This window comes from Lactuca virosa, chromosome 5 (assembly GCF_052849685.1).
Source record: "Lactuca virosa cultivar CGN04683 chromosome 5, Lactuca_virosa_CGN04683_v6, whole genome shotgun sequence".
In the NCBI taxonomy this organism is placed as follows: Eukaryota; Viridiplantae; Streptophyta; class Magnoliopsida; order Asterales; family Asteraceae; genus Lactuca; species Lactuca virosa.
Window position 1 is genome coordinate 311,163,349 of NC_136430.1, and position 72,089 is coordinate 311,235,437.

At 35.3% G+C, this 72,089-nt stretch overlaps 2 protein-coding genes across 2 annotated transcripts; one reads left to right on the plus strand and one right to left on the minus strand.

The window, feature by feature from the left end:
- The first annotated feature begins 10,901 nt into the window (after nucleotides 1-10,901).
- On the plus strand, nucleotides 10,902-17,944 carry RECQ4A (DNA helicase (RECQl4A)). Its single transcript, XM_079051261.1, has 26 exons — nucleotides 10,902-11,353; nucleotides 11,568-11,625; nucleotides 11,719-11,886; nucleotides 12,199-12,256; nucleotides 12,480-12,893; nucleotides 13,075-13,245; nucleotides 13,350-13,480; nucleotides 13,570-13,927; nucleotides 14,018-14,149; nucleotides 14,279-14,365; nucleotides 14,458-14,585; nucleotides 14,665-14,785; nucleotides 14,873-15,024; nucleotides 15,093-15,228; nucleotides 15,324-15,447; nucleotides 15,520-15,590; nucleotides 15,741-15,809; nucleotides 15,933-16,052; nucleotides 16,160-16,318; nucleotides 16,404-16,484; nucleotides 16,564-16,725; nucleotides 16,815-16,870; nucleotides 16,962-17,094; nucleotides 17,225-17,319; nucleotides 17,435-17,512; nucleotides 17,631-17,944. Exons 2-26 carry the CDS (start codon nucleotides 11,621-11,623, stop codon nucleotides 17,863-17,865), a joined length of 3,444 nt encoding a protein of 1,147 aa, XP_078907387.1. The 5' UTR covers nucleotides 10,902-11,353; nucleotides 11,568-11,620; the 3' UTR covers nucleotides 17,866-17,944.
- A 126-nt stretch (nucleotides 17,945-18,070) lies between these two features.
- On the minus strand, nucleotides 18,071-23,380 carry LOC145115093 (T-complex protein 11). Its single transcript, XM_079051260.1, has 9 exons — nucleotides 22,930-23,380; nucleotides 22,133-22,254; nucleotides 21,450-21,894; nucleotides 20,480-21,361; nucleotides 19,814-20,389; nucleotides 19,499-19,723; nucleotides 19,079-19,418; nucleotides 18,812-18,995; nucleotides 18,071-18,727 (listed from the first exon to the last, which is right to left on the minus strand). Exons 1-9 carry the CDS (start codon nucleotides 23,122-23,124, stop codon nucleotides 18,250-18,252), a joined length of 3,447 nt encoding a protein of 1,148 aa, XP_078907386.1. The 5' UTR covers nucleotides 23,125-23,380; the 3' UTR covers nucleotides 18,071-18,249.
- Between the last annotated feature and the right edge of the window lie 48,709 nt (nucleotides 23,381-72,089).

Here is a 72,089-nt window from a genome sequence, read left to right on the forward strand (position 1 = left end):
TTTTCACAACTGATAGACTTGAAATGTGTTGTGAATAGCCCTGTCGAAAATACCCGTTACCCGAATTACCCGCCCGATTTTTTCGGGTATCGGGTACATTTTTTCGGGTGTTCGGGTAACCCGATTTTTTTTAGGTCGGGTATAGGGTATGTTTGTTGGATTTCGGGTATACCCGAATTACCCGAATTATTTTAAAATTTCCTTTTTTTTTCTTTCGTAGAGTTTGTACTTTGTAGCAGGTATTTGATCACGCTTAAACTAACTATCATTATTGTAAAACATGAATCTCTTTTATTATGGAAGTATGGCACCAACAATATTAAAAGCATTTGTTTATATGTCACCATGTTCTTTAAAACTTAATTGTTTTCTAGATTATAGTTTTTATTGCAACTAACAAACTCATTATCTTGAAGAAACCTCAAAATATGGCAAAACTTATGGCTACAATTATCTTAAACATTTTAAACTTTTAAACTAAGATCTTTAATTATTTTTTTTAACATCTTGTTAGATTAGATTAAGTTGTTAAAAGATTACTTGATATCTCAAGTATTATTGACTAAAAAATCTCAATGTTCAAAGTTTGAGTAACTTCGTTTATGCCTCGTTTGTTTATATAAAAAAGACTAATAGAGCACAACATATTTACTTCATTAAATTTATTTTCAGGTGCCATTAAAAAAAATTTATATATTTCGGGTAATACTCAAACTACCCAAACCCGACCCACTACCCGAATTACCCAAACCCGAATTACCCAAACTTAATTTGGGTCGGGTAACGAGTAATTTTTTTTACCATGAAAAACCCGAATTACCCGACCCGAATTACCCGAAACCTGAAAATATTACCCGATCAGCACCCCTAGTTGTAAATCTGACTGAGTTCCTCAGGTAGATCCAAACGATACGCAACCCTGCTCACCGGGGTTAAAACCCTGAAAGGACCAATTTACCTGCGGCCCAGATTACCCCGCTTCCTGAATCGGATGACACATTTCCAGTGTGACACCTTTAGGAGTACCATGTCCCCAAATTGGAACTCTAAGTCTGACCGGCGCCTATGACGTAGCTCTTATGTCAACTCTGCGCTGTCTGAAGTCTGCTGCGAACCTATTGAATGAATTTTGTCGTCTTGAGCACTACCTCCGTACTCCCCATATCCCGCTGACCGACCTCACCCCAACATATTGGGGTCTTCCACTTCCTCACATAGATCATCTCAAAAGGAGGAAAATCAATGCTAGCATGATAGTTGTTATACGAAAATTCCACCAAAGGGTGATACGTATCACAACTCCCGCCAAAATCCAGTACACATGCCCGAAGCATGTCCTCCAATGTCTGGATAGTCGGAGGTGACGACAGAGGTCGGAGGTGAGACGATTTCAGATGAGTTGTAGCATTCACTTGGGGTAAAGCGAATTTCGTGACTTGCGTGTCGCGATAGGCCGAGATAGTTATCGTAAGAAGGAAGTCAGTGAGACGTTTTTGGGTTGCAATGAGTAACCTTTAGAGGTTCATCTTTTGGGTCGGGAGCTGACCTGATGCTCAGTGTTGAAGGGGATAATCGAGAGAAAGCCAGTGCGTATGTTTATAGATATCCGAGGATACTTCCAAGCGAGCATGATATTTTCTTGTGTTTGAGTTTGCGGTTCTTTCCTTTCGATGAGTCTGGTAGTTGTTCAGACGGTGGGTCCTTAGGGGATTATGACCTTTCCGTTCCTTTTGAGTTGCGATCGGGATCAATTAGAGAATCAGAGTTCAAAGAGTGTTCTTAGAGTCTGATAGCCGATAGGATGATATTTTGGCGAGGGTGGTCTGGCAGGGAGATAGACCACTAGAGTTTTAAGTTCTAGAGAGTCAGATCAAGTATCTTCGCGGCAGTTGGGTTTGTCCTTCTTCGGGGTCGGGAGCCCCTGCCGGGTTTAGGTGCTTTTGGATGAGGTTGTTGTAATTTATGGGGTCTATTCGGCGGTACTTCTCGGGTTTGGGTTCGATCTATGTGTTGATAAGGAGCGATTTCTAGGGCGAAATCTGATTCAAGTGGGGGAGAATTGTAACATCCTGTTTCGGATTGTCCGTGATTAGGGTTCGTGGGCTGCAAGCCGGGCATGAGGAGGTCTCGGGGTTGCGACGAGTTGCTTGAAGAGTAGGGTTTCCCGTCACCTTTCCATGGATATGAGGTTCAAGGGAAATGGAATTATAACAAGGGAGCTATGACAGTTTGAAGATTGTGCAAGATAAGTCCTTTAATTGAAAAAGGTGGCAGTGGAGTACGCTGGGCGTACGTATGTGTACGCTTAGCGTACTCATGCGCGTGACTTTTAAGAAGAGCCACCTAGTACGCTGGGCGTACCAGAGGGTATGCTGCACGTACTAGGCACAGAAGGAAAAACCCTAATTAAGGAGTGTCCCTATATAAAGAATGAGATGGCCTCATTCCTGGCCACCAACCTCATATTTAAAACCCTCCTAAACCCTAAACCTTCATTCATGGAGTTTGTGGATGCATTTGAGATCCTTTGAGTGTTTTAAGTGTTCTTGTGAGATCTTGGAGTGGAGAAGGAGCATGGAAGAGAATAGAGTTGGAGTCCAGGCTTTGAATCTGAGCTTTTCTGTGGATGGAGCATCATTTGAAGGTATAAAGCTCAAAGCTTTCCCATCCTTTTTATTTGTGCTTGTTATGGTCCATTTTAGGGTTTTTAGTCCTAAAGCTTGAAGCTTTATGAGTTGTTGCACTCCAGAGCCTAATGTTTGTCCTTTAGAGTACTTCTAGTGGAGAGGATCAATAAAAATGAGGTCTTGGACGTTGGTATCAAGCCATGCATGAGTTATGAGATTTTTGAGATAAGAGAGTGGGTGTTTTGTGTGTTTGTGACCTTATCAGCCATGCAAAGGCTTAAAGTCACTGACTTTATGGAATAAGAGCTACTAGGGAGTCCAGATCTGAGAAATGAGCTAAGGTCTTAACGGATTAAGACCAAGAGAATGGACTAAGCAAAACTGGGCGTACGCCCAGCGTACTGGGTTGGTGTCCCCGATCAGATCCGCGCATGCTAGTGTACGCTGAGCGTACCAAGGGAGGTACCCCCCGCGTAACCTCTCTGTGAGCTTTTTGGGCTGAAATTATTATTGGGCCTGGATTTTTGGGATTGTGTATTAGTGACTTTGAGCAGAGAAATATTATATTGTGCTTTGGGACCTTGAGTTGGGCTTGCCATTTGGACTTGAGAGTTGGGCCTCGGGAGAGCCCATTCATTATTGGGCCTTGGCGGGCCCAATGGGTTTTAGGTTGTTGATGGTCTGGTTAGTGGACTTCCTTTAGACCTAATGAGTGAGAGTCTGGACTTAGTTCCTAATTGGGTTATTTGTGGATTTGGCTCAGAGTTAGAGGTCGGTGCGTAGCAACAACGTTATAGGGGTTGTTCATCATTCGAGATGAGTCTTCTCACTATACTTACCATGAGTGGTATCCTTGTGTGACTGAGATGTCTTGTGTACTTATTTGTGTGTTGTGATATTCTGCATTATGTCTCTGTGATTTATGCCGAGTATTGTTATTATGAGCTTATTGAGTTAGGACCGGAGGGTCCACCTGAGTTCTGGGACCGGAGGGTCCCACTGAGACACATTGACCGGAGGGTCTTATATGAGTATAGCCATGAGAGGCTACTGAGATGTGTGTGACATTTTGGGGAACTCACTAAGCTTCGTGCTTACCGTGTTATGTGTTATGTGTTTCAGGTTTTTCTCAGAATTACGGGAAGGCACCGGCTCGATTGTACACACCAGAGAAAGAGTTATGTTTTGAGGATCCTGGATTATTAATCAAACAATTATGGAGATGCGTTATGTAAACTAAATAAATGAGATTTTGTGAAATGCGTTATGAGAATTATATGATTTTAAAATGAAAATTTTGTTTGGAAATTTACGGTATTACAATCCATCTTCTTGTAGGGCCACCAATAATCAGGCCGGAGATCTTTATACATTTTCGTCGCTCCATGATGAATAAAGAACATCGACTTGTGTGCCTAATCCATCAAGACCTGATGCACACCACCCCAATATAGAACCCACACCCTCCGATGAAGACTCAGTAAACATCGGCTATCATAATCATATGAGGAACCCTGACCCACTATACACTCATGCTTTGTCTATACCATTAGACGAATCAATTTGAAATACAATATTGCCTAAATTGTCTACACACATCACAATTTCATACATACCATCACAAGGTAAAGCTTCAAATATAAAAACACCATTTTTATAAAACTGAAATAAAACCGTTCAAATCATTAAAAGAATATCTGAAACTCTGTCTGAACAATGCATGAATGGAAATAATGTTACGTGTCATTTATGACGAGTAGCAACAATTTATTAAATCTAAACAAACACCACTACTAAGCACTAGACTATAAATTCCAATCTTGGTGACAGATGAAGATCGCCTATTCCCCATGATCAGGTTCATTGTTTCGTGCTCCACCTCCTCACTTTCTCTTAGCCCCTGCAAATTAGAAATAATGTGAAGACCACGTCCTGTATCAAGGACCCAAAAACGATAAGATGATGAGTTATTAGATGAAATAGTGTATATACCTGCAGAAGATGGCTTCACTTGCCATCCTTGATATCTTGCAGGTACTTTGGGCAGCTTCGTTTCCAATGCCCTTTGTCATTGCAGTAAAAACATGTAGCTTCTTTGGGATCAGAGGTGGGGGGAACATCAAAACTGGATTTTCCTTTGGGTCAATTACTTGATGACCCAGCATGAGATTTTCCCTTCCAGTTTTGTTTTGGAGGACCTTTCCTCTTCTTCCCCTTTCCTTGACCAATAGCCGGAATGGGAGCACTAGCAGGATTAGGGTTTGAGTTCTTACCCCTCATTCCTGCCTCAATTGTTTGTAGTAAATTGTGCAACCGAGCCAAGGTGGTCTCATTGTTGTTCAAATGATAAGTTAGAATAAACTGATCATAACAACTTGGTAAGGGGTTCAAGACTATGTCAATAGCCAACTCCTCGTCAAAGTTCACATTAAGCCTAACAAGGCATTCCCCGTAATGTTGCATTCTCTGCACGTGGCTACAAACATATTCCCCCTCTTTCATTTTGCACGTCGTGAGGGACTTTACCACCTCGTACTTTTATTGACGAGCATGCTTATGGTACTTTTCCATAAGGTCCTTGTTCATTTCATACGACCAGTAATCCTCATAGAATCTCTGTAACTCAAAGGTCATTGTGGCGAGCATGATGCAAGCAACTTTTGTTGCATCGTCATAGTGTTTTTGATACGAGGCATATTCTTCAGGAGTGACATTGGCCTCTTCAACTTTAATGAGTTCTTTTTCGAGGATAAACTCTTTGTTCTCGAAGCGAAGTGTCATTTTGATGTTACACATCCAATCATTATAATTGGAACTATCCAATATGACTTTGGAGCAGATCGATAGCAAGGAGAAGTTATGATGGGAGGAGGATGAGGAAGCAGAAGCATCAGCCTTGGTAGACATCTATAAAAGAAAGTAGTTTTAGTTAGTTAACAATAATCCTTAATATAGAAACCCAAAATAAAATATTAAGGCTAGGATCCAACTATATAATTCACAACTTAGAAAAGGGATGTTGTAATCTAATTGTAAATTTTATAAATGTAGATAAATGACGATTTACTTATTCCACCAAAAATAATCGAAATTAAGTTAAATTCATAGATATTTTGAGATTCATTGAAACTATTCAATGACATGTTTAATCTCATATTATGCTCTTCTATTTGTGATTGGGATGCCGAGGATCACAAACAAGATGTGAATAACCATGAAAATGTGCTTGGTAACCTCAATGTCGTTTATCATCTCAATTAATGTGCTGGTAAACCACACACCCTCCATCAACAATGATAATTTATGAGATACCCATTACAACTCTTTATTAGTCCCTATTAGTGTGCTGGTCATACACGCTCCACTAACGGATTATAAAGTGTAATGTGCAATTTCATGGGTTAGCATGCAAATTCATATGTTTCCTAAAGTAACTAAGATTGAGATTTTAATAAAAGGTTTAGTTACTTTTAATAGCATTATACTTTTAATGAGAATTAGTGTCTTATCAAATCCGTTCGGCTAACGACCTCCACCATACAAGAGAGCAGTGGGTAAGAGTGTATACCCAATGACAGTCATTTTATAGGCCGTTTCCTTAAAATCCCCTTATAGTATGGCTTCGTGAATGAGGCATACTAGCGATTTGACTGACTTTAGTCTTATACATATAGTAACAATTAAGATTTTAATTGTACATATAGTATAAGGTGTATTTTAAACTTTTGAAAATACCACGGTTTATATTTTAAATTTCAAAATTAATATTCAATAAATTAATTTTTTTTAAATAATGATTTAATTATCATATTTTAATTCACAATTAATTAAATAATTAAATCAAACAAGGATTATCTAATTAAATAAATCAAATAAATTAATCCTAATCCTTACTTATCCAAATTTTATAATTATCCTTTTCAATCAAATTAAACTAATAATTATCTAAAATATGGAAACCCTAACAATCTACTATTTTCGAATTTTCTTGGGGAGGAAGGTTAGGGTTTTAAAACCCTAGCCCTAAATTTCGAAATCCAAGGGGTGGAGGCTAGGGTTTCTAAAACCCTAGCCCTAGTCGAAATTATGACCTTTTAGGGTTTAATTTCTATAAACCCTAATTGATCTATTCTTCTATTATAGCTATTCAACAGAAAACAAACCAAACGCTCCGATACCACTGATGAGATTTAGGTAAACAAACAAAAATAAAACCCTTAAGTTTGCATGCAACCTAAATAGGATCTATGTTTTCTCTATTGAACCTATAACTAAGAACATCAAAAAGAACCCTAGAAACCCTAGGATATTTTAGAAAAATAGAGGAGAGGGTTTTAGGATTACATATCTTTTAGTTGTTATAGCAAACAATTATATTTCTCCTTTATTGATCTCTTGGAAGCAAGCACCACAAGTGTCGTGCCTCTAATAGAATCACACCCAAGCTAGCAAGATGGTAGTATAAGAGAGAAAATAGGAGAGGTAATTTCCGTCCAAGCCTTTGGAGTGGGAAGTATATCTGAAATATGGGACCAAAGGGTTCTTTATATAGTTGAGGAAACTTGGTGCTAAAGCTAGGGTTTAAGGGATAAGCCCTAGATAACCTAACTTGGTGACCAAGCAGCCCAATCCCTTTATCAAAGGGCCTTGGACGAAATCTTCTAGGCTTGCCCTATAAATTTCGTCCACCTCATTCCATGAGGTTCTAAAGCCTTCCTTCATCAACTTTCAATAAAGAACCAAACAGTCCTTGTACATTTAAATAATCTAATTAATCTCAATTAATTTATGATTAATTATTAATTAAATAATATGATTTTTAATTAATATATTATTTTCATAACACATTAATAAACCATTTATTTAATTTATTATTCACATAATAAATTAATATCTCTCTCTCTAAAAGTCATACTGTCCAATTGCTAAGTTCGAGGGCAACCCAAAAGGACTGTGCTACTATCAATTCAATTATATATCAATTTTAGTTATGGCTTAGACACCTAATCCAACATAATCATCATCAAATATTATCATAATACTCAACCAAATCATTTACAAACATGTCCAATTCGTCATATGTACCGTCAAACAAATCGTCGTAAAAACCGTCGACAACATGATTTACTTGAATATTGAAGACATGTTCCACCAAATCAACACAAAGGTTGTGGTGCCAAACTCAGTCGTATACTTCCCCTCTATTCTCCATGTATTCCAATCAGGGTCGGCCCAAGCCCAGGGCGAGTTGGGTCATGGCCCAGGGCAACAATTCTTAAAGGGCCATCATATTTTAAAGGTATGTTATGAGTATTATGCTATTTGGGCCAAAACTCTTGATTAACCACAACTAAAACTAAAGGTCCGGTCCACAGGGGAAGTGCGCCTAAATGATCCGAGACCAAATTAGCCAATTAGGCGGCAGTTGCAAATTAATTTACGCTTCTGACTTCTTGTTCTCTTAAACATCACGTCTAAAATGTTGAAGAAGACGAGGCGTCTGAGCATTGAATTGGGGAAGACCACTCAAATAAGTTCTATTTGATGTCAAATTTTATACTTACGAAAGTTATTGGTAATCGTACGTTTCTTTCCTTCCTTTTCAAAAATCTTATTGCGAATTTGTAATTGAATCAGTCCTTCGTCTCTTATTTTCTTGAAAATATGATAGTTTTCTCCTAAAGTCATCGACATTTCTCGCATAAAGTGAATGGTAAAGTTTCAAATGGTTGAACTGCTGAAGTTTTCTCCTAAAGTCCATGGTTAGTTTATGATTTCTCACATAACCAATGTTATCTGCTGAAGATTCGAGAATATGATAGTAATTAAATTTTCTAAAAGTTTAGATTTATAATATAAGTTTAACTATTAGGGTAGTTGTCCGGCCAGGGCTGGCATTTGATGGTTGAGGCAATATCCTTATAGACTTGTCATATGATGCAAAAACAACCTCTGAAGCATAGGTGCACATTCAAGTATGTGCCACCAACAGGCAAACTAATGGTAGTATTACTTATGAAATAAACTACATTGTCTTTATACACACCCTTTCTTTAGACTGTTATAATGATGGCTCCCATGTTTTTTTATACATCCTCTTGAATTTTGTATTTCATGTCAAAATAAAATTAACCGGATGCAATCAACAAATAGAATTAAACATGGTTCATACATTCTAATGTTTCAGGCTTTTAGATGAGTAAATACTTCATAGATCTTTACTTTAATTGTTTTGTCATTTAAGATTCATTACTTTCTGTTCAGGACATGGAGCATTTTGCATTTGTTCAACACAACAAGGAACAAAACTTCTTATTTCTGGATTAGAACCAAAATTTTCAGATATGAACAAGATTTTTTTTTCAGTGTGTGACGAATAGCAACAAAAGCCAACAGTTTATTTATAGAGCGAGAAAGAAAACAGAAGTTTTGAACAAAAGTATTTCAAGTAGTACAAATTTTTTTGTGAAGTTCTAAGTATAAGATTAAAAAAATGTATTTTAGTAATTTCTTTTCAAGTGTTTTCTTAGTTTTCATAGGAATTCAGTCTTATAAACTGTGTGTGAAGTAGAAGCTCCTTATTTCTTATGTTTTATACGGGTTTAATTTAAATACATGGGCATGATTGTATCAATGTTTTATACGGGTTTAATTTAAATACATGGGCATGATTGTATCAATGTTTTATACGGGTTTATTTAAATACATGGGCATGATTAAGCTTTCTCGCCCGGGGCATGAAAATCCTATGGACCGGCCCTGATTCCAATGTACCAATACCCACCCTTTCGAATGTTGGTAAATTCTCATTTTCATTGCAGTGTCAAATTGTCTTTCCCCAATCTTCTATAAATATATTATGCAATATGATGAATGCGTACATCATATTACTTATTCTTCTTCGCTCGAATGATCATGTCGATACTGAGAGTATCTGCCAACGTCTTTTAGAACACCAAAGGTTCGCTCAATATACTTCCTAGCTAGTTCTTGGGCGACTTAAACTTGAATCTCTTTTCATTGTTTGGACATGAGAATGATTTCACAAATGTAGTTAAGTCGGGATATATCCAATCCATAAGGTAATATCCACACTTGTATGACGTCCTATTTGTTTGGAACGACACATCATACGATTTCCCAATGTAGATAGCGTTGAATATTGACAATTAGTCTAGAACATTGATGTTGTTATTGGCACCCGATGGACCAAAAAATGCATGTCATATCCAAGGATCATACGACGCCATTGCTTTTGATCACCTCACATAAATCGGCCGCACCATGCATTAGGGCACATTGACACCCTCAATGATACAATAAATACTACCAAGCATTGCATGAAACCCATGTTTGTTTTCATGTGTCGTATACAGTTTGTTGATGTCGCTAATTGTAGGCTTGCGTAAATAATGACAACGATAGTGGATAATCACAACTTTAGCAAACTTGTATGGACATTCCCGTGTCGTTTAATTTGACATCCTCAAATACTCATCCCATAAGTCTAGCCCCATGTAGAATGATAGTGGACGAATTGCAACTGTACATTTTTGAATTATAGATAAACCTTTATGGCCTCTTGCATCAAACCGTTACTGAAAATATGGAAATCGATTTTTCATATCATCAACAATGCGTATGAATAAATATTTTCTCATCCGGAACCGACGTATGAATTTGTCAGCGTAGACTTCATCATCGTTAAAGTAGCTATTCACAAGTTGGTTGTGCCCGACGTCACAATTTTTTTTTTCATAAAGGAGTATTTCTTATTAATGAACGCAAACTTCCTGCTTCATTTTCTTGCAGATAACACAATGTTGTTCGCATAACATCCCCGCTAAATGCCGATTCCCTCAACACCGAAGTATTCGACGAAGTGGATGACGATGAAGACATTTTTGAATTGTAATTATAAAGAATATAAATGTTTGGTATTTGTTTTGTAGTTTAAAATGTGAAGTATAAATATGTATTTATAATAGAGAAAAAAATAAAAAAAAATTAAAAAATTCCAATTTAAAAACGTTAACAAGCCAATGTTCCATAGACAGACTTCTATTGCATAGTGGCTTTACCGCACCACCCCATACTGAACAATGTCGTGTTCATTGCACTACACTCATAACATTTCACCCAGCGTCATGTGCGGTTCCTCCCGCTCCAACCGGTCTAATACATTTTGTTATATTTGAAATAGTTTTTATAATAAAACACTTTAGGGCTTAGGCCATGTGAAACATTTTACATCTAAAATTGTTATTTTTAAATGATTTTTAAACAAATTTGAATTTTGAGAGTAGCTCAATCTTTCCGTGGTGTTCCGTCCTCATTATCATCAAAATTTGAAAAGAAAAGAAAGCGGGAAATCAGGGCCTGGTTCAAACAGCGCTCTTTCGTCATAACCGCCGCCGCAGCCACCGCCACAGCCGCCATTCTGTTGTTCATCCACAGATTCTATTCATCGATCAGTTCTATATGTCAAATGGTAGCTTCTTACTTCCATTTTTGTTTTGATTGTGTATAAAATCCATCTTCGGTTGTATTTAAGACAAGGTATTGTGTAAGTTATCTGCTGACGGAGCCGTTTCTTGGCTATTTACTGTCAAATGGATTGATATCTAATAAGCCAGTTTCTCTTTTGGGATTACGTGAAATGGGCAACGATTTGAAGCTTTATCATCTGTGGCTTTTCGACTCTGGTGAAGAATTCTTTTCTAGTTGTCAGTTGACACTATCCATGTTTTTGCATTTATAATTTGAATTTTTAAGACACATTTATCGTTCTTATGCTTGTATGATTTGCATTTACTCATAAAAGTCACCTGCAAGGTGAGGTAAAGGTCAACATTTGTGTGCTTACTGTCCATATTGTCAGTTGATGTTCCAAATTTAAATTTTTATCTAATTTTGCTTTTGGATGTGATTTACAAGCAGGGGAGTTACTCATTGCTAGATGAACTTGCTAATGAGTGACCTAGGATAATAACATGAGGTAAGAAAAGTAACCCTAGTCTTTCCCCCCTTTTGTTTTTTGTTTTGAGGTTAACTTTTTTTTGTTTGTTTACTCTTTGTGGTTGATATTCAGTAGCAGAAACTGTGGTGGAGATTCCAGAGGCTTTGACAAGGCAATGAGACATAATTGGTCTCAACATGCTAAATACTTGAGCCAAGATAAGATTTTGAAATCTAACTTCTTGATCTCATTGTCAACACAAAAACTTTCTGTTGAAGAAATAAAGGCTGCAACTGCAAGGTGTGTTTTTCAGCCATGACTATGTTGTTGACTTTCTTGACTACCTACTTACGTATTGTCTCTCTTTTATCTAGTATTCTTTTAATCATAGTAGTTACAGTTATTATAGTATTTGGTTATTTAAATCCTTAATCTTTGTGGATTATTTATTATGGACAGAGTGTATACCTTTTAAAGCACTTAATCGCTCTGTTTTTTTTTTTTAATATTTCCAGCCCAAAGAGGTTCTTTAAGAAGATTGTCTGTACTCTCTAATATTCTTATAAGGTCATATCAAGTTTGAGATCCCACCATTTTTTTTCTTTGTTCCAGATCATTCTCTTGTAAAGTTCAGAATGTTACAAAGGCACACAATCCACAAGTTGAAAAGGTAACACATATTTCAAATTTTCAATGCTGCATTTTATAATTCACCATTTTTAACACGGGAAGCATTTAATGTTTCTTTCATCTCCTAGTTCTTTCATCCTTCTTGCAACATGTAAAGTTAAACCTTCTCTTTTGTTTGGATTATATGATCTTGGACTCTTTTGTTCCATTTTTTAAATATTTACTGATAAAATGGAACTTTTTATTATATGAGCTTCTGACAGGCTTGGCAAGCTCTTTCCAACCTCAAGTTGTCTTCTAGAAGTTATATAAAACCTGGTAAAAGCCGGCAAGTGGAAAAAAATGGTTATTCAGTCTCTTTTCAAGATGATAAAAGAGCTACTCAACAATGTTCCTCTGATGGGAATAACAAATTTACAGCACCTACTTGGGAAGACCAAAATTCTAATGAAAATAATGTTGAACATAGCAAACCTGATAAAACAACCAATCCTTGTGCAGCAGTTACCACTTCTGTCACTGAAACTAAAAGGGCTGAAACAATTCAGAATGGGGGTTATGAGTCAGATTCCACAAGTGCTTGTGGAAATGATATAAGTGGCATAAACAGGAATCATGCAAAAAATTGGAACCATATGCATGGGCTTCAAGAGATTGATGATGAGGAAACTTTTCAGGTAATTTGTAGTACTAATAAGATTCTAACCGAATGCTGCATTACTTCTAATTGTTATCAGATAACCTTTGAGTAGAGTAATGTTCTAAGGATGCTACGAAAAATAAACATTGAGTTTTGTATTTACATGTTATAAGTGTAATAATATATTGATCTCATCATCAGTCAATTTCAAATTGCAGAATTTGGATGTGGATCAAACACTTACAGAACACTTTCAATCATCCTGCACAATACAGCAATCAATCTCAAATTCTCCACCCTTCACCCCAGCTGCAAATAATAGTATTGTTGCATGTGAGGACATAAGTTTACCTCCAGAACTGGATGTGGACTGTGGTCATGGTTTTAAGGCATGTAATTTCAAACATTATATAAACAAATCTCCCATTATTATATGGAATGTGTCACTGTATACTCATGGTTTTAAGGCATTCAACTTCCAAAATTGTTTCAGCTAGGAACTTGCCCAGAAGCTGCAACCCATTTGCAAGATATGAAGGATATGCTTATTTCCATATCAAATGATCTCATTGACAATGATAGTGAATTGAACTCTGATGAATTGGAAAAGCTTCGTCACGATAGGTAATGTCCCATTTTTGTTTTTTTTTTAAAAAAGAATAATGAAAGTTTATGTTTGGGACCTGATATATGTTTGAATGATGTAATCGTAGGTTGCAACTAAAAAAGCAAATCCAACAGCTTAAACAGTATTGTTCTTCTATTTTGATGGATGATGAAGGATGCAAAACAAACTTTTCTGCATTTACAACTGCTAGAGATTTGAAGTATCAAACACCATTAGCATTTACCTCAAGGGTTGATCCTGTTAGACTTGATGATCAATTTTACATGCATAATAAATGGGACCCACCATCAATATCATGTTCCTCAGTGGGAAATTTTGGCATATTTTCAACTCCTGTGGAAAGGGAACTGTATGTCCGAAAGAATGTCAAAGTTAATTATATTGATGGTTCAGATGACAAGAAATGGAGCAAGAAAGATTTTTCATGGACCAAAAAGCTGGAGGTTTGTGGCATTGTCATTTATTTATTTTTCAATTTTGCATGTTTTTGAATTTAGTGGTGATAAATAATGGTTTGATGATTCTGCTCTCAGGCTAATAACAAGAAAGTGTTTGGGAATCATTCATTTCGTCCCAACCAAAGAGAAGTGATTAATGCAACAATGAGTGGAAATGATGTTTTTGTCTTAATGCCAACTGGAGGTGGAAAGAGTCTCACATATCAGGTACTACATACCATTTTTTTTAATGATTTTGGATGCTTATAGCTTTATTTAATTAAATGCTCACAAAGAAGTGTGTTTTTTATGTCCATTGTATTGAGTTTAAATGTGTCTTGTACCCTTTTCTTGCAGCTACCTGCTCTTATATGTCCAGGTGTCACATTGGTGATCTCACCTCTAGTTTCTCTAATCCAAGATCAAATAATGCATTTATTGCAGGTATGTACATGTTGATATTTCTTAACCTATGAACATTTTCACATTTATCTATTATAGTGAACATCAAATCTTGTGTTTGGATACAATAACAGGCAAATATACCTGCTGCTTATTTAAGTTCAAATATGGAGTGGACCAAACAACAAGACATTCTCAGAGATCTCTGCTCAGGGCATTGCAGTTACAAACTGTTATATGTCACCCCAGAAAAAGTAGCGAAGTAAGTGCTTATTTTTATTCTTTTAGCTATTTCTTTTATCATGTTGCTAACTTTTTAGTGACTTGATATGTGAGTGCAGAAGTGATGCTTTATTGAGACAATTAGAGAACTTGTATGCACGGGAATTGCTAGATAGAATTGTGATTGATGAAGCGCATTGTGTAAGCCAATGGGGACATGATTTCAGACCAGATTACCAGGTTATTAATTATACCATACAAATTTGTTCAAAACATTGTGGTTTTTCTAGGTTCTTATATAACATCATTGCTATGTACTATTTACAGAGTCTTGGTATTTTGAAACAAAAGTTTCCGAATATACCCCTGTTGGCATTAACTGCTACTGCCACAGCCAGTGTCAAAGAAGATGTTGTGCAGGCTCTTGGTCTTGTTGACTGTATTATTTTCAGGCAAAGTTTCAACCGTCCAAATTTAAGGTATGAGTTTAATATAAATATAATGTGATTTTCAATGTGTTGACCTATTAAACATGTCAATATTTCAGGTTTTCAGTTATGCCTAAAACGAAAAAATGTATGGAGGATATTGACACGTTCATTAAGGACAATCATTTTGATGAATGTGGAATCATTTATTGTCTTTCAAGGAATGACTGTGAGAAAGTTGCTAAAAAGTTGCAGGTTTCTTCTTTTCTGCTCTGTTGTCTTTCTCTTTGTGTATTGATAAAGTAAGTCACTTGTGATTTTTAGGGTTTATGGTGTTACTCATCTTTCAGGAATTTGGGCATAAAGCTGCATTTTACCATGCTAGTATGGATCCTAATGAACGTGCATCTGTTCAAAAAATGTGGAGTAAAGATGAGGTTAATATAATATGTGCAACTGTGGCATTTGGAATGGGTATGGAAGAATGTGATCTAGTCTTTTTATAAAAGTAATTAATAATAATGTTATAAAATATGATTGTTTCAGGTATAAATAAACCGGATGTTCGGTTTGTCATTCATCATTCTCTTCCTAAATCCATTGAAGGCTACCATCAGGTACCTTTTGTGATCACATTTCACTTTAAAAATTCTATGTATTTAGATGATATTTTATTATTATTTTTTTATAACTTTTAGATTTTTCAAAGTACAACTGAATGAAAGTATGTTGCTATTTCTTGCATCTCATGGAACACTTTGTTGTAGGAATGTGGGCGTGCAGGTAGAGATGGGCAGCATTCTTCTTGCATATTGTATTATAGTTATAGTGATTATGTAAGTCATCATCAATTTGTTGTTTCTTTTTTATACTTAATGCATAAAGAAAGAATCCCATGAAAAGAAACTTTCCCTCATTTTCATTTTATTTTCTCAAATACCTTTTAAACTGTTTTGAAGATTCGGGTCAAACATATGCTTAGTCATGGATCCATAGAGCAGAGCTCTTTTGCATCTCGCTCAACTACTTTAAATTCTGGAAGATTACTGGAAACAAATACAGAGAACCTTTTGCGCATGGTAATTAATTCTGATATTTCTTTTATTGACTTTGATATGATTTATATCATCATACAAACAGATAGTATCGAAATCTATAAAATATAACCACTTCTTATTTACCTCAGGTCAGTTACTGTGAGAACGAAGTTGATTGTCGACGTTTTCTACAACTTGTTCATTTTGGAGAAAAATTCGATCCTTTAAGCTGCAAGAAAACATGTGATAACTGTTCGAAGACGCATACTCTCGTAGACAAGGATGTTACGCAAATAGCAAAGCATCTGGTTATGATTTTATAAAATCTATTTTTCTAACATGGCGTTCGTTGTATGATTGATTATTTGCTGAAATTAAATTGTTAATTTGCAGGTTGAATTAGTGAAATCAGTCCGACAAGAATTCTCAGGAACTTATATTTTGGAAGTCTACAAGGGCTCCATGAACCAAATTGTAATTCATTCTTACTGTTTTTATAATTTATTTGTTTTATAATCTGCAACATTGTCACTTGACAAATATCAAATTTTAGGTCAAGAAGAATCAACACGATACCTTAAAGTTACATGGAGCTGGAAAAAATGTAGCAAAAGGAGAAGCATCACGTGTGCTACGTCATCTTGTTATTGAGGAGATCCTTTTAGAGGATATTAAGAAAAGTGATCTCTATGGATCTGTTTCATCAATTCTAAAAGTATGGTTTTCACTTTTCATTACTCTATTTTTTAAATTTATAGTTGTTGCGTAGTGTGTAGGTTTTTTTTAATTTTAATTGTGTTTTAGGTAAATGAAAAGAAAGCGTGCAATTTACTTGAAGGTCAGAAGACCATAATGTTAAGGTAAACATATTTTCTATTTTCTATTTTCTATTTTCTATTTTTTGTTTTTGGGATTGGTTTTGCGTTCATGGTATTATTATGCTACTTGTAGGTTTCCATCCGTTGTTAAAGTATCCAAGTCTACTGCTACTACTCCAGCAAAGGGCTTCTTAACATCATCAAAACAAACTCCATCAAGAGTAGATACTGCTGCTCCTGCTCAATCTCAACCAGAAGTAGACTCGGTATACTCTGTTAATTTTAGGGTTTAAAGATAATGCCTGATTTACATCTAACATGATGTTCCTAGGGTTTATTTCTACTTAATTAAAGCAAAACTTGGTGATCATAACAATCATTTCCTATTTCTTGTAGAATCTTTCAACCAAATTGTATGGTGCTTTGCGAGAGCTTCGAACTCTTCTTGTTAAGGAGGCAGGGGAAGGGGTGATGGCATATCATATCTTTGGGTGAGTTGTTACGAATTTGCATCCAAAATTTATTTTATTGAAATAAGATCCAATTTTGAAATATCTTTTGTTTTGTCATGTATTTAAAATTGATTTTTTTTTCTTCATGGTCTAGGAATGCTACGCTGCAGAGTATCAGCAGAAGGGTCCCTAGAACTAAAGAAGAGCTTCTTGAGATTAATGGCATTGGCAAGTAAGTAGTCCTCTGTCTTTTCTACAATTATTGTAGTCCCTTACTTTTTCTATTTAGTCCGTTATGTCAAAAAGAAACCACATTTTTGGTGGCTAATAACAATGTTAACCTAACACAGGGCTAAAGTAAGCAAGTATGGGGATAGAGTACTGGAAACCATTGAGATTACCCTCAATGAATACTATAATTCCAATATAAACCAACACATCAGCATCAATGGTGACAGTGATAGTGATAGCATCAATTCTCCAAAGAGAATAGATGCAGTAAAGAGTTATAAGGAACCAGACTCCACAAATGGTCTTGAGATTGTTGATTATCCTGATGATGATGAATCTACATGGAGGCTTTGAGCAATTCGTGTTGCTCTATTATGGTGTATTTACTAGTTGTTCTTCAGTTATTTTATAAATTATGAACACTTTTTCTTGAGCCGATCTTTGTTTAATTATTTGTTTACTCTTTTTGGCTAGAACTTTAGATGTTTGGTTATTCAAGGAAAAGATCAGTTTTAATATTCTGAAAATAGTACCAAAATAACTGATTACAAAAGCATCATCACTAAACATTTTTTTATTCATGCCCTTTACATACACGGATTTAGTAGCAAATTTACACATACCTCCTCCCTTGCACTATTTACTACCACATTTTCTACACAAATCATGTACTTAAAAATCCCACACCACTGACCATGTTTATATATGTACAAATCACAAACCAAACAACACAACTACTCACACATTCTCAACCAACTTATCATACCACGCTCCATGAACACTCCCACTCACACTTGCCATCACCCCCAACACCTTCCCAACCTCCACCACTCTATCGGTAAGAACCACCGCCGCAACCTGCCGGAGTGCCATCTCCGCCAATCTCCTCCCATGGTTGCCGCCAAGTAACACCCCTCTGGTAGCCAAATACACTGCCCTAGACACCTTCACAAACACAGAGTCATCGGCTTGTACACTTTTTCTCAACATTCTTGCCATCACCAGTCTTCTTGATTCGGCTTCTGTTAGATCATTGGACTTATCGAATTTGTCTGCCGTTTTGTTCAGAACTTGAACAATTTCTTCAAGTCCTGCGTTTTCCATTGTGTCTAGGATCTGTAAAAGCTCTGTTGAACATTTTTGTATTGTGGCTTCCATCTCTTCGGGTGTTGATATCATTTGCTCCATTACAAGTGTTTGTCGAAGAACTAGTATGCTGTAAGCATGAGTAGGAAGGATTAGGGTATAATATTGGGTCAAAAGTACACAACAGGATCAGGAGGGTAGAATGGCCATTTACCTTGTAGCAGTGACAATGATCTTCTGAAGTTGGGCCTGAACAACCCTCAGCCTGAGAAAGTTGAGCTTTAATGTTTCGGGCAACTCCTCCTGAGTCACACCATAAACATCATTCACCAGCTTCAGCAAACCGAGTCTCACTAACAAATCACGCTTCTCTCCCTTGCACTCTGAGTACTGATTATCTGAAAAATAAAATAAATTAGAAAAAAAAACAAAACACAAGATCTATAAATTGAAATGAAAAGCCTTAATCAAAATACATTACCTGCAGCATCAGCATCTGTTATAGAATTAGAAACAGAGGATGAAGTTTGCAATCCATTAGAGAAGCTTCCACCAGTTCTAAGAGCAGTAGAAGGAACAACCACCTTAGGTAAACCATCTTGCAAACTTTCAAGGGTCTGTTTGTGGTCACTCCATTCCTGATTAAAGGTTGACCCTATTGAAGAAAGCAATCTGAAAGTCAACGGAAGGTGAGTCAACGCATCGGATGGTTGACCAAATCGCTTTGCAAATGCTTTTCCTAAATACTCCAAACCAGCGGGCCCTTTTAGTAACGGTTCCATTATCTTTATACGGGCACTGCTAATTTCTTGCTTCAGCACCTACAAAACAGGAATTAAATATTTAATTTTTTTTATGAAAAGTAGATTGCTATTTTTTTGTATTGAGGTAGAAAAGATACCTGTATCTGCTCTAGTACAAAGCGTAAGCCTTTAACCAATGCTATGGCATGTGAATGGTTAGAATTGTCTTTTTGGCATATATCGGCTAGTTCTTGTAAGACTTTTTTGTGGGATTCTTTAAGATTGTTTTCATTTGCTGGAGCTGAAAGTTTCTGTAGGCTGACTAATGCAAACTCCATAATTTTCCCTAGATACTCCATGTCTAAACTTCCAGAATTCAACAACTATAAAGATGGGAAAAAAATCAATCAGAAATTTAAGATAAAGAAAACAAATTAAAAAAAGTAAAAAAAGAAACCCGAAGAACAGTCTACCTGTGAAAGAATAACAACATCAATTGTTTCAATGATTTCTTGTTTCCAACTCTGAGGAGCCATCTCACAAAGTTCATCCCTCACTTCCTTCATCAATTCCACAACCCGATCGTATTTGTCCTGATGAATGGAATCCGTGATTCCATCCCAGAAAGCTTTTTCCATTGTTTGTCGTACCTTCACCATTGTCTGGTCCTCATCACTAGCATTCAAACTGTTGGCAGATGAATAGTGTTGCCCATGAACAAATTCATTCACAATCAACTCATTCTCCATGCTGACAGAATGATTGCTGGCACCAGAGGGGCCCACATCTTTTTGTAGTGGTTTGGAAGCATCATCTTGGAATAGGGAACGAACCACACGGCTAGGCTCTTCTTCACTTCTGTTTCTTTTGTCTGAGTCAGCATTGTATGGGGGTATATGTGGCACTGGTGAACCAACAGGGCTACCATTCTCCTTTGCTTCAAAGTATTTTGTTCGTGTATCAGAAAGAGCATTCCTCATGCGTTCTATTCCTGCATCTCCACTCAGGTGCATTACTCTTTCCCTCAATAGTTGCTGATCTTCTGTAACCTGCAACAAAGAGCAACATACTTTCATTCATTTATATTACAGCATTATAGAACTCAACTTCTTTATAAGGATTCAGGAAAGTAGTAGAACCTGTTTCTGAATAGCTTTCATATCATGTGTAAGATCAGCATTATCTCCTTCAGGTGTAAGTTTGCATTTTTGCATCATGGAAATTTCCATCTGGCATGCAGCCCTCACCAAATCCTCCTCTAAAGATTCAGCATCCTTCACCTTCCATACCACAAAGCTATTCAGATACGCACACCATGCAGAATCAAAAGCTTCAAGCTGCGATCTGAATGTGCTTCTAGTGTTTGATTCTTGATGTCTATCTAATATTATATTAATCAACAACTCGAATTCTTGGATAAATTTCTTTGCAGAATTGGCTAAAGCAGACTCACGCTCCCCTTGCCCACTAAAAACCGCATCAGGGTGACCAAGAATCATGTATGCACATAGGACTATTCTGACTTGGTACCTTGATAACTTAACTGGTGACTTGGGGGCAGCTCGGGCAGCCACTGGTTTCTTTGTGTGTCTACTCCGGGCAGCAGCAGCACTTCTGGGGGTGGTGTTTCTCCTGCTAGGTGAAGCTACACGTTTAAGAAGGTGATCAATGTCATCTTGACCATGGGAGTTGATGCCAGATGAAGTGCCTTTCATAGCTTTGTAACGAATCTCCAGCCTTTCAAGTAAAGATTTTGTAGTCTGGAGTGTAGAGGGTGTTTCAATAAGAAGTGCAAACTGCTCAAATGGCATCGACTTTACATGATCCTCATTGATGTTTAAAACAGAGTAACTTTTGACCAAGTCAAAGGTGGTCCCCTTTTTAAGAAATTTCCTCCAGCACCTTGCTAATTTTCTAGAAAGATTGTCAGCTTGATTCTGCATTTTCTTGGACCAATTTGCACCTATAGTATTGTGTAGCCTTGCTCTTTGCATTAGGTATTCTGCTCTCTGTCTCTTTGCCTGTAATATATCAGCCGGAAATAAGTTCATATTTGAGATGTAGAAAAAGAGTATCAAGGAAAAATAAAAGTAAAAAAGACGAGCATACCCTTTGTAGTTTATCTTCCAAAGTCTCCCTCAATCTCCTCCTCTCAATCTCTCGCTGCTGAGAGACCAACTTGGCTACCTTTCTTACTTGTAAAAGCCTAGCATGTGCTTTTTCCATGTCAGCTTCAAGTAATCCTAATCTTTTCTGTTCAGCAGCTGCCCTTTTTTGAGAAATAGCAGCACAAACACGCTCTTTATACTTACTCTCTCTTGCAATCCTTCTTATAAGAGATTCTGATGTCCTTTCCCTTAATGTGGCCCTTCTTTGTCTGTATGCTTTCAAGATTCTCATTCTGTTTGTTTCTGCTTGCCTTACTCTTAATTCCACTTTTGTACCAAGTTCTTGACATTCTTTCTTCACACGCACTTTTACTCCAGTTCTTGCTGCTTGCCTCAACTGATCAAGCTTTGCTAGACGCAACTGGGCTTTTGCCAAAATGCTAGACCTGATAATTTGAACAACAAAGAAATCAATTAATGATGATGACAAAATGTGCCAAATAGTAGGTATATAATTAGATAAGAACTAAAGTTCACATGGAACAACGTTGTATGGTACAGAACTTCTGTTAATAAATAAAAGAGATATGTCGCAATCAGAGGTCACCTTAGAAATTTTTTGGAAGTATGTGTTGGCTGGTTTGGTGTAATAAAGAAAAGATGAAATATTTTAATAAAAATTACCTCTTCTGTTCAGCAGCTAGGAGCTTCGCCTGAAGACGTTGACCAAGATTTTCCTCATATGCAGATTGTGGAGGACTCCTGGGCTTTGGCCTTGCTTTGCTTGATAAATGCTCATAAAATTTCTGCAGATGATCAAAAAGAGAAATTTAAGAACAACAGAAAGAGCCTCAAAGTCTAAGCAATCATCTTACCTAAAACATATAATCTCAAGAACAGATAAGATTAAAAACAAGAAATAATACAATTTTTGAGCGGTTAATTAGTTAAAATACAAGAATCTTGGTTTCCAATTGCTTAAAGGGTTAAACTGCAGAACTTAGAATCGTTTGATTCACCATTAGAAAAGATTCTGAAGCAACCACCTTACCTAACTCGAGGACAACCTACAACAACAAAGAGAAGCTTACAAAGCAAAAGAAATACAGTATGGAAAAAAGATGCTCACGTAATAAGATAGACTGGATTTTACTTCGTCATAAACTTGTCATAAAGATAATAATCTAGGATTTACTCGCTCCTAATCAGTAATTAGTGAACTTAAGCATATGTTTAGTCAGCGTAGTTCTCAAAAACATACTCCAAAGTTGGGTCTTTTTCTGTAATAAATAGTACAGAAAAAAAGGACGAAAAGAATTAGAAACTCGCAGATATTGAGACACTTGTTTACAACTACGTGATGATACCTTAAAATTTCCGTGAACTTTTCTCAGAAAACAAAAAAGCAAACAAGAAGAAGCCATGATCATTTGATGAATTGATCACGTATTTATGAAACTACACAAAGCAAGAGACCTAACCTGTCTACGAAGATCTGCATCCCGAAGCTTAGCTTCGATTTCTTCAACACTAGAAGGAGACGCCTTTGTTTCTGTTAGTCTTCGGCGAAGCCTAGGCGGTAAAATTGGAGGCGATGATAACCCTGCACCGTCGACGACCGGAAACTCCATCGCAACTCCGACGATCTCCGGTGAATTATCCACTCCAACCTCCATCGATGACTCTGATCAACAATTATTACAAATAAAATTGGATATAAACCCTTCACAACCGATCAATCACACTTTACTGCTTTAAGAACAAAGTTCAAAATGATTTAGGAATTGTATGTGGACGGATATAAATATTCTCTCGAATTGCACACGCGTTGTCTATGGAGCCGTATATATAATAATTATATAAATTCAGGACATGGATATATGTAGAGAGAGAGAGAGAAAGTAGAGAGAGAAATGAGAAAAGGAGATGACGATTCTGGAAACGGAGGGGTGATGTGAGGGGTTGAAGAGAGATTAAATTCAGAAATGTGATAAAACTTACATTTTCTTCCTTTTAGTACAGTTTTTCTCAGTTATAGTCCCTTAAGTAACTTTTTGTACATTATTGGTTCTTCATTTTTCTTCTTTATAATTCCTCTCCCTCCAACAAAACATACTTCATTTTCTTGAAAAAAATTTGAATTCAGCATTTTAATTATCTTAAGTACTCACATTACATGCAATATGATTTTCCAATAGTCATAATAAAAATCATTTCTATTTACTTAGCATCAATCGGCTCATTGATTTTGATTTTTGAAGGTTATGTGCAAATAAAATTGAGCCACTAAATCTAGTTCTTTTATAGCTAAATATATTTCTTTTATAGATAATCATTAATATTACGATAAGACGATAATTATTACAAAATTAATCAAAATAAATACTATCGTTAATTTGTCGCTAATACTAATGTACATAAAAAATTGTCGCTAATACGTCATTACTTCTCAATTTTGCATTACTTTTAACATTGTATTATTCTAAATAGATAAATAATATTTAGTGACTAAAAAATAATTTATTAATAAGGCAGAAGGAATATATATCTCCTATCTCTTCCAACTCACTTGTCGTATAGATGTTACATCATTTTTTTTTTCTTTTCCCTTTCATATTTCTTAAGACTATAGGGTGTGAGAGTTCTTTTGCCTGTGATGCTTTGCCGATGATAACACCATCTCGTAACCAATTTTGTTGCCGACGATATATTTTTGTTGTATGTGTCGCTCAATTGGAAGATAAACAAATGTTTGCAATGTTGTTTTTTATTGTTGTGTTATGTTGATTTTTTGTTTAAACATTTTATGTTCTTTTCTTCTCATCAAGCGTGTAATAAGAAAATTAAATGGTTTATATCCTTATTGTAACTTGCTATTTCAATAATCAAAATAAATATAATATATTAAGAAAAGGATAACCATAAATTTATGTATTTTGAAAGTTTTTATTTATATAAATTTCTAATGTAGTTTTCAATCTTTTGATTAATAACTTTAAGTTTTATTTAAATTAATATTAACGGTTTTTATTAAATGTTAATATTTCTTTAATTTGAGAAAAAAAAATGGTAAGCAAGGATGACGCTATATCGGCATATCCTACTTATATATTAAAATTGGCAAATGATGATGTGTGATTATGTGCCATCAAATTTTGGTAGGTAATGATGACATCCTATCCTTTAGCCTAGGGATGTAAACGGATTTGGGACGGCCCGAAAGAACCGAAAACCAATTAAGGAGTGAATGGAGAATTGAGAACCGGATCGAATACCACTAATTAGTTCTGGTTCAGTTTTACTAGGAAGTGTGCTATTCAAGAAGTTGTTTGATACTGGAACCGGACCGAAACCGAAAAGACCGAAATGATGAATGGGGGAACTGGACCGAATATCATTGATCGGTTCCAACCGGTTCCGATTCTAGTTTGGTTTTTCGGTTAAAAAAATTCATCCTTACTTTAGCCTAAAAAATTCATCTTTCTAAACCCTCCAAACTCACTCCTTAATTTACAGTATTAAAGCCAAATATACAAGTTAAGAAAGAAAAAGTTGAGTGAGTCAATGAAGCCGCTCTTTACCACCATTCTAAACCCACTCAAGGAGCGGAGCCGTGAGCTTAGAGGTACCTTCGGTACACATCTTGTTTTTCACCCCCATTTCGCCCTTTTAAGGGTGTGTTTCACAAAAAAGCTTATTGTTTATTAGCTTATTAATTTATAAGCTAATAAGTTAGAGTGAAGTAACTTATGAAAAAAAATGATTTATTAGAGGTTTCTCACAATTATAAACTATTTTTATCCAAACATTTTTTTAGTTTATAGCGGTATCAAATATGGAACCGCTAATAAGCAAATAAACTCCTTTGCCAAACACTTTCCTAAAATATGAGTTTTTTCAATAAATTTTTTAGTATCGTATGTAACATCCATAAAATTTATGAAAAAATTTAACTTTTTAAACAACCCAAAAATCATCATTGTTTACAAAATTGTTTTCAAAACATGTCTAATATCAGAGTTTGCCTCAAAATCACAAAAAACCAAACACGAGGAGGTGCACGATCACACATTTACCTTCCCGCGATCCTCTGAAGTACCTGAAAAATAATCCAAAACTGTAAGTCCAAAGCTTAGTGAGTTTCCCCCAAAGTACCAACACAACACATAAGAATAACAACAAACAACATGGATATAGAACCTTCAGCATGACTGGACCGCCTCACTGGGCCTTCAGCCTATCTGGACCATTCTCTGGGCCTTCGGCCTGACTGTTCCACCTCACGGGCCTTTAGTCTATCCAAGCCGCCCTGGGTATGTTGGCCTTCAGCACAAAGCATGACCGCCTCAACCCAACCACACATACACCGTGTCGACATATATATACATAACAGACAATCATGCAAATAAACAACCAATAATAATCAGACAAATCTCACAGATCACTAAGCACAACATCATCCTATCTACCATGATACAGATAAAGCAGATCACTACAATACTCGATCATACGATAAACCAAACAATCCGAAGGGCTGACATTGGTGCCTTCGACCCGAAAGTACAGTGAAGGCAACTCACCTTGCAAACTGAACATAAGATGATAAGGTCTCGACTCATAATCTCAACTCTCTAACTGACACATATTCCCACAAATTTACCAATTCCATCAAAATCCCAAAATACCCAAAGTACCTTTAAGGCCAAACTTAACCAAACAGTCAAAAGGTCAAGAAAAGTCAACTCAGCTTGATCGCCACATCGTGGTACCCTTGTACCACATCGTGGTGTCGGATACGACAAAAACAGTCGCGAACCACCCCGCCACCACGTCGTTATTACAGGGTTTTTAGCAACTTAATGCATTCAACTACTTCCTTCGATTCCAAAAGGTCTCCAACTCAGATCTGGTCCAAAATAGGGTCTAAATGGATAAAGTTTCCAACTTTATCCAATAAAACCATCCAAAATGTGTAGATCTTAACTTTTAAGATCCAAACACTTCATGACTTCACCAATAATCATCCAATTCATGAGGTTACTTGACCAAAAGCTACAAGAGAGTCTCTAACTCCAAACACACCATAAAAGTCGGTGCTTTTCAGACATGCATGTCCAATGCATGTGTTAAACTCTTATTAGGTCAAAATAGGGCAAAAATGCCAAGATTCCATGCATGGCCCTCAAAATTCAATTCTAGACTAGGTCCAAAGAGCCAAATGCTCCAAATGGCCTGGAGACTCATAAACTTGCAAGCTTTATGAAGTTCAACCACCCAAGGCAACAAGACATAGAGAAAAAAGGGGAACATCCATAGATCTAATCATAAACTCTTCAAGATGAATAATTTATACCTCCTTGAGATGCTAGAAGAAGGTAAACTCATGGATCTTCTTTGCCTTGGACTCTCAATGAGGTCTTCCACCACCTTTTTCCTTCACAAGCACCAAAAACCCACACTTTTAAGGCTAAAACTCACAAAATGGCTCTAGGGTTTGCAAGGGACGATTTGGAGAGATGGAGGCTGATGGGAGGGGGCTAGAAGGGGCTAATGATCTTTAAATATGGCTCAACCCATTAAACTTTAGAGTTTTCCCCAACAGCCACCACCACGTCGTGGTGGTTCATTAAACCCCGCGACCCAAAACCCATCGCCATGTCGTGGTGAGGCTTCACCACGTCGTGGCCTCCAAAGAAGATTATCATACATACTCGAAAATAATTTCATACTTGGAACCGGGTGTTACATCGTATCAACAAATAGAGAAAAGTTTAACAAACGTCCGCAATATAGGATTTCCTTTCACAAAGGGAACTGATTTGTACACGACAAATTTTTTCCACACACACCAATTTGTGCATTAAAGTATTGTATTGTACAACACCATAAAACATAAATTATTGTGTATGAAGAAAAATTGTTGTGTACGAATCACTTTTTTTCACAAAACTTACTTACAAAGTCTATTAATATCAAAATATAAAACAAATGAATCAAATAATATTTAAAATACGGAACATCTCTGTTCATTAACTTCTAAACTTAAAAACAATGTGAAAAAGTTTTTGAATTAAAAAGTTATCGAAATAGCTTTTTTTTTGACTTTCAATAGCTTACTTATCTAATAACTTCTACTGAAAAACATATATTGTGGACGCTATTTAATGAAAGAAAATTCGAATCATTAAAATTTAAAAGCCAAAAAAAAAAATAAATAAATAAATAAATAAACACAAAAATAAAAACTACATTTTTCATATCCTTATTTTCTTCGATGCCTACGACCCTACGTGACTGTGATCTTTTTTCTATATGTTTGTACATCTCTAATTTGTTTTCTTGTAACTTTAATAATCGACTTTTCTTTGTTATGAGTATTGATTTAAAAAAAATGTTAGACACGTTTTATAACTTAATAAGCTTTTTGCCATTAAAGTTAGTATAGGAAAGCTAACTGATCAATTACCTTGAAATAATTAAAATGTAGGCTTCAACCTCTCACCTGGTGAGTGAAATTTTTTTATTTCATTAAAATACATAACTTCATTTTTGTCAGAGTCTAATTGTTTAAATCATCTACTTTATTAAATATCAGGGATTTATGCCGGATAATTTGATTAAAACTAAGTGGAGATTGGAGAACTTTAGGATTAAATTAATGCGCTTTCTTATCAAAATTTCCATCATCCAAAAAGCTAATGTTACAAAAATTAGGTCAGGGGTTATACCTTATAATAAAAACATAAACAAGGGACTTCAAAAGTAATTTGGTCACTGAAGAGTTGTGGGTGCTATTCTTGCAATATGTTGAATGTTAAGGGGGTTAGAACATAAAAGCAATATTGAGAAGCGTGTGGAGGAATGTCTAAAGTTTGGACACGTCATTGCCTACGCCCCCAACGGTTCTCTTTTTTAACACTTTTTCTTCTTCAAGGAAATAAAGACTTGAAGTTCACATTCATTCTCGATAAAGCCATTGACTATTATTTAAAACATTTAATTCCTTTTAAATATACTAAATCAAATACTTAAATTTAAGAAAACGTATTAATAAAAACATTTAATACCTTTAATTCACATCGATAAAAATGTATTTAAAGAAATAATTTTAATGAGGAATTAAATATTCTCCTATATTTTCTTTTTATTTATATTTTTCTACTAACATTGACATGTTATATTTAATAAAATTAATAATATTTTCAAAAGATTTCTTGGTATACCCAAATTATTTGGTTTACTCATGGGTTTTCATTTTGTTTTTAATATTTTTAATATATATATATATATATATATATATATATATATATATATATATATATATATATATATATATATAATATTTTGTTCGTTCAGATTATTTTTTTGTTATTTTTTTATTCATTCAGACTATCACTATGTAATTTTTTTGTTCGGACTATTCATATATTATTCTTTCGTTCGGATTATCCTCATGTTATTTTTTTTTATTCTGACCATCTTTACGTTATTTTTCCATTCCGATTATCAATATGCTATTTTTCTGTTCAAACTATTCATATGTTATTTTCATTCAGACTAACAATGTTTTATTTTTTCATTCCGACTATCATTGCGTTATTTTTTTTATTTCGACCATCATTATATTGTTTTTTCGGTTAGATTATCTACATGTTTTTTTTTTCGTTCAGACTATCTCTGTGTTATTTTTTTCATTCCGACTATTTCTGTTTTTTTTCGACCATCAATGTGTTATTTTTTCGTTCCGACTATCTCTGTGTTTTTTTTTTCGATTATCCATGTGTTATTTTTTTGTTTGGAGTATCATTATTTTATTTTTTAGTTCGAACTATCCAGTGTTATTATTTTGTTGTGATTTTCGTAGCCGTTAAATAAAAGTCACACACAAACATATTATTTTGTTGTGATTTTTGTAGTCGTTAAGCAAAATAACGTAGAGATAGCCTGAACAAAAAAAAATAACATAAGGATAATCTTACCGAAAAAAATAACACAAAGATAGTCCGGACGAAAAAAAAACATATGAATAGTCTGAATGAAAAAATAACATATAGATAGTCTGAACGAAAAATAAAAATAACTCTATATGTAAAAAATATTTTTCTAAAACACAAATAATAAAAAAATGACATAATTAATTAAAACTATAATAACAATAACAACAACAACAACAATAATAAGATAAAATTGCAAGAATGGTCCCTGTGGTATGTCAAAACTAGCAACTTTGGTCCAAAATGAGTTTGGCTCGCAAGGATGGTCCAATAGTTTTGTTTTGTTGCGAGTTTAGTCCAATTTCATATGAACTTTTTTATAATGACGGATTTGCCCCTAATTATTTTATTTTCCATTTTTCTTTTATTACAACAATTAAAAAACAATTAAAAATAAAATATCTCTCTCTCTTACTCTCTCTCTCTCTCTCATTAATGCCCATTCCTTCCTCATTACTTTTCCTTAACAAAAGCCCTTTAATCGTTTCTTCCCCAAAAATTCATCAAGAACATCAAATTAGATACAAGAATCTACCATAAGAGACAAAAAATCAAGGTTGGTTTACCTAATTTCAATCCTTAAACATCCATAATATTCTATGATATCAATTCTAATAACTTTTAGGGTTTGAATAAAGCCTATAAGCTTCATTAAAACTACATATCATTACATTAGAGATTTCTAAAACATGATTTATACTTATAATCATTGAAATTACATATACAACACAATGATAAATCTAACCCATACTTAGAAATCAAATTCTATTGAATTCATGGATGAATTCTTGAAACAATAGTTTCAATCTACCATTAAACCATTATAACTTCATTTTTGGCCAATAAAATGGACTTATATCATTAGATTGGTGTTAGAGTATCTCCGATTGTGGCCCTTTTGTAAAGCTTGTTATTATTTGAATAAGATTTATAATAACATTTATATCACTAGAGTTGATAGCTTTCTGAGAGTTCACTCCACCATATATAATTCTCTAACCTTTTAATTTTTTTATAAACTTTGTCACGTTTAATCCCTATACTTGGTAACATTTTATTTCATACCCTATACATCTAATTAAAACCACAAACATCAATAATCCATATAGCTTATGTATTAATTTAAGAACACAAACATTAAATTATATTAAAGTTTGGTAACATATGTATTGGAAAAATTGAGGCAACCGATATAACATATGTATTTGAATTTTAACATATATTCATGAAATGATAAAACAACTAAGATAGATAAAGGGTAAATTAGTTAGAAAAAGCTTTTGAAATGCTTAACCATTGGCTTTTATAAAAATTAATGAAAAGATGATGTGATAATAAGAATAAGTCATTGTAAAGTTAATCATTGGAGACACTCTTATAAACTTAGAATTTAATGCTTTGACAACTTAATAATCACAAATTTTATCATTAAATTAATTAATGTGGAGTATTCATGAACCTAAAAGAAAACAATGGAGAAGAATGTTACCTTTAACGTTTCTCTTAGGTGAATTCGACTTGGAAGTTCACTAGATCTTTAATTTGGCATCCAGTTTCATCATTTTAGCTTTCAAATTTGTTTTTCCCTCGTTACTCTCAAGCTCTAGTCATTTGAAATGAAGTAAAGAGCATGGAATTACCTGGGGAGGGGTGCTTAAATTATAATCTTTCATACATTAGTAGAAGTAGTCAATTTATCTAAGAGAAATTAAATTGGTTCCTACTTTTTATGCCTACAAATGTTCCTACCCAATAAAATTATGACATGTGTCATCATTCCATATTTTTTTTAACTAACTCATTAAGGCTATATTAGGAATATATGAAATACAATTAAATTGAATGGTGATTTGTCATAATTTTAGTGGGTAAGAATAATTGTAGGCATAAAATGTAGGAGGTAATTTAATTTCTCTTTATCTAATATTATTTACACTAGCATTTTTAACTTCCAACTTAAACCTAAAAGTTAATATATTTGACAATATAAGTCCAAAAATTACATTAACAAGTTAAGTCCAAATCAAACATAAGTTTTTAAAATTGGCAAGGTTAAGTTCGCAAATCATCTAGCCATGAAGTGGACATAAAAACGAAATTGTTTTATTGGAATCATTTAAAAGAATTCTATTTTTCCTATAAACACATTTTGCCTATTCTTTTTCCATCAGTGAGACAATTGCCATCTTCTCAAACTATCTCATGAATGAGTGACGACCTCCTTTACATGTTTGAGAGAGAAGGAAAACAGTATCCCACATGGCTTCCCTCTACTCTCATTCTCTCATCTCTTCTTTCTTTGTCTTACATATTGTTTTGTCTCTATAACATCTTTTGAAGAACAAGGATAAATAGAAAAATCATGAAGCATCATTGAATGCTCCCTTTACATATCTCACCTTCTTCTTTCTGGCTCTACACTTGCATTAAAAGAACACATAAAAGTAATGATAATGAGAAATGGTTGACAACAAATTTTTTGATATTTGGATGCCTCAAACTTCATCGCTAGATGATTTGCGAGCTTAACCTAAGAAGTGAATTTTAATCTTTGTAAATAATATCCAATAACGTTTTCTAAAAAAACATTATGTGAATATGAGTATAATCATAAATGATTATAATAATATTTTTAAAATGACATTGTTTTTTCATGTGGCATACTTTGTAATATTTTAAAATGACATTGGATTCCTAAGTGAATTCTAAGTATAGATTATGAATGCAACTTTTAAAATAACATTAGTTTTGCATATGACACACTCTATGATATTTTTTATGATTTTGCTAGGCCTTATGGGAGTTTACATAGTTTTTAAACATATGAGCAACAGTTGGAATCATTAAAATCAGAAAAGAAACACTAGATTATAACTCACTCGTTTATGATTAGAACTTATTTGATTTTTAATATATAATTACAACTGTTGTTTATTCATTTATGATTACAACTATATTAGATTTGTTATATTATTATAACTATTGTCTATTCAATTATGATTACAACTGTATTTATTTATTTTTTACTCTATTTTTTTCTCTATTCATTTATCATTAAACATATATTAAGAATTTTCATAGATTAAATAGGTGGGTAATGTATTCATTCATGAATGAATCGTACAAATTACTAGCCATATGTATTCACTGATGATTAACTTTAGAATTTATTACGAAGACTGATCGATCATAGTAGGTTGTTATTTTTTTTTACCATTTATGTCATTAAAATGATGAAAATTAAATAACAACAACAAAAAAAAAAAAAAACAAAAAAAATTGAATTCCTAATTTATATGAATAAAAGATCCATAGATAAGATGAATTGTGTTATATTCATTTACTCTACTTTTTTTCTCTATTCATTTATGATTAAGCATATATTAAGAAGTTTCATAGATTAAATAGGTGAGTAATGTATTCATTCATGAATAAATCGTACAAATTCCTAGCTATATGTATTCACTGATTATTAACTTTAGAATTTATTACGAAGACTTATTGATTAAAATAGGTCGTTACTTTTTTTTACCATTTATGTCATTAAAATGATGAAAATTAAATAACAACAAAAAAACAAAAAACAAAAACATTGAATTCCTAGTTTATATGAATAAAAGATCAATAGATAAGATGAATTGTGTTTTATTCATTTAATGACCGAAATCGTATTAATCAATTTGATATAAGAAAAAACATTGTTTTTCTATTGTGAGAAAAAAATAATAAATTTTATAGGAATAATTAATTATCATTAAATTTTATGAAATTATGATTTAGTTTTAATATATTACAATTTAATATATTTAAACGAGAACAATTGTGAAACCATAAACGTGAAAACATTGTTTAATCTTATTTGATTAATATTTATAATAAAAAAGATCATATTTTTAAAAAGAATATTATATCAATATTAATGGTGTATTTATAAAGAACTAAAAATTAAAAAATGTAATATATTCTAAAAAAATCCGATAAAATAACCTTCTAAAATGGATGGTCAACATTCGTCATCGTGCTCTTGATTTCATAAGTTTTCTCGTTTTAATATATATATATATATATATATATATATATATATATATATATATATATATATATATATATATATATATATATATATATATATATATATATATAGAGAGAGAGAGAGAGAGAGAGTTATGTTCCAATGAGAACATTTTTTCCGTGAGAACATTTTTTAGCCTATTAGTTTAAAAAACATGCGTTTTTGTTTTCTAATTTCGTTCGGGGCTATTTCAATACTAAAAGTCCTATCCACGTACCCCCAACCCACCCCCACCACCCACTTCGATCAATTTTAAAAGCGTGTACTTTCACTCCAGAACCACAGTACCACCACATAGACCACCGGAAATTGTCGTCGCCGGAACCACCGCCTCTTCACTCCGACTCTCTCTCCCCATTGAAGATTATTGTGCGTTTAAAATCCCTCTGCCAATATTAAGTGACTTTTGGAGCCAAAAGCGTGTACTTTCACTGTCTCCGTCTCTATTCTACTGACCATGGCCAAACGTAGGTGCTTCTCCGATCAATTAGCTAGGGTTTCAAAAGGTGATTACGATCGATTCAACATTGAGGCACTTTTGGATTCGTTATGTGATGGCCCCGATTCCGCTTTAATTAACGCCACATTCGAATTTAGGTCTACCGATTCCGATCAAAACGATTTTATCCAGCGTGTTCTCCACCTTAGATCCGTCCTGCTCGAAGCTGACAAGAGATTCCTTCATAAACACTCCTCCGTCCGTGATGCATTCGTCTGGCCTTTCCCTGCCGACCTCGCAATCAAGGTATTTCCATTTCTATTTTGATCTATTTAGTATTCGTCTGGCCTCTCCCCGCATTCGAATTCAAGTTGCTTAAAGTCAATTGTTGTTGCAAGATGATCGATTCTGGAATATATATATGAGGTCTGCTGATCAGTTTCTCTACCAAAATTGTAGATGATGATCTTTACAAAACACGGGAACATATGATTTTCAGGTAGAGTTATGTTTTATTTCCATTTAGAGATGAATTATTTTTAACTTTCAAACTTCAGTTAGAATAATAAAAAATTGATTGCAGCCAAAATGGCACTTTTTTCACTGATAAATAATAGTATCGGAATTTGCTTTCAGTATAAATAATATGGGTATCTATCTAAAAGTGAAATCTTTTGATGTTATATGTACTTGGGTATGGATTCTGCATTTATGCTTTAAATTTTGGAGAATAATCGATTAACTTAGCATATTCAGTTCTTATTGTTGGTCAAATTAGCATGTTCAGTTCTTAGTTCTTATTGCTGGTATGTTTTCCAATTTGTTACTGATTATACATGCTTGATAAAATATTAAATTCTTCCTCATTGCAATACATCCAAATGCAATGAAAGTACATTCTATTTTTGCTATGTAGTTGATTTTTTATGTCCATCATGATATTTCTAATGTCCCAGAGGTAAGTAATTTCCGTCTCGTCTATTTCAACTTGGACATGGTTCAGCTACCATACCATATAATTGCTATCAAACTATTGTATCATGTTTATTTCCATATTTACCCCCTCGCCTAACCTTGATTACAACAAATTCTTGTAGATGTCCAATAAAGTCTATAGGTTGCATCTGAAAATCACTGAATAGGCTGAGAAAGTAAGTTTAGTCAGTTTCTTTTATGGCTAAACTTTTCAATTTTACCTATTTGACCTTTTATCTATAAACTATTTGTTAAATTGGACCGTTTTTCACATAAAAGTGTTGCTTATAAATTATAATCGTTAAATTTTCAATGTAAATTTGATAGTTTTTTATAATTTTTTTCGATACAGGCATGTTAGCTACAACGCTTGGAAGATATCGGTCAAAACTGAGAGTGTACACAGGATATATGAAATCCGGACCTGTTCTCTCCCAAAAGTAATTCATTTTCATTTTTTTTATTATTATTAAAAGACCAAAATACCCTGATTCTATATTTTAAAATTTTAAAATACAAACATTTAATTACTATAAAAAAACTTAAATATTATACAACCTTTATTCATATTAATCACATATGATTTATATGATTAAATCATAAAACCACCACTATCACCCGCCACCACCACCCATCACCACAACCCGCCACCACCAACCACCACTACCCACCACCCACCACCCACCACCACCATCCATGACCACCCGTCAACACCACAACCACCCACCACTTACCATAACCACCACTACCTGTCAGCCCCACCACCCTTCACCACCATTACCACCCACCACCTATAACCACCACCACCACAAACCAACTATCACCCACGACCCCCATCACTTACTACCCATGACCACCACCAGTCACCACCACCCATCACCACCTTACCCTAACTCCACTACTACCACCACCCACCATTATGCATCTCCACCGTAGGATCACCACCAACTACCTACAACCACCAACACTATATGTGATTAAATTCATATAATGGCATAAATCATGTGTGATTATATGTATTTAATCACATAAATCATACGTGATTAAATACATATAATCACATGTGATTATATATATCTAATCACATATGATTTATATAAACAAGATTAGTTTTCATGTTTTCCATTCAATAATTTTTCTCATTTATTTAATCATATCTGATTATATGTATTTAATAACATATGATTAATGTGAACAAAGATTTGTTTCTGCATTTTTGATTCAATGGTTGTTCTCTTATATATAATCATATATGATTATATGTATCTAATCATATATGATTTATATAGACAAGATTCCTTTTTGTCCATATACATCATATGTGATTAGATATATATAATCACATGTGATTAGATGTATTTAACCACATATGATTAAAGTTGGCAAAGAACAATTATTGAATCAAGAACGCGATAATAAATCTTGTCCACATAAATCATATGTGATTCAGTAGTTGTTCTCATGTATTTAAATACATATAATTACATACATCATATATGATTATATGTATTTAATCACATAAATCATATGTGATTAAATACATATAATCACATGTGATTATATGTATTTATATACATATGATTTATGTGGTCAAAGAATAACTTTTGAATCTAGAACACACAAACGAATCTTGCGCACATAAATCATATGTGGTTATATACATATAATCACATGAGATTAAATACATGATAATACTGAATCGAAAATGTAAAACGAATATTCTCTGTATAAATCATATGTGATTAGATATGTATAATCACATGTGGTTAAATACAATAACAACAATTGAGTCGGGAATGTGAAATTAAAACTTGTCCACATAAATCATTTGTGAGTAGCTACATATAATAACATTTGATTATATGTATTTAATTACATATCATTTATCTGGACAATATTCACTTTTACTTTTTCGATTCAATGATTGATCTCTTGTATTTAATCACATGTGATTATATATATATATATATATATATATATATATATCTAATCACATATGATTTATGTGGAAACAATTTATTTTCAATTTCTCAATTCAATAGTTGTTCTCGTGTATACAATCACATTTAATCGAAAATGCGAAAAAAAATCTTGTCCACATTAATCATATGTGATGAAATACTTATAATCACATGTGATTAAACACATGAGAAAATTATTGAATCGAGAATTCGATATAAATTATATGTTATCAGATACATATAATCACATGTGGTTATATGTAGCCAATCACATATGATTGATACAGACAAGAATCGCGATTCAATATGTATTTAAACACATGTGATTAATATGGACACACTGAATCATATTTGATTAAATACATATATTTACATGTGATTATATGTATCCAATCACATATGATTTATGTGTAGAATATTCATTTTCGTATTCCCGATTCAATAATTATTCTTTGTCCATTACTTAATCATATAAATCATATATGATTACCCATCACCACCTACAACCACTATAAATCAACTATCACCCACAACCCCCATCACCTATGACCCACTACCACCACCACCACCCCCACCCACCCATCACATGCGATTAAATACAAGAGAAAATTTATTGAATTGAAAGAGAAAAAATAAATCTTGCCCAAATAATGATATGTGATTGGATACATATAATCACATGTAATCACATATGATTTATGTGGATAATATTCATTTATTAGTTCGTCTCATGTATTTAATCACAAGTGATTATACGTATTTAATCACATGTGATTATGTGTATTTAATCACATATGATTTATGTGGCTAAGATTCTTTTTCGCGTTCTCGATTCAATAATTGTTTTTTTCCCACTTTAACCATATGTGATTAAATACATTTAATCAGATGTAATTATATGTTTCTAATCACATATGATTTTATTTGGAAAAAATAAATCTTGCCTATTTAAATAATATATGATTAGATACATACAATCACATGTAATTATATACATGATAACAAATATTGAACCAAGAACGCGAAAACAAATCTTTATCCAAATTAATCATATGTGATTAAATACATATAATCACATGTGATTATATGAATCTAATCACATATGATTTATGTGGACATAATTTATTTTTGCTTTGTCAATTCAATAGTTGTTCTCATGTATTCTATCACATGTGATTATATGTATAATCGTATGTGATTAAGTAAATGAGCACAACTATTGAATCGAGAAGGAAAAATGAATCTTGTCCACCTCAAATCATATGTGATTATATACATATAATCACATGTGATTAATTACACAAAAGCAATTATTCAGTCGAAACCGCAAAAATAAATATTGTCTACATAAATCATATCTGATTAAATACATATAATCACATGTGATTATATGTATCCAATCATATATGATTTATGTGGATGAGATTCATTGTCACATTCTCGATTCAATAATTGTTCTTTATATACTGTAATCATATGTGATTAAATACATATAATCATATGTACTTATATGTATCTAGTCACATATGATTTATACGGATAAATAATAACGATGTCTATATAAATCATATGTGATTAGATACATATAATCACATATGACTATATACACAAGAACAACTATTGAATCGAGAACACAAAGATAAATATTGTCCACATATATCATATGTGATTAAATGCATATAATCACATGTGATTATATGTAACATATACGTTTTGAAATCGTGTTATGTAATCAAAAAAGTTAAAAATATTATGAAATATTATGTGAAATTGAGTGTTGAGTTCTAACATATAGTTTTTACTAGAAATAAGGTAAAACTATGTTTAGAATCACTCATAAATTATTGGAAGTCTTATGAGATTCCAATTAAAAGCCAAATAGTGAAATTTAGCGAAAATATAAAATTTGAAATATGTAAAATTTTATTATTGAAAGTTGTAGATAATCTTGTTAGAAACATGTAGGCGAAAACCTCGTAGAAATCCGAGTTATAACGAAGAAGTTATGACCAATCGAAGATCCGCGATAAAACCGGCACGGTGCCGAATGACGTAAATAGTAAGTTTTTTGATAAACTACTTTTTAGCCTTAGTGATATAACTGAAAGTCGTAGTATTCGTTAAACCGAGAATTTTGATAAAAAGAACGCCAAAATCCGACTTCGTAGGAGGAAGTTATGATTTTTACAAGTTTCAGCTTAGTAGTAGACAGCTAAAAACTCGAATTTTAGATCGAGTAATTTTTAGCCGACACAACCTAAACGAGAATCGAAGGTCTCGTCATTAGCAGTACAACGTAAAAAGTCTGACGAAAACGGACGTCGGATGAAGAAGTTATGAATTTTAAACGGATTTACCAGTCCCGGTCTGTTAAAAATAATAATATAAAAATAAAGTCAAAATTTTCCGACGAAGTCTAAACGAAAGTTGTAGAGCATAATTTTCTCTACGCGTGCATATAAAGAACGTCAAAAATGGAGCCTGTATGCAAAAGTTACATATTTTAGAAGGTCGGGGCACAATTTCCGAGAAATCTCGCAAAGATAAGGCTGATTTCGGTGAGTCATCGCGCCACGTGTCCGAGCCGAAGACCCAGCTGCTGACGCATCGCCTTCTGATTCGTCCGAGCAGCGGCCCAATCCCCGTGTCCGATCCATGACTCATCCTCGCATGAACAGTACCCGCGTGTCGCTTCCGGATTCGACCAACTTCGCGACCAGTAGCCTTCCGACGCGCCTCGCACACCTGTCCGAACCGAGGCCTCGCAGCCTGCCACCTGCTTCGCTTTACTGACGCCGCGTGTCCGCTGACTCATCTCTTCTCGGATCCGAAGGTCGGTCTCGCACCCTATATAAGGGAGGTGCGAGACTTCCCGGGTAAGAGTTAATTTTTGCCCTTTTTTCACCCCTAAACTTTATTTTAAGCCATTTCGACTTCCCCCGAAGCCCCGGTATTAATTCCAATGCACGAAACACGCCCCGAGATTCCCGAGAAGCCCGGAAAATTTATCTTTTCGGTTTCGAAGCTCTACCTTCGCAGAGCCCGGTTTTCAAGAAAACTCCCGGTTTTCAACAACGAAAGTCATATTTAGAGCCGAAATGCTGCACAAATTATTATTTTGACCCCCGGTTAATTCAAGGTGAGTTTAATATATAGGAAAAATTGTATGTTATGTGTTATATGTGATGGGTTTTGAGCATTCTAACACTTCCTAAGTGTACATGCAACCCTAATAACCTTGGATCTATGTTTGTCTAATTATCATGCAAAGTTGAATTCCAAGGTTATATTCCTATCTAGCATACATGGGGAACAAATTTTAACTTGCATGAAAGATAGAATAACTTACCTTGTTGTTGCTTATGATCCTTGAAACCTTGTGAGCCTAGCACCCCAAGTGTGATGCCTCAAATGCTTCACACAACACCAAATGCTTTTGGAATGACTTTAGAGAGAATACACACTTCTAAAATCGGCCTAGCCCTCTTGTTTCTTATGTGTTGCCGATTTTGGTGGAGAATGAGTTTCTTATATAGTGTTGACACATCTAGGGTTACACCATGTAAACCCTAATGTGTCATGACTCTTCATTTCCATGACCCATGGGTTTGTAACTCCCATAGAGCATCCATGGAGCATCCTATGGGTGGAACCCAACTTGATAATCCATGGAGCCTCTTAGCCCACTATATAAGATATGGAAAATTTACATAATCTACCCATATATTTAATTAGTTATCTTTTGATCACTTAATTAATTCTAAATTAATTCTTGATCAAACTAATCAAATAATATTATTAATATATTAGAACTTATAATATATTAATAAACCATAAGTGTTATTTCTCTCATTTTAGTATATCCAATTGCATGGTGCCATGCAACCCAAATGGACCATGCCGGGTCGGGTCAAGTACATACCAGAAATAGTTATGGACTTAGACACCTTATCCAACAGTCTCCCACTTGGATAAGTCTAATAACTATAACTGCAATACTTCAGGAACCGATCGGCAATCGTAGCTCTTTCAAGGTCTCTCGGAACTGAGAAGATGATGATACGCCATTTAAGATAAGTGATCATATAATCCTCTGTTCTAGATATCAGCCGGACAAATACATGGAACAATGTCTTACTTATTGTCCAGCAGTTTGTTTCCCGATTTCCGATTTGTTTGACAAAGAACTTAATTGAACACATCAACTTAGTTCTGACCGGGCCCGGTACATAGGTCAAAACAAAATCATCGAGGGGCCCAGATATCAGCTTCTAATCCAAGAAGGAACAGATAAACTTCGACTCATATGTTTGTTCTACCACTCATTGAATTATACACAAAAGCACGTTTTATAACATCGAGTTACCAATGCGTTAACGTACAATCAATGCATAACCAACTCATAAGTAACAAATCATATCTCTAGGTTTGAAGACTTATATGATATTACCGTCTCACGATCACTCGATATAAATTCCATGAAGTGATTCCAGTGAGCGTGGGTTGAGTCCAATGCTCAGAACTTATGAGCACTCATGAGTGTTGTAGCCATGTCCAACAACTTAGACCTCTGCAACCAATCATGACAGTCTTGATTCATACCTACTTCCGACATATGATCGACTGTGGAGGTTCGAATAATATGATATACCAAACATAATTATTCTGGAAGTCAAAACATGCAAAAGAAATATAGTAAACGATTGACAAGAGATAGCAACACTTTACTCATAAATAAAACACCTTTTATTCATCATCTAATGTCAATTACACTTTACAAATTTCAAGGTTATCTAACTACTAAATCTAATATCATCCTTCAGCCCTATGCTCCGAGCATGCTGGAGATGCTTAGCCCGAGTCAGTCCCTTCGTGAGGGGATCTGCTGGATTCTCATCCGATGATACCCTCTTTGCCACGAGGAGTCCTTCTTCTATTCGATGTCTGATGAAATGGTATTTTCTGTCGATGTGTCTGGATCTCCCGTGATCCCTTGGTTCCTTGGCTAAGGCAACTGCACTTTCACTATCACAGAAAATTTCCATTGGCTCTTTAATAGCTGGTACAACTCCAAGGTCTCCAATGAAGTTCTTCAGCCATATCGCCTCCTTTGCTGCCTCGCTAGCTGCTATATACTCTGATTCGCAAGTTGAATCAGCCACTGTCTCTTGCTTGGAACTCTTCCAAGAAATTGCTCCTCCATTTAAGGTAAAGACCCAGCCTGACTGAGAGCAGAAATTATCCCTATCAGTCTGAAAGCTAGCATCACTATACCCTACAACTCTCAAGTCTTCACTCCCACCGAGGGTAAGGACCCAGTCCTTAGTCCTGCGTAGGTACTTGAGGATATTCTTTACCGCAGTCCAGTGTGCCTTGCCAGGGTTCCCCTGATACCTGCTAACCATGCTCAAAGCAAAGGCTACATCAGGTCGAGTACACGTCATAGCATACATGATCGATCCTACAGCCGAAGCATAAGGTATTCGACTCATTTATGCTATCTCAGCCTCAGTACTAGGGCTTTGTGTCTTACTCAATCTGGCATTACTCTGGATGGGTAACTCTCCTTTCTTGGAGTCCTGCATGTCGAATCTCTTCAACACCTTATCCAAGTAAGTACTCTGACTAAGTCCAATTAGTCTTTTACTCCGGTCTCTCAAGATCCTTATCCCTAGAATATAGGCAGCTTCTCCTAGGTCCTTCATAGAGAAACACTTCCCAAGCCAGGACTTAACTTCCTGCAGAGTTGGGATGTCATTTCCTATGAGTAGTATGTCATCCACATACAATACCAAAAAGCTAACTATACTCCCACTAGCCTTGACATCCATTTTCCATATTTCATAGTCATGAAATGCGGCTATGGCTAACAGAACCCTAATAGACTTAATCTTGGCCACTGGAGAAAAGGTCTCATCATAATCAACTCCCGGAGTTTGTGAGAAACCCTTTGCAACTAGTCGTGCCTTATAAGTGTGTACATTACCATCCATTTCGGTCTTCTTCTTGAAGATCCATTCGCACCCTACAGTCTTACGACCTGGTACATTCTCAACCAAGTTCCAAACTTGATTGTCATACATGGACTGTATCTCGCTGTCCATTGCCTCTTTCCACTTGGCTGACTCAGGGCCTGCCATGGCTTTCGCGTAACTGTTAGGTTCATCCAGAACTATCAGTGTCTCATCACTGATAAGTGTATCACCTTCCGCAGTAATATGGAACCCATAGTAATGCTCAGGTGCATTCCTAACCCTTGTGGAACGCCTCAGAGGTACAGACTTGTCAATTGGCTCAACAAAAGTTTCCTCCTCAAGTTGAGTGCTAGGGTTTGAAGTTCCTTCACCACTTGACTCTTGAATTTCTTCAAGGTCAACTTGCCTCCCACTGTCTCCTTGGCTTATGAACTCTCTCTCTCGAAAGAAAGCCCTCCTAGCTACAAAGACCACGTTCTCACTAGGTCTGTAGAAGAGGTAACCAAAGGATTTATGTGGGTAGCCGATGAAAATACACCTCTCACTTCGAGGTTCGAGCTTATCATGAGTCTCGCGTCTCACGAAAGCCTCGCAACCCCAAATCTTAATGTGGTCTAGTTTGGGTACTTTACCAGTCCACATCTCATGAGGAGTTTTGGCAACTTTCTTTGTGGGAACTAGATTAAGGATATGGGCGGCAGTCTCTAAGGCATACCCCCAAAATGAGATTGGTAGCGAAGCTCGACTCATCATGGAACGAACCATATCCAACAAGGTTCGATTACGCCTCTTAGCTACACCATTCAACTGCGGTGTCCTGGGAGGTGTCAATTGTGAGACAATGCCACATTCCCTAAGATAGTCGAGGAACTCTGAACTAAGATACTCACCACCTCGATCGGATCGAAGCATCTTAATGTTCCTGCCCAATTGATTCTCGACTTCCTGTTTAAACTCTTTAAACCTCTCAAAAGTCTCTGACTTATGCTTGATTAAGTAGACATATCCATATCTACTGTAATCATCAGTAAAAGTCAAATAATAACGATTAGCATCCCCTGTGGCATGTTTGAAGGGCCCACACACATCCGTGTGTATAAGATCCAACAAACCTTCACCCCTCTCACAAGAACCTGTGAAGGGTTACTTTGTCATTTTTCCAAGTAAGCATGATTCGCAACTATCATCTGACTTTAGGTCAAATGACTCCAATACTCCATCCTTTTGGAGTTGGCCTATGCGTTTCTTGCTTATATGTCCAAGACGACAATGCCATAATGATGCTTTATCCAAGTTATTATCATTAACAGAATCAATACACAATACATTATTTCCTAAGTTATCAACCACAGATACAGTTTCATACATACCATCACAAGGTAATGCTTTAAAATAAAGAACATTATTAAAGAAAGCATTAATCGAACCAACTTCATTATCAAATGAAAAGATGAAACCTTGTTTATACAATGCATGAAAGGAAATAATATTTCTTTCCATTTCTGGCGAATAACAACATTTATTCAAATCTAAACTAAACCCACTACTTAGCGATAAAGTATAAACTCCAATCTTGGTGACAGGTAAAGCTTTCCTATTCCCCATGATTAAGTTTATTCTTCCATGCTCCACATTCTCACTTCTTCTTAGTCCCTGCAAATCAGAACATATATGAATACCACAACCGGTATCAAGGACCCAAGAGTTAGAATGGGGTGAGTTATTAGATAAGATAGTGTAAATACCTGCATGGTTGGGTTTAACTTTCCCATCCTTCACATCTTGCTGGTATTTTGGGTAGTTCCGCTTCCAATGTGACTTTTCATGGCAATAGAAGCATTCAGCCTCTTTTGGGTCAGAAGAAGGAGTGACGAAACCTTTCTTGGTTCCACTTGAAGAAGAGCCATCAAGGGTCCTAGCCTTGGTACCCTTCGAAGAGCTCTTCCTCTTCTTCCCTCTACCTTTCCCGATTGCCAAAACCAGGGCGGAGTTTGGAGTAGGAGTGTTAACAACCGACTTACCCTTAAGACCTATTTCTGCGGTCTTGAGGAGTCCCTGAAGTTTGCTGAGTGTGACCTCTTCCTTATTCATGTGATATGTCATGCAGAATTGATCATAGCACGATGGTAAGGAGTGCAAAATGATATCTATTGCAAGCTCCTCAGGGAAGTTCACATTAAGCTTTAGCAACCAATCCACATACCTTTGCATTTTCTGCATGTGGCTCGTGACGGATTCCACGTCCTTCATCATGGTTGTTATGATAGAGCATATGATTTCATACCTCTCTTGTCGTGCACTTTGATGGTATCTTTCCATATGATCTTGGTGCATTTCAAAAGGGTAGAAGTCCTCATAGGACTTTTGGAGTTCCGCTGTCATGGTGGCCAACATGATGCATGCCACTTTTGTAGCATCCCTTTCATGTGCCCGGAAGTCAGCGATCTCCTGGGGAGTTGCAGTGGTCTCATCAATCTCCTTAAGCTCCTTGTCAAGGACATATTCTTTGTCCTCGTAGCGGGTAATCATCCTGATGTTTCTGATCCATTCATTGAAGTTGGATCCATCAAAAGTGACTTTCCCACACAAGTTCATAAGGGTAAAGGAGCCATTAGGATTAGAGCCAGAAGCAGCATTGTTTGAAAACATCTGAAAGAAGAGAACAAGATTAGTTTAGATATTAAGAGAGTCCTTAATAAAACACCCAAATGTAATGTTAAGGCTAGAATCCAATCACAATATATTATAACTTAGAAGAGGTATGCCGTAATCCAAGTTATAACATATTTGAAAGGTAGGTGAACGACGATTCACCAATTTCCACCATGAAAAACGAAATATAAATATTAGGTTTTTAATTGGTTCTCAGAAATTCCTAGATTCTTTTGAGATTCAATGAACTTTTCAAAGGCATGTTTCAATCTCGAGTGTGCCCTCCAAGTTTTGTGACTGGGATACCGAGGATCACAAAACGAGGTGTGAAGTAACCATGCAAATCACTTGGTACCCTCAAGGTTTATCACTCAATCGATGTGCCGGTAAACCACACACGATCCACCGATGCTATGGTAAACCTTAAGTCACCCTTTACCTACCTTGTTAAGTCCAAGTTAGTGTGCCGGTTAACCACACACGCTCCACCAAGGACTTAAACAAAGTGTAAAGTGTAATTTCATGGATTAGCACCTTATTCACATTTTCCTAAAGTAACTAAGATTGAGAATTTAATAAAAGCATTTAGTTACTTTATAATATTCATCATACTTTTAATGAGAATTTATAAGTCCTTGTCTTACCCATTCGGCTAACGACCCTCCACCGATCAAGGAAGCGGTGGGTGAGAGTGGACACCCATTAAGTTGCCATTTTATAGGCAACAACCTTATACCCCTCTTATAGACCGGCTTCGTGAATGAGGCGTACTAGCGGTAAGACGACTTGACGTTATACATATATATATATATATTAGTAACTTATAATATTATAAAGTATAAGGGTTGAATTTTAACTTTTAAAATTCTAAGGGTTGGAACTAAAGTTTTAATCAAGACTTTACATGTTCCAAAACTTGAGGGCAAGTTTTGTAAACTTCCAAAACTTTTCATTTCTTATAACTTATGAATTAATTGAGTAATAAAAATGAAGACTCTTCATTTTTATAACTCTTGTGTTCTTTTAATGGCTTTAATAAAAGTGAGACTTTTGGTTTTCCATAACTTGAGGACAAGTTATGGACTCCATTAAAACACATTATGATCATGAATTAAACTACCATGAAGGTTACAAACAATTCCTATGATCATCTAATCTTCATAAGTTCAAGAACATGAATATGAACACTTTCAAGAATCAAAAATTACACTTAAAAAAAACTTGTAATTTTAATAATTGCCATTGTAAATGGATTAGCATAAACATTACACCATCTAAAACAAGCTTTAAAACATCAAAACAGTTTAGGGTAATGTTTCTAGTCCATTTCCAGCAACAAATGTGCAAACTTTCATACGAGCAGAAAACAGAAAAATGATTTTTTTTCAAGCTGTTTGCATACACAAAAAAAAACAACAAACAAACCTAGGCTCTGATACCACTGATGGGTTTTGAGCATTCTAACACTTCCTAAGTGTACATGCAACCCTAATAACCTTGGATCTATGTTTGTCTAATTATCATGCAAAGTTGAATTCCAAGGTTATATTCCTATCTAGCATACATGGGGAACAAATTTTAACTTGCATGAAAGATAGAATAACTTACCTTGTTGTTGCTTATGATCCTTGAAACCTTGTGAGCCTAGCACCCCAAGGGTGATGCCTCAAATGCTTCACACAACACCAAATGCTTTTGGAATGACTTTAGAGAGAATACACACTTCTAAAATCGGCCTAGCCCTCTTGTTTCTTATGTGTTGCCGATTTTGGTGGAGAATGGGTTTCTTATATAGTGTTGACACATCTAGGGTTACACCATGTAAACCCTAATGTGTCATGACTCTTCATTTCCATGACCCGTGGGTTTGTAACTCCCATGGAGCATCCATGGAGCATCTTATGGGTGGAACCCAACTTGATAATCCATGGAGCCTCTTAGCCCACTATATAAGATATGGAAGATTTACATAATCTACCCATATATTTAATTAGTTATCTTTTGATCACTTAATTAATTCTAAATTAATTCTTGATCAAACTAATTAAATAATATTATTAATATATTAGAACTTATAATATATTAATAAACCATAAGTGTTATTTCTCTCATTTTAGTTTATCCAATTGCATGGTGCCATGCAACCCAAATGGACCATGCCGGGTCGGGTCAAGTACATACCAGAAATAGTTATGGACTTAGACACCTTATCCAACAATATGTGCTATGTGCTTTTCCATGTTATCATCTCGAGTTGTTGTTTCCGCTATTTTTATAGCAAGGCTGTACCTCTGACTTGAAGTGTATGACATAGGTATCACTTGGGTATTGGTATGAACCGTTGACCATGAAGTGTATGACATAGGCATCACTTTGGCTTCGGTAGAATTATATTCATGAGTATTTTCCCGTGTTAATTTTTATTCGCTACGTTTAATAGCAAAGTAATACCTTTGACCATGTGATCAGTGAAAGGACTTAGATTCATATTGGTACTGGTATGTAGCCTCTGGCCATGTAGAACATGTCTCCGTAAGAGAATGATTTCTATTCTATGGTATTGGCAAAAAGGGTTAGACAGGGCGTGAAAATCTGAAATCTACCAAAAGGTTAATCCGAAGTTGTATGTCTTCTGTGCCATTTGGGCCGAAGCGTTATTGATGTATATCAAGTATGGAAATTGTTATGTCTCGATGATTGTATATCTTTGAATCAAATCAATGATTGTTAGGGAAAGCTTATCACATTATGCCTTTGTTGTTCCTTGCTCCTATTTGCTTCTGCCATATTGGTATATATATATGGCATAACGTTATATTGTATCTATTATTGAAATCACTAAGCGTTATCGCTTACCCCTCCCAATGTTTTAACATAATGCAGGCAATAAGCACCCAGTACAGTTGGAAGACTTAGAATAGTTGTAATATTATTTTTGTATTTTGGTTTAGGTTTGTATAGATTTACAATATCCTGGGTAGTTATGTAAAATCTTAAAACATAGTCGGTTTGTATCCAATCTTTTTGTAATGACTTTAGCAATGTAAAAATATTATTTAATAAATATGCATGTAGCATGTTTTGGAATAACTATATTGTCAAGTATGAAAGTTTGGGTCTTTCAGAAATATGAAAGTATAGAAAGGGGTCCTTTCAATCATGGTATCAGAGCAGTGGTTTAAGTGAACTAAATCCCATGGATTGGTATTTAGACTTAAACTATTGGAGGTTCAATATATGAACTGGAATCATTGTAAATATATGGATGCAAACCATAGGAAACACTTAAGTGGGGTATTTGGTAGTGATAAACCCTAGTATTCTAAGACATTAAGTTACTTCAAAATTTTTAGAGAATTAGTATATATGAACTAGGAATTTTGAGAATTTCTAGATTTAAACATGAATTGTTAAGTGAAGATGATACAATATGTATCTGGTATATTTTAGGTTGAATGCCTAATGGGGTAAGCACTAGAATATTAAGAGGAGATATGCCTTATATTCTAATATGTGCTAAATGATAAGTAAATATAGCATGCTTTAGGTTTCATACATATATTGCTATTATTTGAGAAAGTTTAAGGTCTGTTGCCGACCTTGGTTTAGAAAATTTTATGTTCAGAATTCTAAGAATTTTCGTAATAGAATTTACATGAAACTTTTCGAAGTAATAAAGATACTTATGATAGTTGACATTTATAAGTTTATTGGTAAACGATCGAAGTGTTATCGTAAATAGTGTATTAATACCAACAGAGTGGTATTATACATTTAAAATATGTAAGATAATATAATAACATCTTTGGAAGAAAGATGTGCATTTGAAATACATTTAGATGAGATAAATGTTTTGGCATAACCAATGAAGTTGTTCCACCGCTGTCCAGATTAAAGCAGTGATAGTTTATAGAGTCGGAAGAACCGAAGCTGGTGATAAATACTTCGACAATATTGAAATTAATGTAGTACAAGATTTAGAAGAATTAAATGAAGATCAAGGAAAAAGCTAATGAAGTTTTCAGACTCAATAGGCCAAGGCCTTGTGATGTAGTATGTAGTTCGAGTAGTAACCCTATACAGGATGCTCAGACTTAGTATTTAATAATACCGAGTGATGATTGACTTCTATCACATCCTTATGGAAGTTCCATTGTGTGTTAAGCCGACTTTAACATACAAGATTGGGATAGTGAAATAGGTTATTTGGTTGTGAAAAGGCTGAGTGGCTTACTTGTTAGAGTAAGGTAGAATACTTAGTTGAAGAAGCTATACACTCATATTATTGTACGAGAAGAAATGTTGTAGTTAGGAATGATAGCGAACCAAGTTGAAGCTAGTAGAGCTTGCTGAGATGCAGCTATAATGCAGACTTCTTAGGATAGACTCCTATGAAGTAGACTTAAAAGATACAACCATGAGAAGTAGACTTACTCAGATACAGGAATGACGATGTCATGAAAGGATAATGAAACCAACAAATATGCATGATGGTTTGCATGAGTTAGAAGATGATGTAAGTAGTTGGAAACTATTTGTCTTTACACTGCTAGAGGAAATTTTGGGTGTAGTATGTCTTGCAGAGTAGACACTACCCGAGAAAGAATTTATATGAAGACATGGAAGTAAAATTTCTATCGACCTATGGAAAAGTATTAGGATATATTAAATCGAGCATATGCATGAGAAGAATTTAAGAAGGTGAATTTAAGTAATCCAAGATATGTTTGATAGAAACGCGAAAACCCTAGTTGAGTCTAAGAGAAATTGTTGTATGTATTTGTTTGAACACACTCAGGTGTGAAAAGTTGCTTTGTGAAAACTTTTGAATGGTGACTTGCGAACTGCGAGACAATACTTAGGACGAGTATGAGTAGGTGTGAATAGTAGTAGAGGCCTATACTACTGGAAGCACAAGACTCACACTTGGATCAGGAAAAGTCACAAGGTTACCAAGAAGCTAGTAAATGATTCCGCTTTATTCATGTGTGTCGTTACCTTCGATTCGGTAATGACTAAGAAGATAAGTATCGTTCAAATCTTAATGTCATAAAGAATCGAGTCCGATTAGTATAAATCCGCGAAAGGAGTTGATTGGTTCAGAGAACCATGTCTTATATAGTGACGAAACTTCAGTAGGAATACTGAAGAAGTAAATGGTCGAGGTAGTCGATAGAAATATAACAATCTTCATTAAAGAATTGAGCAATCATTAGCCAGAGATGTGACTTGCTATGTGGTGTTACTGGCCACAAGAAATGTTTCCGCCCTACTCTTACTAGTCAAATGGCGGGGAGTCAAGTTTCCGTTCAACGATCAAAGAGTACTCCAACTAAAAAGGAGGAGGTGCCAAAAGCTAAAAGATGTGTATGTCCGAAAGCACGAATTAGAGATATGTGGTGCTATTCTTTCTATTCCAAAGCATCCACGTGTTGATCAAACTCTTTTGTTTTCTTTATTCCATCAGCTCGGTTTATTCGATCTGATTCTAATACAAGAGTTTGGTTCGTTATGTGTCCTGTGCGTTCTAAAATCAAAGGTCATTAGATAAGACCATTCGAGTTGTTTTTATAGCCAAAGTAAAGGCCTTATCTTGGGTTTAGTTTATAAACCAAGAAGGAGCAGGAGTCTGCAATGATAATTGAGTTTTAACTCAAAGATTAGGATCGAAGGCCCAATAGAGGTTGATAAGCGGGTGCAGGTTTGAGCACCGCTAGTAATTAAGAAGTTTGAAGATTTTGACAATAGTTTGCCAAACCAAAAGTTAAATATCGTATATTTTAGATTACCACAGAGGAAGTAAGTTAGGACTCGAATGTTGTGACTAGTAATTTTCTCGTAAACTTTAGATCTGCTTACATCTTATTTGATTGTAACGCCTCAGATTCTTTCATGCCTTATAAATTCGCACATTCTTTTCAAATTGCTTGTTACGCAATTGTCCAATCATTTCATATAGATAACATAGGAAATATATCATTACTTGCTGATAAAGTCTATAGAGATAGTGTCATAGGAATTGAAAGATATAATCTTCCTACTAACCTAATTCCTATCTCCTTTCCCAACTTTAATATTATTATCGGGATGGATTGGTTGTTAAAGAACCACGCAAAACTCTTGTGTTAAAAAGAGATAGTATGCATCCCTATCGAAGAAGAGGATTCTATTTATGTCTACGGTAAAAAAATCATAAATTTATTTCTTAAAAACTCGTAAATTTATATCGAAGGGATATTCTACTTATCCGGCTTATACAGTTAATACCTTGAAAGAGGAGAAGAAAACTGTGATTGATAACATTTGGATAATTATCGACCGACTGATTAAGAGTGCATATTTTCTCGCTATACGTACAATGGTTTTAATGGAGAAATACGCACAAGTTTACTTAGACGAAATCATCGCGAGACATGGTGTGCCACTAAAGATTATTTCCGATCGTGATACTCGCTTCACTTCTCACTTTTGGGCGAGTATGAAGAGTGAATTGGGATCTCGAGTTACTCCCAACACAACTTATCATCCCCAGACAGATGGTCAGACGGAGAGAACAATCCAAGCAGTAGTAGATATGCTTCGTGCATATGTCTTAAAGTTCGGTAGTAACTGTGAACACCATTATGTTGGCATAATGTAGGATAGAAAATCCTTGGTGGTCCTGAAATGATTCAAGACACCACTGATAAGATTCAAATTATACGAGAAAGAATGAAAGTAGCCCAGGATCGACAAAATACCTGTGTAGAAATGGAGGAGACGATCCATAGAATTCCAAGTGGGTGATACTGAAGGTAACCCCGTGGAAAGGTATTATGAAATTTGAGAAGAAAAGGAGATTGAGTCCTAGATTTATTGGACTTTTCAAAATTATCTAACAAGCATACCGCTTGGAATTGCCTGAAGATTTGGCAGGTATTCATGATGTATTTCATGTAAGATATCTACGTAAATGCTTGAGCATATATGATGAAACGGTTCCATTATCCAAGGTGAAACGGGATAATAAACTTATACTTAGGGAAAATAAGAATGAGATAAGAGCGAAATATCCTCATTTGTCCAAATCGTTGTGATTTCGGGGACGAAATCCTCAAAAGGAGGAGGTAATTGTAACATACACGTTTTGAAATCGTGTTATGTAATCCAAAAAGTTAAAAATATTATGAAAGATTATGTGAAATTGAGTGTTGAGTTCTAACATATAGTTTTTACTAGAAATAAGGTAAAACTATGTTTACAATCACTCATAAATTATTGGAAGTCTTATGAGATTCCAATTAAAAGCCAAATAGTGAAATTTAGCGAAAATATAAAATTTAAAATATGTAAAATTTTATTATTGAAAGTTGTAGATAATCTTGTTAGAAACATGTAGGCGAAAACCTCGTAGAAATCCGAGTTATAACGAAGAAGTTATGACCAATCGAAGATCCGCGATAAAACCGGCACGGTGCCGAATGACGTAAAAAGTGAGTTTTTTGATAAACTACTTTTTAGCCTTAGTGATCTAAATGAAAGTCGTAGTATTCGTTAAATCGAGAATTTTGATAAAAAGAACGCCAAAATCCGACTTCTTATGAGGAAGTTATGATTTTTACAAGTTTCAGCTTAGCAGTAGACAGCTAAAAACTCGAATTTTAGATCGAGTAATTTTTAGCCGACACAACCTAAACGAGAATCGAAGGTCTCGTCATTAGCAGTACAACGGTAAAAGGTCTGACGAAAACGGAGGTCAGATGAAGAAGTTATGAATTTTTAACGGATTTACCAGTCCCGGTCAGTTAAAAATAATAATATAAAAATAAAGTCAAAATTTTCCGACGAAGTCTAAACGAAAGTTGTAGAGCATAATTTTCTCTACGCGTGGATATGAAGAACGTCAAAAACGGAGCCCGTATCCAAAAGTTACGGATTTAAGAAGGTCGGGGCACAATTTCCGAGAAATCTCGCAAGGATAAGGCTGATTTCGGTGAGTCATCGCGCCACGTGTCCGAGCCGAAGACCCAGCTGCTGACGCATCGCGTTTTGATTCGTCCGAGCAGCGGCCCAATCCCCGTGTCCGATCCATGACTCATCCTCGCATGAACAGTACCCGCGTGTCGCTTCCGGATTCGACCAACTTCGCGACCAGTAGCCTTCCGACGCGCCTCGCACACCTGTCCCAACCGAGGCCTCGCAGCCTGCCACCTGCTTCGCTCTACTGACGCCGCGTGTCCGCTGACTCATCTCTTCTCGGATCCGAAGGTCGGTCTCGCACCCTATATAAGGGAGGTGCGAGACTTCCCGGGTAAGAGTTTATTTTTGCCCCTTTTCACCCCTAAACTTTATTTTAAGCCATTTCGACTTCCCCCGAAGCCCCGATATTAATTCCAATGCACGAAACACGCCCCGAGATTCCCGAGAAGCCCGAAAAATTTATCTTTTCGGTTTCGAAGCTCTACCTTCGCAGAGCCCGGTTTTCAAGAAAACTCCCGGTTTTCAACGACGAAAGTCATATTTAGAGCCGAAATGCTGCACAAATTATTATTTTGACCCCCGGTTAATTCAAGGTGAGTTTAATATATAGGAACAATTGTATGTTATGTGTTATATGTGCTATGTGCTTTTCCATGTTATCATCTCGAGTTGTTGTTTCCGCTATTTTTATAGCAAGGCTGTACCTCTGACTTGAAGTGTATGACATAGGCATCACTTGGGTATTGGTATGAACCGTTGACCATGAAGTGTATGACATAGGCATCACTTTGGCTTCGGTAGAATTATATTCATGAGTATTTTCCCGTGTTAATTTTTATTCGCTACGTTTAATAGCAAAGTAATACCTTTGACCATGTGATCAGTGAAAGGACTTAGATTCATATTGGTACTGGTATGTAGCCTCTGGCCATGTAGAACATGTCTCCGTAAGAGAATGATTTCTATTCTATGGTATTGGCAAAAAGGGTTAGACAGGGCGTGAAAACCTGAAATCTACCAAAAGGTTAATCCGAAGTTGTATGTCTTCTGTGCCATTTGGGCCAAAGCGTTATTGATGTATATCAAGTATGGAAATTGTTATGTCTCAATGATTGTATATCTTTGAATCAAATCAATGATTGTTAGGGAAAGCTTATCACATTATGCCTTTGTTGTTCCTTGCTCCTATTTGCTTCTGCCATATTGGTATATATATATATGGCATAACGTTATATTGTATCTATTATTGAACTCACTAAGCGTTATCGCTTACCCCTCCCAATGTTTTAACATAATGTAGGCAATAAGCACCCAGTACAGTTGGAAGACTTAGAATAGTTGTAATATTATTTTTGTATTTTGGTTTAGGTTTGTATAGATTTACAATATCCTGGGTAGTTATGTAAAATCTTAAAACATAGTCGGTTTGTATCCAATCTTTTTGTAATGACTTTATCAATGTAAAAATATTATTTAATAAATATGGATGTAGCATGTTTTGGAATAACTATATTGTCAAGTATGAAAGTTTGGGTCTTTCAGAAATATGAAAGTATAGAAAGGGGTCCTTTCATTATATGTATCTAATCACATTGAATTTATGTGGAAAATATTTATTTTCGCGTTCTCGGTTCAGTTGTTGTTCTTGTGTGCTTAATTACAACATATTATATGTATCTACTTAGATATGATTTATATGGACAATATCAATTTTCATATTCTTGTTCAATAGTTGTTCTTGTATATTTAGTCACATATGATTTCTGTACACAAGATTCTTTTTTGCGTTTTTGATTAAATAGTTTTTCTTTTTCCACATTAATCATATGTGATTAATACATACAAACACATATGATTAAATATGTCAAAAAATATTGACTCATGAATATTATCAATATAAATTATATGCGATTTGATACATATAATCACATATGATTAAGTACATGAGTACAACTATTGAATTGAGAAAGAAATAATGAATCTTGTCCACATAAATCATTTGTGATTAAATACATATAATCACATGTGATTAAATATATTAGAACAATTATTAAATCGACGCAAGAGTAAATATTTTCCATACGAATCATATGTGATTAAATATATATAATCACATGTGATTAAATACACAAGAACAACGATTGAATCAACACGTGAAAACAAATATTGTCCATGTAAAACATTTGTGATTAAATACATATAATCACATGTGATTTAATACATGATGCCAATTATTAAATCGAAAACACGAAAACAAATACGGCCCACGTAAATTGTGATGGGTGGTGGTAGGTGGTTGCAAGTGGTGGTGATAGTGATGGGTGATGGTTTTGGTGGGTGGTGGGAGTGTGTAGGTGGTGGTGGCGGGTGGTGCTGGTTGGGTGGTGATGATGGTGGGTGGTGATGGTGGTGACGGGTGGTAGTTGGTGGTGGTGGTGGTTCTGGTGGGTAGGTGGTGGTGGGTAGTGATGGGTGATGGGTGGTGGTGGGTAGTGGTGGCGGGTGGTGGTTGTGGTTGTGGTGGGGATGGCGGGTGGTGGTGGGTGGTGGGTAGTGATGGGTGATGGGTAGTGGTTAGTGGTGGTGGGTACTGATGGGTGGTGGTGGTGGGTGGTAGGTAGTGGTTGTTGGTGGTGGTGACGGGTGGTGATTGTGGGTCGCGGGTGACGGTGGTTGGTTGGTGATGGTGGTGGCGGGTGGTGGTTGGTGGTGGCGGGTGGTGGTTGGTGGTAGTGGGTAGTGATGGGTGGTGAGTGGTGGTTGGTGGTGGTGGTTAGTGATGGGTGGTGGTTGTTGGTGGTGGTGGGTAGTGATGGGTGGTGGTGGCGGGTGGTGGTGATGGGTGGTGGTGGCAGGTGGTGGTGGTTGGGTGATGAGTGGTGATGATGGTGGCCGGTAGTGGTTCGTGGTGGTGACGGAGGTAGGTGGTGGTGGGTAGTGGGTAGTGATGGGTGATGGGTGGTAAGTGGTGGTCGGTGGTGATGGTGGTGGCGGGTGGTGGTTGGTGGTGGGTGGTGAGTAGTGATGGGTGGTGGGAAGTGGTGGTGGCAGGTGGTGGTGGGTGGTGGTAGTGGTGGGTGGTGGGTGGTGGTGGTGATGGGTGGTGGGTAGTGGTTGGCGGTGGTGGTGGGTGGGTGGTGATGGGTGGTGGTGGCAGGCGATGGTGGTTGGGTGGTGATGGTGGTGGTGGTTGGTGGTGGGTGGGTAGTGATGGGTGATGGGTGGTGGTGGGTGGTAGTTGGTCGTGGTGGGTAGTGATGGGTGGTGGTGGCGGGTGGTGGTGATGGGTGGTATGTAGTAGTTGTGGGAGGCAGTGGAGGTGGGTGGTGGTGGCAGGCGGTGGTGGTTGGGTGGTGATGGTGGTGGCGTGTGGTGGTTGGTGGTGGTGGGTGGTGTGTAGTGATGGGTGGTGGTTGGTGGTGGTGGTTAGTGATGGTTGGTGGTGGCAGGTGGTGGTGGTGGTGGGTGGTGTTGGTTGGGTGGTGAGTGGTGTTCGTTAGTGGGTTTTTTTTTATTCTTTTTAACTATTTTTTGATTTATATGAATATTATTTTATATATTTTTTTTAATTAAAAAAATTGTGTGGTCCAAATTTGTTCTTAAATTTTCTCGCGATAAGAAATGTTCTCGATTATCTATATATATAGGGAAAAGTTCAATAGAGAACCATTATTAATCAAGGAACCAATGAACCAATCCAAAGCGTCGGAATTTAATGCAATCAACGACAAAAGGAGGGTTGTAAACTTTTATAATGGACGCACATGTACCGGATTATAACAAACTCACTTACTTTTTTTCATTTAAAAATTTTTTTAGGCAAAGTTTTTTATCGGAAAAAAAAACCGAATATACCGTTTTTCACGATTTTTCGTCCTCTTTCCATAGAGATCCGTGATGATATATAAAAAACGAACTTTTTTTCGAAAAAAACCTATTTAATTTTCTTAGGTTTTTCAATATTTAAGTTTATTTTTATAAAAAAAACTACTATATACCAAAAATATTAATTTTTTGTACTCTATTAATAAACATCAACACCGATTAAAAAAAAAACCTCGAACAGTGTAGATTCACACTGTGAATCTAAACTGTAAATATTTCAATTTTTAACATTCACAATATAAAAAATCTTGAACAGTTCAGATTCACATTGTGAATCTGAAATACTATTATGCACAGTGTGAATCTGAGAAGGTTCACACAAAAAAAACATCGATCAGTATAGATTCACACTGTGAATCTAAACTGTAAATATTTCAAAATTTAACATTCACAATGTGAAAAAGCTCCGATCAGTTCAGATTTACACTGTGAATATGACTTATTATTATGCACACTGTGAATCTGAGTACACAATGTGAATCTGAACAGGTTTACAATATGAATCTGAACAGGTTCACAATGTGAATCTGAACTGAAATATCATTTTTTTAAACATGAATTTGAATCTATGTTTAAAAAGTACAAAAAATATGAATTTTGATATATTTATTAATTTTTTTTCTATTAAAAAATAGAACTTAATTTTTTTCATCAAAGAAAATGAAGTGGGTTTTTTTCAAAAAAAAAGTTCGTTTTTTATATATCATCATGGATCTCTATGGAAAGAGGACGAAAAATCGTGAACAACGGTATATTCCGTTTTTTTTTCGATAAAAAACATGGGCTAAAAAAAATTTTAACCGAAAAAAAGTGATGAGTTTTTTTGTAAAGAGGTTTTCTATAAGTACCCCCTTCCTTTTTCCAATTCCACCCCCCTTGATTTGATTTTTTTGTCTGTTTTTTTGTTTTGTTTTTTTTTTCTATTTTGTTTTTTTTGTTTTTAATTATTATTATTATTATTATTATTATAAAGTTCGAACAAAATTTTATAATTCGGACGACGTTATAAAATTCGAACGGCTATATAAAATCGGTTTTTAATTATTTTTTATTATATATTATTATTATTATTATTATTATTATTATAAATTTCGAACCACATTTTATATATCAGATGACATTATAAATTCGAACGACTATATAAAACCGGTTTTTAATTCTTTTTTAATTTATATTTTATAAATCGGTTTTTAAAATCCGATGACATTATAAATTCAGATGAAATTTTAAAATTCGTACGACATTATAAATTTGGACGACATAATAAAATTCAAACGACAATATAAAACAAAACAAAAACAAAGTTTGTCTTTATTTATCACAGATATATTAATTGGTTTGTTATTACATTTGTGTGGTGCGTTATGCGGATTGGAAACAAACTTTTACTTTTGTTCCATTTTATATAGTCGTTGAAATTTTATAATGTTGTCCGAATTTTAAAATGTTGTCCTAATTTTATATGGTTATCGAAATTTATAATAATAATAATAATAATAATAATATTATTATTATTATTATTATTATTATTAAAAGAAAAAACAACAAAAAAAGAAAAAGGAAAAAAAAGAAAAAAAAAGAAAAAGAAAAAGAAAAAAAATGATGTCAAATCAAATGTAAAAGGTTGATTAGATTGATGTTAGGGGGGTAAAATCAGTTAAGGGGAGTACTTATAGCTAGACCTGGCAAACGTGACGTGTCATGTCGGGTTCGTGCCGTGTTAAGGCATTAAACGGGTTGTGTCATGCCGGGTTGAAACATTTTAAAGATTGAAAAGTAAGAGTCAAAGAGGAAAAAAAATGAAAAAGTGAAATGGTGGAGTTGGGAGGTGGAATGGAAAAAAATATATCTACTCCCTCTGTCCCATATTTATTGTTCATTTTTTACTTTTGAAGTTTTTATTTTTCTACTTTAACCTTAAATATTTTTATTTGTGCTATATATTACTTGATAAAACTTATAACAATGAAAAGACATTTAAAACACAATCCATTCATATATTTTGCATATGAAGTGTTATATATCAAAAACAAAAATATTTAAGGTCAAATTTGAAGAATAAAGACTTCAAAAGTCAAAATTAGACAATAAATATGGGACAGAGGTAGTAGTAAGTTTAGAAAGCAAAAGGTAAAAGAGTTAGAGTTAGGAAGCAAATGAGATAGATAGTGAGGAGGAGTAAAATTAAGTCACTTTGAAATTTTGAATTTTACTTTTAGTTCTTGAATTTGGGCCACTACAAATGTATAATATTGAAAATATTTATAAAAATATGATATATATATATATATATATATATATATATATATATATGTATATATATATATATATATATATATATATATATATATATATATAATTAAACGGGTCATCTTCGAGTTGAAAATCTTGACCCTAACCCTACCCGTTTAATTATCGTGTCGTGTCGTGTCAACCCGTGTACATAAACGGGTCGAAATCTCCGACCCTAACCCGTTAACTTCATGTCGGGTTCGTGCCGGGTTGTCGTGTCGTGCCAAATTTACCAGGTCTACTTATAGCACAACCCTTTGTAAAAGGTGAATTTTTTGGTATAATCTGGTGTGTGTGCGTCCAATGTAAAAGTGTACATCTATTTCATTGGTCGTTGATCGTTATGATTTCCGACGCTCACGATTGGTTCCTTGGTTCATTGGTTAATTATGGTTCTCTATTGAACCTCACCATACATATATATATATATATATATATATATATATATGTGTGTGTGTGTGTGAAAGAAGGGGGGGGGGGGTTCAGAAGGAAAAGAGGGAAGAATATAACATAATCCCAATTTAATGAGTGGTAATAATTTTTTAACGATCATGAATGGAAACTATGGTATATATATGGGTATTTCATGAACATTTGATAGTATAGATGATACAAGTTCTCATAAAATGAAATATCATGGAGTATGGAGCAAAAATTTTGGTTCTTTTAAACAACTTCAATCCAAAAATATTGACATAAAGTACATATACCTTCCTAAAAAGTAGGTAATGATAATTCTCTTTATTTTGAGGTAACACATGGTAAAGAGTTTATTATTATTATTATTATTATTTCATTGGCTTTTGCTCTTGAAGCGGATAAAATATATTTGGTGACTTGTAACACCCCTCGCAATAGTCTATTTTAAATAGCCTTTAATAAAACTTTCAAAACAATTCCAGAGTTTTAATTTGCGGAAAAACGATCCTAAAGTTTAACTCAAGTATCTTACAGAGTTAAACGCGGATAATAGTCTTAATTAAAAAGTTTCCAAAATATTTAGTGGTTTAATATAACATTTCATGCGAGAGTGCTACAAAAGATATCAAAACAAAAGTTTAAGAAAACATTACAAACCAAAAGTCTTCTAAAAATCCAAAGCTTATAAGTCCCACAAGCTTCTGACAATATTTACTAACCTGCAAAATTCTATCAACAAGTGGGTTAGGCTATGGAGAGCGTAGTAAGTACGATCCCGAAGTTAGACATTATAGACGGTGTATGCATGAACACTTTGGTTCATACACCAAATCAACAATAATCAAATTGGGGCAAAATATAGCTTTTATCAAAGTACATTGTAATATCCATACAATCTTCACTATCAAATAAACAACACTAAGTGGATGTACCTTGAGTAGCACCTCTTAATAATCAAAACTCAAATACTATAGTTAAACGAATAAATGCTCAAGTGAGCAAAAATATTATACAAATTCATATTCCAAATTCAATGTTCCACTGCATCCAAAATCAACATCAGAAACTGGATTTATTTTCTAAATATGATATAAGGGTCTTACATGCCTAATAGGTTTCCTTAAAACATTTAAGTTTCCAAAAGAGACAAATAAGCTCCACAATAGACAAAGGGGTAAAACAAGATCAATGACAATAAGTAAGATGCAATGTATGCAACTACTTCCAACTCCTTGTCGATCTCAATGTCCGACTCACAAAAAATGTCGGATGCGAAGAACTCATGACAGACAACCAACTTTTGTACTCATATCTGACAACAAAATAATGATGTCGGGTGTGAAGAACGCACAACAGAGGAAATTGACAAGTCGCCCTTACACCCACAACCAAGGTGTTGGATTAAGATGTCTAAGTTTATAACTAAATTAGTATATTCTTGTAATTGGAAGCAAAGTGCTTTTTTAGGTTGCTCTCATAACTAGAACTTGATTAGAATGACAATTGTAGAGAGATGATGATTTATTAGACTATTATATGATTTAATACAGTAATTGGAAATTACGAGGAAATGATTTGTTAATATATTATATGATTAATATATTAATTGGAAATAAATAATTGGTTTGTTAATTTATTATGTGATTAAAAAAATAGGAGATCAATTGTTAAATAATTGATTTGTTAATTTATATGATTAATAAATTAATATGGAATCAATTAGAATTGATTAAAAATTAATCAGACTTAATATGGAATTAATTGGAATTAATTAAAGGTGCAAGAGGTGAACTGTAATTGTTCATAGTTGAGCAAGGAAAGACAACTCTAGAGAGTTATATAGGGTGAACGGTTTTGTGTGTAGGGGGGGGGGGTTAGGGTTTCTGGAAGCCTCCTGAAGCTGATAAGGATAACTACCTTGAATATATTAAATCTGATATTTAATATTCAAATCAGGTTTTATCCTTGTGATCCCTAGCTACAAATATGACCTCTTAGGTCCTTAAATTCATACATACACTTCCCTTAAAGGTAGTGAACGAAAACTACACTTCTCCTCCTCTCTTCTCAGTTGTCTTCTAATTATAGGGTTTGGGTGTGAGCCATTAGAGGCATCATCATTTTGATGCTAGCTTTATAAGCTCTTCAAGGAAGGATTAAAGTGATTTGTTTGCTACAACAAATCAAAGGTATGTAAACCCTTAAACTTGATTTCTCGATTTTCAAATTGCTAGGGTTCATGTTAGTTTTGTTATTCAAAGTATGTTGCCTTCAAAGTGAAAGACGTAGATCCTTTTAGGTTGCATGTGCCCTCTTCTTAATTGTTAAGTGATTTTCCGCAGTGAGCATTTTGTTGTAACCTAATAAACCAATCACAAGGCACTAGGGCCATCCAACCTAGGCCACACGAGGGGTAACGAGCCTCTACTCGTACGCATGAAGATTATCTAGAAATATACTCTCAAACAAATAACAAGCAGCAACAAATGTCCATTTAGGTACCCGGGACCATAAAGTCACAGCCATCCTAGCATGATATGCATGTATGTAACAAGTTGGATGTGAACATCTTTTTTTCTAACAATAAGCCTTTTTAGCTTTATAATAACTGAAAGCATTTCTGAAATATATAATTTCATGAATGCACAAACAATCCCCATACGGGCAACTAGCAATCAAGTATATGTTAAATAGTTTCAAGACACATAACCAACAATAAGGGATGTGCATTCCTGGAGGTTCTAAAACAGAAATGTCAAGAATATATGAATTCTTATTAACAAAGAATAAATGCAAAACATTTCCAAAACATGCCCTTTATTTAATTAGAGTGTCCCTAAATTATAAAGTATAGGAAAACACATAAGGTATATATATTGTCGGAATCATAATTATATACGTACTTTTACTTCAAATAATAGGAAACACATATAACATAATCATATAGTGGGGACAATGTTCCAAGGTATGTGGACTCACCTTAAGTCCTAAGCTTGCACCACCAAAGATCTTCTAATCATGAGCTATGCCACTTACAACTCCAAAATCCCTAAATAAAAAAATTAATATCATTACAATGTGTCAAAAGACTATAATACCCTTCTATGGTTCAACTTAACATTCTAAGTTTAAAAGACCCCAAAATGGTCTATTAAGTCACTTATTAAGTTCTTAATTCCAAAACTTAATTTTTATGGTTTCAAAACGTTCCCCATATTAAAAAAAACATAGGCGAAAACCATGTGCGATTTCGAGTCTGGATGAAAAAGTTATGACCAAAAAGTTTTTCCTTTGGTGGCATGAAATCAGAACATTGGACACGACCCGTGTCAAACCCAACATGTCAAAAATGACCAACATTTCATTTTAGACATCTTACTTTAGACCCAATGCATCCAAACACCCTATAACTCACCCAAATGACTCAAGGAGCTTCAAATACATGTTAAAACACTTTAATTGACATAAGAAATGATCCCTATAGGGTTCATATCCTTGGAATAGAAATCAAACACAAAATATCTCACAAATTTCACCTAGAACCTTAATAAGGTTAAGGAACTCAAATTTTTACTAAAGTACTATCTGTGAAGATGAATTTCATCCAATTGATTTAATACCAATATAAAACTCAAAACATAAGAAATTCATGGAGTCATAGAAGGTTAAAAGTTAATCTATTATGAACATTGAGCTCCAAGCTTCTCATGAACTCCAAAGAAGATTGTCTTCTTCAAAAACTCATTAAACACCAAGCCAAGCAGAAAATTCCATCAGGACCTTAAGGATGATGATTGAACTTCATGAGAACATAAAAACAACTTTATAACTCATCATAATCCATAGATTCAAGATCTAGAACTCCTTGGGTTAAGAAAATCCTAAATTATGACAAAAAATCAATTAAATCCAAATGAGAGTATGAATTGAAATTATAACAATGGATAAGTGTTGGATTAGTGTCTAAGCCCGTAACTATATTTGGTAAGTACTTGACCCGGTTGTGCATGGTCCTTTTGGGTTGCCTTCACCATAGCAACTTGACGGGGAGATTTATGAAGAGAGAGAAGATATTATGATTTATTAATATATTATGAGAATAATATATTAAAGGAATAATCATATTATTTAATTAATATTAGTCATAGATTAATTAAGAATTAATTTGGTGACTAAAAGAGATTAATTGAATATATGGGACTGAACTGCAATTATTGGATAATTGAGTTATTGGGCTGGGAAACCCAATGGAGCAAGGGGTGAACGAAATTATGATGAGAATCCATCATATTTTCGTCCATGGCCTTAATCCAGAAGGTTCCATGGGCTGCTTGGTGATTAAGTTGTCCATTAGGGTTTTGGCTGAAACCCTAGAAGCTCACAATATAAATAGACCCCTTGGGTTGTGGAAATCGGCTACACTTGTTTTCCTTGGAACCCTAGGGTCGATTTCATACCTATCTCCTCTCTCTCCAAATCATCCTTTTGCTAGTTGGTGTTTGTAAGCCATTAGAGGAGTGACAATTGTGACTCTAAGCTCCAAGACAAGAAGAATCAAGCAAGCTACAAAGGTAATCATCTAGATCTGAGTCTCTTATGTTAAATTCGAATTGTATACACTAGATCTAGGGTTTGCAAGACTTGGATAAATTGCATGTTCAATAGAGAAACCTAGATCCAAGCATTAGGGTTTCCATGTGCACATAGGAAAGTTCTTATGGCTCAAACCCAACAGTGGTATCAGAGATTTGATTGATTTCTATTGAATTGATGCCTTGTTTATTTGTTCAAGCCTTGAAAAATCGTTTTTTCTGCCCCCTGACTGACAGACTCGGCGAGTCCCATTGTGGACTCGACGAGTCAGAGCGTCTGTCAGAGTAATTTTCGGGATTTCTTGTTGTTTTGCTTAAGATTCTTACCTAAATCGTTTTGCTTTAATAAAATCCGAATTTTATCACCTGTTTGACAATATCCTTAACAAAACAAAAGATAATTACCAATTGTTTAAATAATAAGTTCCTTATTTGATAATAATTGATTATTTGAATTATCTTGCAAGTAATATTGACTAGGTCAAATTTAGATAATCATTAAATTAATTGGTTAATTTATATTATTTGCTATTTGATCCTTTGTGTTTTGAAAAGTTCAAAACTTGTCCTCAAGTTTTGAAATTTAAATTTTGTGATTAAAAGTTTAATTTGAACTATTTAAATTTCAAACCTTAGAATTTTACAAGTTTTAAAATTCAACCTTATAATTTATAGTATTATAAGATTAATATATATGTATAACTTAAATGCTAGTCTTACCGTTAGTAGGCCTCATTCACGAAGCTGATCTATAAGGGGGGTATAAGGTTATGGCCTATAAAATGACCGTTTAATGGGTGTCCATTCTCACCCACCGCTTCCTTGATTGGTGGAGGGTCGTTAGCCGAACGGGTAGGATAGGGCAAACCTTTCCTCATTAAAAGTATAATGAACCTAAATAAAGTAACTAAATGTTTTTACAAAATTCCCAATCTTAGTTACTTTAGGCAAAAATGAATTTGATGCAATTCCATGAAATTACACTTTGTACCCTTGCTAAGACGTTAATGGAGCGCGTGTGGTTAACCGGCACATTAATTGGTTTCTAAGCAAAGGTGGCAAAGGGTGACTCATTGTTTGTCATAGTTCGATGGAGTGTGTGTGGTTAACCGGCACATCGAATAGGTGACTGTAACAATGAGAGCACCACATACATTTGCATGGTTATTCACACCCACTTTGTGATCCTCGGCATCCCAGTCACAAACTAGAGGGGCATATCGATATTTAAACATGCCATTGAAAAGTTCAATGTATCTCAAAGGATCTAGGAGTTTTTTCAATACATTTAAAACTTAATCTCTTTTTCGTTTTTCATGGTGGAGAATTAGTGAATCGATATTCACTTGCCTTCAAATTATTTACTTGTTAGATTACGGCATCCCTTTTCTAATTTGTGAATAATGTTGTTGGTTCCTAGCCCTAATTTCTCATTTGGGTGATTAATTGGGGAAATTTGTTTCTAATCAACTTTGTTCTTTTTCCTTTTCAAATGTCGAACGCAAACAACAACGCTTCTGGTTCAAACTCCTCTGGTTCATTCTCACTCATGAACTTGTGTTGGAAAGTGATCTTTGATGGGACCAATTTCAGTAATTGGATCCGCAACATTCGCATGGTCACTCGCTACGAGGACAAAGAATATGTCCTCGATGAGAAGCTAAAGGAGATTGACATTGACACTGCTACCGCTGAAGAGATCGCGGCCTATGAGGCCCACGAGCGTGATGCCACGAATGTCCATTGCATCATGCTAGCGACTATGACTGCAGAACTCCAGAAGTCCTATGAGGACAAGTACCCCTATGAGATGTATCAGGATCTATTGGAACGCTACCACCAGAGCGCTAGGCAAGAAAGTGTTGGATTAATGTCTAAGTCCATAACTATAATTGGTAAGACTTGACCCGACCCGACATGGTCCATTTGGGTTGCATGGCATCATGCATTTGGATAGACTATAATGAGAGAAATAACACTTAAGGTTTGTTAATATATTATAAGTTATAATATATTAATAAGATTATTTAATTAGTATTGATCAAGAATTAATCTAGAATTAATTAAGTGATCAAAAGAAGACTAATTAAATATATGGGTTGATTGTGTAAATCACCCATACTTGTATAGTGGGCTAATGCTCCATGGATTGTCAAGTTGGGCTAAAACCCATAAGATGCTCCATGGATGCTCCATGGTATGTTTGAACCCATGGATCCAAGGAAATGGAAAGCCATGACAATTAGGGTTTACCCTAATTGTCACTAACTATGTAAGCATCTTATTGTTGACAAAATCGGCGACTAGAGTGATAATAAGGGCTAGCCGATTTTCATGAAGTGTGTATGTTCTCTCAAGTTATTCCAAGTGTATTCGGTGTTGTGTGAACCATTTGAGGTGTCACACTTGGGGCACTAGGCACTCAAGCTTCATGAAGCCATTCTACATCAAAGAGGTATGTATTCTAATTTGTTATATTTCATATGAATCAAAGTTTTGTATGCTAGTTAGTATAATACCTTGGATATTCATATTTGCATGTATAATAGAGAAAACATAGATCCAAGGTATTTAGGGTTGCATGTACACTTAGGAGTGTTAGAATGCTCAAAACCCAACAGAAAGGTACGAGATCATCACTTCGATGATCACTACCAAAATGGGTAATGGACAGTCCCTTACCGCTCATCTGCAAAAGATGCAGAGATATGTCGATCGCCTGCTGAAGTTAAATGTGAACTTCGATGAAGAGTTGGAAATTGATATCATCCTTCATTCCTTGCCTTCCTGTTATAGCCAGTTCCGCATGACCTACCACATGAATAAGGAAGAGGTCTCTTTGAGCAAGCTTTAGGGCTTGTTGAGGACTGCTGAGAGCAACCTCAAAGACAAATCTGTTGCATCAACTCCAACTCCCGTTGTTGCCCCTGTCTTAGCAATAGGGCAAGGGAAGGGTAAGAAGAGGAAGGCTCCCTCAAGGGGCCACCACAAGGGAAAGTACCAAGATGGTACCTCTTCTAGTGGAACCAAAGTTGGTTTTGCTAAACCCAACTCAAACCCTATGGAGGAAGAGTGCCACTATTGCCACAAGATAGGGCATTGGAAAAGAAGCTGCCCGGAATATCTGCAAGCCATCAAGGATGGAAAGATCAAGCCGTCTTATACAGGTATTTACACAATTAAATCAAATGATTCATCGCATTCTAATTCTTGGGTACTTGATACAGGATGTGGTTTTCACATTTGTTCTGATTTGCAGGGCCTAAGAAGAGATAGGGATGTGGAGCATGGGAAGATTAATTTGATCATGGGAAACAGAAGATCGTCGCCTGTTACCAAGATCAGAGTTTACTCTTTAATGCTCAGTAGCGGATTAGGATTAGATTTAAACAATTGTTGCTATTCTCCAGATATGGCAAGAAACACCATTTCATTTCATGGTTTATATAAACAAGGTTTTAGATATTCATTTGATAATGAAAAGGGTTCTATTTATGCTTATCTTAATAATGTTTTATATTTTGAAGCATTGCCTTGTAATGGAATATATGAAATTGTGATGGTTGTAGATAACTTAGGAAATGATGTATTGTGTGTGGATTCTTCCAATAGTATGGATAAAGCATGCTTGTGGCATTGTCGTCTTGGACATGTCAACAAGAAACGCATAGCCCAACTCCAAAAGGATGGACTGTTGGAGTCATTCGACCTTAGGGACGATGACATGTGTGAGTCTTGTTTACTTGGAAAGATGACCAAGTCGCCCTTCACTGGCACCTGTGCGAGGGGTGAGGGTTTATTGGATCTCATACATACAGATGTATGTGGACCCTTTAGATCCACCACAAGGGATGCGAATCGCTTCTATGTGACTTTCACAGACGATTATAGCAGATATGGGTATATCTACTTAATCAAGCACAAGTCAGAAACCTTTGAAAAGTTCAAAGAGTTCAAGAAAGAAGTGGAGAATCAGTTGGGCAGGAAAATCAAGATGCTTCGATCTGATCGAGGTGGATAGTACCTAAGTCTTGAATTCCACGACTACCTCAAGGAATGCAGAATAGTTTCACAATTGACGCCACCTAGGACACCACAATTGAATGGTGTAGCTGAGAGGCATAATCGAACCTTGCTAGACATGGTTCGTTTCATGATGAGTCGTGCTTCACTACCTATCTCATTCTAGGGGTATGCCTTAGAGACTGCCGCCCATATCCTTAACTTAGTCCCTACGAAGAAGGTTGCCAAAACACCTCACGAGATATGGACAGGGAAAGCTCCCTCGTTGGCACATATCAAGGTTTGGGGTTGCGAGGTTTTCGTAATACGAGAGACTCAAGACAAGCTCAAACCTCATAGTGAGCGATGTATTTTCATCGGCTACCCGCATAAATCCTTTGGATATCTCTTCTATAGACCGAGTGACAATGTTGTCTTCGTTGCAAGGAGAGGGGTTTTCCGAGAGAGAGAACTCATAAGCCAAGGAGACAGTGGGAGGCAAATCGATCTTGAAGAGCTTCAAGAGTCGAGCGATGAAGGAACCTCTGACACTGGCGCTCAACCCGAGGAGGAAACTCCGGTTGAACCAATTGACGAGTCCTTACCTCTTAGACGTTCCGAAAGGGTTAGTGTTCCACCCCAGTTTTATGGTTTTCATATTACTATGGAAGGGGATACGTTCATTAGTGATAGTACACTAGTGAATCTGGGCGAACCTAACAGCTATAAGGAAGCCATGGAAGGCCCGGAGTCTACAAAATGGAAAGAGGCTATGGACAGCGAGATTCAGTCCATGTATGACAACCAAGTTTGGAATTTGGTTGAGAATGTACCAGGTCGTAAGACGGTCGGGTGCAAATGAATCTTCAAGAAGAAGACCGACATGAATGGAAATGTGCACACTTACAAGGCGCGATTGGTTGCGAAGGGTTTCACTCAAACTCCTGGAGTTGACTACGATGAAACCTTCTCACCAGTTGCGAAGATAAAGTCTATCAGGGTGATGCTAGCCATTGTTGCTTTTCATGACTATGAAATATGGAAAATGGATGTCAAAACCACTTTCCTTAATGGGAAGTTGGCTGAGGATGTTTACATGACTCAGCCAGAGGGTTTTGTCAATGCGAAGCATCCCAATAGAGTGTGTAAGCTTGAGAAGTCCATTTATGGACTTAAGCAAGCGTCTCACAGATATAATCTTTGTTTTGATGAGAAGGTCAAAGAGTTTGGTTTTCTACGAAGCGAGGATGAATCATGTGTGTATGTCATAGCCAGTGGGAGTATAGTTAGCTTCCTCGTATTGTATGTCGACGACATACTACTCATAGGAAACAACATCCCGACACTACAGGAAGTTAAGTCCTGGATCGGGAAGTGCTTCGCTATGAAGGACCTCGGAGAGGCTGCCTATATTCTGGGAATAAGGATAGTGAGAAACAGAAGTAAGAGACTGATACGACTTAGTCAGAATACTTATTTGGACAAGTTACTAAAACGTTTTAGTATGGAGAACTCAAAGAAAGGGGAATTACCAATCCAAAATAATGCCAAGTTGAGTAAGACTCAGAGTCCGAGTACTGAAGTCGAGATAGAAGAGATGAGTCGAGTACGTTACGCTTCCGCAGGTTGCTCAATCATGTATGCTATGACTTGTACTTGCCCTGATGTGGCCTTCTCTTTGAGCATGGTCAACAGATATCAAGGGAACCCTGGAAAAGCACATTGGATCGCAGTCAAGAATATCCTTAAGTACCTTCGGAGGACCAAGGAATGGTTCCTAGTCCTCGGGGGGAGTGATGACTTAAAGGTGAAAGGGTACAGTGACGCCAGTTTTCAGACCGACAGGGACAACTACCGTTCGCAGTCGGGCTGGGTCTTTACCCTTAATGGAGGTGCAGTGACTTGGAAAAGTTCCAAACAGGAGACCGTAGCTAATTCAACGTGCGAATCAGAGTACATCGCAGCAAGCGAAGCGTCAAAGGAGGCAATATGGTTGAAGAACTTCATTGGAGACCTTGGAGTTGTGCCAGCCATAAAGGAGCCCATGGAAATTTTCTGTGATAATGAAGGAGAGGTTGCCTTGACCAAGGAACCCAGGGATCATGGCAGATCTCGACATATCGATAGAAAATATCACTTTATTCGACATCGGGTGGAAGAAGGACTCCTCGTAGTAAAGAGGGTATCGTCAGAGGATAACCCAGCAGATCCGCTTACGAAGGGACTGAGCAGGGTTAAGCACTTGCAGCACGCTAGGAGCATCGGGCTGAAGGACGATATTAGTTTAGATTAGATAGTTTAGAAACGTGTAATAGATAAATTGTAATTAACATTTGATGAATAAATAAAAGCGTATTAGTTATAACTTGGAAGAGGGATGCCGTAATCCAAGCTATAAAATATTTGAAGGTAGGTGAATGACGATTCACTAATTTCCACCAAGATAAACGAAATGTATTATTAGGTTTTAATTGGTTTTGAAACTCCTAGATTCTTTTGAGATTCATTGAACTTTTCAATGGCATGTTTCAATCTCGAGTGTGCCCTTCAGGTTTTGTGACTGGGATGCCGAGGATCACAAAACAAGGTGTGAAGTAACCATGCAAATATACTTGGTACCCTTAATATTTACCCCTCAATCGATGTGCCAGTTAACCACACACGCTCCAACGATACTATGATAAACATTAAGTTACCCTTTGCCTACCTTGTTAAGTCCAGGTTAGTGTGCCGGTTAACCACACACGCTCCACTAATAGCTTAAACAAAGTGCAAAGTGTAATTTCATGGATTAGCACCTTATTCACATTTTCCTAAGTAACTAAGATTGGGTATTATTAAGAGTTTAGTTACTTAGTATTTATCATTAATACTTTTAATGAAGGGAGAATTATAGTCCTTGTCCTACCCGTTCGGCTAACGACCCTCCACCGGTCAAGGAAGCGGTGGGTGAGAGTAGACACCCATTAAATTGCCATTTTATAGGCAGTAACCTTATACCCCCCTTATAGACCGGCTTCGTGAATGAGGCCTACTATTGGTAAGACGACTTGCTCTTATACATATAATATATTAAACTTTTAATATTATAATAGTATAAGGGTGTATTTTAGACATTTAAAATACTTGGTGGTTTAATCTATTAATTAAACTAAACTTTTAATTTAATTAAACTCAAACCATATATTTATTTATGGATTTAATAATACTCTTTTAATTAAACGCTTTAATTAACTATTAATAAAGTCCATAAGAGTTAATTTGAATTATTCAATAAAACATCATAATTCCAATTATTAAATTCAAAATTAAAACCATTTAATTAATTGTTTAAGTTATGAACCCAAGAGTTTTAGAATTCAATTCTTTTTTTTTTCATAAAAAAGCTTTTTCCAAATTCCAAAACTTGAGGGCAAGTTTTGT

Excerpts from the sequence above, each read along its gene's own strand:
- RECQ4A (XM_079051261.1), top strand. Across the intron at positions 13,246-13,349 it reads ACTGTGGTCATGGTTTTAAG|CTAGGAACTTGCCCAGAAGC; the intron begins GCATGTAATTTC and ends AAATTGTTTCAG. Across the intron at positions 15,025-15,092 it reads TTCAACCGTCCAAATTTAAG|GTTTTCAGTTATGCCTAAAA; the intron begins GTATGAGTTTAA and ends TCAATATTTCAG.
- LOC145115093 (XM_079051260.1), bottom strand. The coding sequence starts at position 23,124 with ATGGAGGTTGGAGTGGATAATTCACCGGAGATCGTCGGAGTTGCGATG. Across the intron at positions 21,895-22,132 it reads CTAGCTGCTGAACAGAAGAG|GTCTAGCATTTTGGCAAAAG; the intron begins GTAATTTTTATT and ends TCAAATTATCAG. Across the intron at positions 19,419-19,498 it reads TTGTACTAGAGCAGATACAG|GTGCTGAAGCAAGAAATTAG; the intron begins GTATCTTTTCTA and ends CCTGTTTTGTAG.